Here is a 72089-nt window from a genome sequence, read left to right as displayed (position 1 = left end):
CAGAGGGGGGTTTGTTAGGCTTAGGGAACAGCAGGACACGGGATGTCTTCCACAGGTCAGGGTAAAATCCAGTGGAGAGGAGGACATTGTACAGCGTAGCAAGGACAGACAGGAAGGATGGAGGGGATTCCTTGAGGTGACGGTAGGTGACGCCATCATGACCAGGGGCGGTGTTTCGTTTGGAGCGGAGGACGAGTGTGATGTCTTGCATGGTGATGGGAGTGTTGATGTCGGAGGGGGGTAGCCGATCCAAGTACTGGAAGCTAGGGGCGAGTGGAGGGACAGAGGTGTCAGTGCGGTCAAGGACAGTGGGGAAGAGGGAGTTATCAAAATGGGGATCGTCAGGAATGGAGAAGACCTCGGACAGGTGGGAAGCAAAATGGTTAGCCTTACTGAGGTTGTCAGGAAAGGGTCGATCGTCATGGAGGATGGGGTAATGCGGGGTGGGATGGCTACCAGTAAGGCGGTGGAAGGCTGACCAGTACTTGGAGGAGTTGACAGGGAGGGTGGAGTTGAGGCGTGTGTTTGTCTGACGCCAGTCCCGGCGTTTCTTTGCTGTAAGGAGGTTCCGGATATGTCGCTGTAATTGCCGGTGGCGGGTGAGAGTATCCCGGTCACGAGTGCGGAGGAAGGAGCGGTAGAGCCTGCGGGATTCATGCAGAAGAAGGACGGCCTGTGGAGGAAGCGTAGGGCGGTGAGGGTGGAGGAGTTTGGTAAGGACATGAGCCTCCACAGCGTCAGTGATGGTCTTCTGAAGGAAGGAAGAGGCATGGGTGATGTCATCAGGGCGATGGAAAGTGAGGGGGTGGCTTTCAACCTGTAAGGCAATGGATTCCCGGTAGGCATCCCAATTGGCACGGTGGTAGTCATGGACAGATTTTGGAGGGGCAGGTGGGCAGCTGGCTGCAGTGGCAGGACGGGTAGAGGAGATGGTGAGAAGCACAGGGAGATGGTCACTACTGACGGGATCGAGGACATCAACAGCAATGCGACCAAGGAGGTTGGGGGAAGCGAGGATAACATCGGGGGTGGAGTTACTTTCAGGACGGGTGTGCTGTGGTAGAGGAACAAGGTCACCATGGAGGGTGGCAAGGAACTGATGCCACCGCCGAAGGGTGGCAGGGTCACGGCTGTGGATGTTGAGGTCAGTGGCGATCACATAGGTGGGGAAGGTACGGTCAACATGGGAAATGAAGTCAAAGGGGAGAGGAGCTGTGGGGCAAATATAGATAGTGGCACAGCTGACGGTGAGGGAGGGAAAAAAGAGGCTGAGGAGAAGGTGTTCGGTTGGGTCATTGAGGAGGGGTTGTGGCCGGACAGGGAGATGCCGGAGGTGGCCGATAGTGACCCCGCCTCGAGCTAGGGGAAGGGGATTGTCAGTGCGGTGAAGGAGATAAGGGGAGATGCGGACCACATGGTGGGGTTGGAGGAAGGTTTCATTAAGGATGAAGGAGTCAACCTGGTGCTGGGAGAGGGTATGCATGAAGAGGTATTTGTTTGCAGGGAGGGAGCGAATGTTGAGGTAGAGGAGACGATACTGTTGACGAGCCATGGGGTTGGGTGTGGGAAGGGTGTGGGAAGGGTGTGGGAAGGGGGAGAGAGGGGCTTAAACGAGGGTGTCTAGGTGGGTGAAGGTAAAGTGGGCCTGGTTGTGGGAGTACGTGGCGTAGGTGTTTAAGTGGAAAATAGAGCGGGCAGCGAGGGAAATCTGCTGGAGTGTGTGGGGGCGCTGGAAGGGTTGGATGTTCTGCAGGACGACGGTGAGGAACCGGATGATGTCTTCTGCTGTAGGGGGAGGGCGGAGGGAATTGTTAGGGTGGATAGGCGGGTCAATGGGGCGAACGGGGACAGTGAGTTCAGGGATGGTGGGAGGGGGCTTGGCTTTGCATTTGGAGGAATAGGTGGGGTGAGGTTCATTGCAGGTGTTGCAGGATGGGGGGGAGGCGAGGTTGGGACACTGTTTGAGGAAGTGGGAGGCTTTACAATGGGGGCAGGTGGGTGGGTTCTTGCAGTTTTGGGTGAGGTGGTCATTGTACAGAAGACAACGCTGGCAGCGGTAGGATTGAGGAGGGGAATGGGATGGGTCAACAGGGTGGCGGCGGTTGAAAATCAGGGCTCCCTGCGTGAGGAGGTGGTCGATGGAGGAGGCGGACTCTGTAAAGATACGCATGAGGAAAGTAGGGCCAGAGGAGTTGTAAATATGGCGGGCAGAGCGGACTTCCAGGGAGGGGTGGGCATTCAGTTCCACCAACACCTCAGCCTCCGTGACCACAGGGCTGAGTTTTGTGATGACGGCAGTGAGGGTCAGCGGATGACGAGGCGGTTGGGATTGACGAGGAGAGGAAGATGTAAGGAATGGGGTGAGGGATGCGTGGGGCCCAAAGGTGATGTGGGGAAGGCGCCGGAGGAGATCAGTATGGAAGGACGGTGAGGGAGACTTGATGAGGACAGAGTCTCTGCGAGGGATAAGTTGGGTGATGGGTGCACTGGGGAAGTACTTCCGGATTTCAAGGGTGAGGGTGCGGGCATCCAGGAATTTCGGATCAGGGTTGGCTAGGACAAAGGTATACAGGGAGGGGGCTGGAGAGGAGGGAGGTGGGGTGGTATCCATAGCGGGGTCAGTAGGAGGTGGGGCGGGCAGTGGCTTTTTGGAGGAAGGAGTAGAGGAGAGGTCGCCACTGGGCCGTTTGGAAGATTTTTTGGCGGGTGTTGCCTGGGAGGAGGGATGAGGGACTGGATGGATGGGTAGGTGGTGGGAGGCAGGGCCCTCCTGTGAGGCAGTAGCACCGGATGAGAGGGTAGGGCGCTCTGTGGCGGCGACTGTGGCGCGGCGGGCGGAGACTCTGGCAGGGGAAGCAGCGGTAGTTGCAGGGGGGAGAGGGGGAAAGTCGTCTCGGCGGGCGACGGGAGGGGGAGGGGGGTTGGGAGCAGGGACAGAGGCAGGAGCGGGAGAAGCAGCAGGGGCAGTAGCAGGGGTAGGAGCAGGAGTGACGTACAGGTGGGGATACATCGATGGAGAGGAGGTAGATGGGGAGGAGACTGTGAGTAGGGGAGGTGCATGAGACGGGTGAATCCCAGAGGAAGCACTCCATGACGTTACAGTGGGGGCAGGTGAAGGAGAGGTGTAGATGATGGTGGTAGTTGGGGCGTCCATGATCGCAGGCGGCAGCGAACACCGAGAGACGGCGGCAGCGGCGAGCACCGAGAGACGGCGGCAGAAGAAGCGGCGAGCACCAAGAGACAGCGACAGCAGCGGCGGCGGCGGCTGAAGAAGCGGCGACCAGGTGGCGGCGGCGGCGGAAGAAGCGGCGACCAGGTGGCGGCGGCGGCGGAAGAAGCGGCGAGCACCGACAGACGGCGACCAAGCGGCGGCGGCGGCGGCAAGCACCGGGCGGCGGCGAACAGACGACGACGGCGGCGGCGGCGGTGGCGGCGGCGGGCAGAAGTGACGGCGTGCAGACGGGCAACAACGCGACAAGCACGGTTGGGGCTCTTCCACGTCGAAGATACACCCTGGGAGTAGCCCAGGCAGTGCGAGTCCTCGATGAGGAAGTGAGGGAATCCAACCCTCGAATCCGTCGTGGACCGGTGAGGCTTCCGCTTTTATAAGCAGTGGACGGCTTCTCATTGACTGGATGACGTCACGGTGAAACCGATGCGTACTGAGGTGGCGGCCTCTATATCCATAGATTTTGTTTGCGCGCTTTATCCAGCGTTGCTTGCAGCGCCATCCATCGCAACAGGCGGAGAACTGCGAGGAATGTAAGAAGTCTCCCTCTGCGCTCTTTCTATATCAATTGCGCGCTTCCATGCATTGCTGAGTGCATAACCGGAATCTCTGTTGAAATTATTTTCACAGATTCTAATTTCAACTGCTTCCGTGATGACAGAAGCGTGAGCAAGTAGTCTTGTTTCATCGAATAAAATCTTATGTTTATTTAACAAACTGTGCTCAGCCACCGCTGATTTCTCTAGATACCTGTATTTCAGGTGACGCTGATGTTCCACACTGCGATCGGCGACAGTTCTTATAGATTGGCCCACATAACTTTTGCCACACTCGCAAGGAATGCTGTAAATTCCCGGTACTCTCAGGCCAAGATTATCTTTCACGGGTCGCAGCATTTCCTTAATCTTCCTGGGTGGCCGGAAGACTGGTCTGATTCCTTGCCGGCTCAGGACTCTGCCGATCTTGCTGAGACCTATTGTTAGTGCTATTGGGTCTCCTACATATCGGTTGGCAAAATACTTAACCAAATTATTAGCACCTATAGTCGGCCACTGTAGCCATCATATTACTAACTCAAAAATGTTTGTTGACATTATAAAGCAGATGAGGATAGGTCCGAATGACATCATGATCAGCCTAGATGTGGTCTCTTTATTTACAAAGGTTCCAGTGGAAGATACGTTAAAAATGTTGGCTGCTCATTTCTCTCCTGAAATACTGAAGTTATTTCGACACACTTTGACGACCACCTATTTTTTGTATGGTGGAAAATACACTCCTGGAAATTGAAATAAGAACACCGTGAATTCATTGTCCCAGGAAGGGGAAACTTTATTGACACATTCCTGGGGTCAGATACATCACATGATCACACTGACAGAACCACAGGCACATAGACACAGGCAACAGAGCATGCACAATGTCGGCACTAGTACAGTGTATATCCACCTTTCGCAGCAATGCAGGCTGCTATTCTCCCATGGAGACGATCGTAGAGATGCTGGATGTAGTCCTGTGGAACGGCTTGCCATGCCATTTCCACCTGGCGCCTCAGTTGGACCAGCGTTCGTGCTGGACGTGCAGACCGCGTGAGACGACGCTTCATCCAGTCCCAAACATGCTCAATGGGGGACAGATCCGGAGATCTTGCTGGCCAGGGTAGTTGACTTACACCTTCTAGAGCACGTTGGGTGGCACGGGATACATGCGGACGTGCATTGTCCTGTTGGAACAGCAAGTTCCCTTGCCGGTCTAGGAATGGTAGAACGATGGGTTCGATGACGGTTTGGATGTACCGTGCACTATTCAGTGTCCCCTCGACGATCACCAGTGGTGTACGGCCAGTGTAGGAGATCGCTCCCCACACCATGATGCCGGGTGTTGGCCCTGTGTGCCTCGGTCGTATGCAGTCCTGATTGTGGCGCTCACCTGCACGGCGCCAAACACGCATACGACCATCATTGGCACCAAGGCAGAAGCGACTCTCATCGCTGAAGACGACACGTCTCCATTCGTCCCTCCATTCACGCCTGTCGCGACACCACTGGAGGCGGGCTGCACGATGTTGGGGCGTGAGCGGAAGACGGCCTAACGGTGTGCGGGACCGTAGCCCAGCTTCATGGAGACGGTTGCTAATGGTCCTCGCCGATACCCCAGGAGCAACAGTGTCCCTAATTTGCTGGGAAGTGGCGGTGCGGTCCCCTACGGCACTGCGTAGGATCCTACGGTCTTGGCGTGCATCCGTGCGTCGCTGAGGTCCGGTCCCAGGTCGACGGGCACGTGCACCTTCCGCCGACCACTGACTACAACATCGATGTACTGTACCTCACGCCCCACGTGTTGAGCAATTCGGCGGAACGTCCACCCGGCCTCCCGCATGCCCACTATACGCCCTCGCTCAAAGTCCGTCAACTGCACATACGGTTCACGTCCACGCTGTCGCGGCATGCTACCAGTGTTAAAGACTGCGATGGAGCTCCGTATGCCACGGCAAACTGGCTGACACTGACGGCGGCGGTGCACAAATGCTGCGCAGCTAGCGCCATTCGACGGCCAACACCGCGGTTCCTGGTGTGTCCGCTGTGCCGTGCTTGTGATCATTACTTGTACAGCCCTCTAGCAGTGTCCGGAGCAAGAATGGTGGGTCTGACACACCGGTGTCAATGTGTTCTTTTTTCCATTTCCAGGAGTGTATTATGAAATGATTGACGGAACAGCCATGAGTTCGCCACTGTCACCAGCCATAGCTAACTTCTTCATGGAGGATTTCGAAGAACGAGCGTTGAACAGTGCTCCCTTACGTCCATCCTGCTTCTTCAGGTATGTTGACGATACATTTTTAATCTGGGCACATGGCAATGAGGCACTGCAGCAGTTTGTTGAACATTTGAATGGTATACATCAGAACATAAGATTTACAGTGGAGGTGGAGAAGGATGGAAAGTTACCCTTATTAGATGTAATGGTGGAGCGAAAATCAGATGGACGTCTCGGACATTCTGTGCACAGAAAACCGACGCATACAGATTTATATCCAAACGCGCTTAGTTTTCACCACCCAGCTCAGAAGAGAGCTATGCTGAACACCTTGGTATACAGAGCAAGGACTATTTCGGACAAGGATCATCTCGGCTCCGAGATTAACCATCTGACGACGGTATTCATAAAAAGTGGTTATTCTGATCGTGATATCAGATCTACTCTGGCGAAGAAACCAAGAAAGGATGCTGTTCGAACAGATCAAGAGGACCAACACATCGCGCGGCTACCATTCTGCGGTGCAACGACCAGCAAGATCGGCAGAGTCCTGAGCCGGCAAGGAATCAGACCAGTCTTCCGGCCACCCAGGAAGATTAAGGAAATGCTGCGACCCGTGAAAGATAATCTTGGCCTGAGAGTACCGGGAATTTACAGCATTCCTTGCGAGTGTGGCAAAAGTTATGTGGGCCAATCTATAAGAACTGTCGCCGATCGCAGTGTGGAACATCAGCGTCACCTGAAATACAGGTATCTAGAAAAATCAGCGGTGGCTGAGCACAGTTTGTTAAATAAACATAAGATTTTATTCGATGAAACAAGACTACTTGCTCACGCTTCTAACTATTGGGACTCTGTCATCACGGAAGCAGTTGAAATTAGACTCTGTGAAAATAATTTCAACAGAGATTCCGGTTATGCACTCAGCAATGCATGGAAGCGCGCAATTGATATAGAAAGAGCGCAGAGGGAGACTTCTTACATTCCTCGCAGTTCTCCGCCTGTTGCGATGGATGGCGCTGCAAGCAACGCTGGATAAAGCGCGCAAACAAAATCTATGGATATAGAGGCCGCCACCTCAGTACGCATCGGTTTCACCGTGACGTCATCCAGCCAATGAGAAGCCGTCCACTGCTTATAAAAGCGGAAGCCTCACCGGTCCGCGACAGTCAGTTTTACCCGTGACGAAGATGACGGAGGTAGTCATCGAAAGCTTGGGATTTTATGCAAATTTGACGCGGCAAGTAAACCGAGAACTTTTTATGCAACTTCATATTCAGTAGCAGCTAGGAGTAGCATGTTTAGTTGCAAACCTTAAGGCCTTACTCATCCCTAGTAACGTGTTGCCTAATATCTGCGATATCATGATGTTAATTTACAAGTGGATTGACTGCCGTAAAGAGCAATGTTCTCTAGTAGTTGTGTATCATTGAGATGTAAATGAAGTGCCTCAGCAGAAAGTAATTTCGGTCGTGCAGCACGTATTGTTTCAGAGACACTGAGTACATGTTATAAGTGCACAAAACGTGTATTATATACTAAGTATATATTATTATTTGGAGAAGCTGCCGCCAAACCTGTTTACTTTTACATTCCGCTTAGTTGTGGTTGAATACAGGTTTTCTTAAGGCTACATCTAATGCACAGCGCTTACAAGATAGTACAGTTTCCTGCGTCATGCTATTGCTAGCTGGGTGAAATATTTTGTGGCAGCTATGTTTAAAATGAATGTATTTTTGAAAGTATTGTTCGTCAAATATTTGAATAAATCGTCAACTGTTGGTTTGCCTGCACATGTTACAGCATAATAGCTGTAGCTGCGTTAGTTTGTACTACAGACTTGGGTAGGTTAGGTGTAACTTTTGATCCTTCAAGGGGTGATCGTGGCCATGCGGCCCGGGTCTGTACTAGCCGCGGCTCGCGAGCTACGGGCCAGACAGGCTGGCCGAGGCGAGACGCAAGTGAGCGAGTTGGCGGTGGCGTTGGTGGGCCAACAGCCCAGGACGAGCCAGCACGGCTGCACCGCATGCCTCTGCCTCTGCCGCTCCGTTTGACGTAAATATGTTTACCTCTTCTCCTGGAATCAGTGTAAGAGCGGCAAGAAGAAATACACGTCAGGCTGTCTGCCGTAATGGCTCACTGGGAGACGTCTATTCGAGGTAGAGTCAAAAAATGGTTCAAATGGCTCTGAGCACTATGGGACTTAACATCTGAGGTCATCAGTCCCCTAGAACTTAGAACTACTTAAACCTAACTAACATAAGGACATCACACACATCCATGCCCGAGGCAGGATTCGAACCTGCGAGCGTAGCGGTCGCGCGGTTCCAGACTGGAGCGCCTAGAACCGCTCGGCCACTCCGGCCGGCCGAGGTAGAGTCGTCGCTCTCATTGAGGAAGGAGGATGTTCCATTAGAGAAGCTGGCAGACGGTATGGCGTACCACATACCACTGCAACGAGATGGTGGAGGATCTGCCTTGAAAGAGGCACCACCAACAGTGCTCCTGGCTCAGGCGGGAAGAGAGTGATCCCACAGCAGGAAGACAGGGACCTAGTGTCTAGGAGCAGAGAAAATCCCTTTCTGAATGCGAAGCAGTTGCGACGGGAGACCAACTTCCCCGGCTCCAGTGACACGATTCGCCGAAGGCTGAGGGACGCTGGACTGCATGCACGACGATCCGCCTTGAAACAAGAACTCAGCGAAGACAACGTTTTATGCCGGCTAGCATTTGCGGAGTTCCATCTGAGGGCGTCGTGGGACAACGTCATTTTCACTGATGAGAAGGTGTTTTCCACCAATAAAGACGGTCCACGAATCGTTTACAGGCCGCAAAGGACTCACCATCGACGCGAATATGTAACCACGACGAGAAGAAGTGGCCGGCTATCTGTTACCTGCTGGGGTTGGAATTCTACGAGAGGGGTGGGAATTCTTCACAGGATAGAAGAAACTCTGGACAGCGCGCAGTATGCCCACATATTGGAAAATGTGATGCTTCCGTCAGTGCGAATGCTGTACGCAGAAAGGGACGTCACATTGGAAGAGGACCATTCTCCCATTCACAAGTCTGCATTTGGAAGGTAGGAGACGAGGTACTGGCAGAAGTAAAGCTGTGAGTACCGGGCGTGAGTCGTGCTTCGATAGCTCAGATGGTAGAGCACTTACCCGCGAAAGGCAAAGGTCCCGAGTTCGAGTCTCGGTCGGGCACACAGTTTTAATCTGCCAGGAAGTTTCAAGTCTGCATTTGTTCAGCAGCGGCTCTCCATGATTGGCGTCAACGTCATGGACTGGCCGCCACGGGCGGCTGATATGAACTCCATGGAAAACGTGTGGGCTGAGGTAGCCAGAACATTAACATAGAACTGGCCGCGAAACCAACCAACTACTGCGGACACTCTTTGGGACTGAGTCCTGGAAGCCTGGGAGGAAGTGGCTTCTTCAGGCTGTTACGTCCGACGGCTTATACATTCTATGCCAAGACGCGTGATAGAAGTACAAAATAGTGAAGGATTCTGGATAAAATATTAGAGTTCTTAAAATGTTTTGTTATGTCTTTTTTTTCGTCATTTTTCCTCATTGGGAGCTAGTGGAAGATCGCGTGGCAACAGACAAAATACAATATGGGTTAGCTTTCCTTTGAGTTGCCCTTTTAATTCAAGTGGGTTTCTTTTGAATATACAGTTTGTTAAGTATTCTATTTTGATTTCATTTATACCCTGTCTACATACTTACAAACAAATCAGCGTAGATGGACTCTGTCACAGTAGTTTTTGTTATTTCAAATACGTCTCTCTCTTCTCCTCCATCCATGAATACACCATCCGTCCTCCACACGATACGCCAACGATTTCATATTATGTTTACTCGCCGCGCGGGATTAGCCGAACGGTCCAAGGCGCTGCAGTCATGGACTGTGAGGCTGGTCCGGGCGGAGGTTCGAGACCTCCCTCGGGCATGGGTGTGTATGTTTGTCCTTAGGACAATTTAGGTCAAGTAGTGTGTAAGATTAGGGACTGTATGACCTTAGCAGTTAAGTCGCATAAGATTTCACACACATTTGAACATTTATGTTTACTCGTTGTTAATATCTCTTCTATTCTCTCTCACACTCTCTCTCTCTGACACTATCGCCGCAAGTGCCCTTCTATTAAACTCCCCCAAAACTGTAAACAAATCTAGCGGTATCCAATGACGCTACATTTTCTCTTTTAATTGCTGCTGTCTTTACTACCTGTCATTCCTCTCACCACCTATGAAACCGTATTCTTTGATCTCCCCTTCCCTATAACCCATTCTTCGATCTGAGAACAGTCCTTCCCTATCTCTCGGTCCTAAGATAAAACGAACTGTGGCACACATATAAGTAAGCAATACTTTGCAAGCATTTCACGCTTATATTTTGCACTTCTGCACTTCTATCCATTCCCAGATCCCGCCCTCCTTCCTGTTACGCGTTCCTTGACATCTGCATCTACATCTAAATGAAAACTCTGCAATTCATAATTATATGCTTGGCAGGGGGTTCTGTGGTCTGGTGGGTTAATCTTGTATTGATGTGTAAAACGTGTAGGTTCACATCTCACGTCAGGCGTAGATTTTTAACACACACAAGTAGCTTTCCTTCACCCCTAGTAACGCCAAGTGCAGAACGCCAGTAAGCTCCGTAGTTCAATATCCGCAGTAAAGATTATATCGCTTCGCTGCCGACTGGGCATTCGTTTGAGCTGTGACAGATGGAGAAACCCCGTAAGGCAGAGACTCTGTCACCGGAAAGCCCTCGTAAACTAGAAAACGTATTTCATTTAATGAGCCAATGGCCACGTAAGTTCACAAGGCTCTTACTTTATTTGAAACTGAGACGTTGAAAATTGTGGTGCTGGACTGGGATTAGAATTCGATTTCACTAAGTTCCCGAAGATTGCAAACTCTTCTAGGCGTCCTCGAAAGGCACCTATCTGGTTTCGAATCGTGATCAGCACAAAATATTCATTATTTCATTTCAAGCCATAGCATGTGCACTCCGAACTACTGGTGAAAAATAGTTGCATTTTCAACGTCTCTTCGTGCGTTGTCAGCTGTAACGTGTTCGTTTCAACCCACAGCCACATGATGAGCTTTTTATCACAACATTACAAGATCAAACGTTTCCTTACATCTTTTCAAGTTCAAACATTCCTCTCCATCCTACTGGTGAAAAAGGATTTGAGTTTGACGTTGTGTTCGTTGTGATCACCAACGACGACATGTTGTAGATTCAACTTCTAGCCAGCAGAGTATTTTCCGTCACATCATTGAAAGTACAAACATGCCATTCCTAGCTGTTGTTAGAAAAGAATTTGATAGTTAAAGTTTCTTCATGACCAAATGGGTTGGGTTTGTATTCCATTCAGCACAGAACTTTTCGTCGCCTGATGTCTAGCTAAACATTCGCCCATCTCGCTACTGGTGAACCAACAATAGCTATTTATCGTCTGTTCCTGGCTAGAAAACGACGGTGCTAGATGCTGGGTTCGAATCCCAGTCAGGCAAAAACAGTTCTATAGTCAATTAAGGTTCCAGCATTTCGCTATTGGTGAAAACATTTGATATTTAACTTCTGATTTTATGTACAGTCGTGCTCAAAAGTATCCGAACGACCTTAATTGCATTTCACCTGATTCCCATGCGACCTACGTAACGCATCTGTCTAGCAGGTCCTCTAATCGCTCCATAGTACAGTCGTTTGACTATAGAAGATGGTTCCAACAAATCACCACTAGAAAACACTGCTCTGTATCGCAATAACTCAAGATGTAAAGTAATACTACGATACTACAAATATCAGGGAACACCTTATCACAGAGAAGACTGTCCTTAAGGCTTGTAAACACGCATTTATTGCAATAACTGACATACCTGAAATATTAGCACTGTCATTATTACGTCATATAGGCAATGGACGTAGTAAGTTGGTCGTATTCATGATTTCCTCTTCAAAGTAACATATCATACATACTAGTTATTTAACACAAAATCTCATTAAAAATTTACGTTATTCACGAGCAGCTAGTTGAGAATATGTATGAACTTCAAATGACACGACGACCCGCCTCGTTCTGCATATGGATTCAAACCCAGGTCATGCAGGCTAGGCCGCGGTGGCCGTGCGGTTCTAGGCTCTTCAGTCCGGAATCGTATGACTGCTACGGTCGCAGGTTCGAATCCTGCCTCGGGCATGGATGTGTGTGATGTCCTTAGGTTAGTTAGGTTTAAGTAGTTCTAGGTTCTAGGGGACTGATAACCTCAGATGTTGAGTTCCATAGTGCTCAGAGCCATTTGAACCATTTGGACAGTATCAGTTAGCTAATATCAACTTTAAATTACATAACGTAACATTTTTAACGGACGCGAATTTCTACACAGCATCTATTGTCCCTCTTAACGAACTACGAGAGATGTTAAATATTGCTATTTCACAAGTAACTTACTTGAAATGCAGTGAGGTAAAGCTTTGTGTTGGACAGGGATTCGAACCCAGAACCTAATCGGATTGTTATAGAAGCACAATCAACTTTGACATATCGGATTTTCTCGGCAGTAGCTAGATGTATTAACAGAAATGACGAGACGAAACATTAATTTTTCCTTCCCGGGACTCCAACCCGGCACGTATCGCTGTTATATTCTAGAGAAAAGGAACGTTAAGTATGGGTTTGTTACACCAGCAGCGACATGTGAGTATGTTTGAACTAGAAATAATATGACGAAGTGTTCAGTTCTAACTAGGAATCGAACCCAACACATATCGTTGTTGACTACACACAAAGAGACGTCAGCTAACGAATTTTTCTCCACCAGCAGCTCGGAATAACATCCTTGAACTTACAGTGATCTCGCAAATAGTTCTGTGTCTCACTGGGAGTCAAAAACGTCAGATATCGTTAGTGTTGACAACGAATGAAAATGCATTAAAAATAAAAATTATTATCCACCAGCAGATAGGTGTTCTCATGCTAGAGCTTGATAATACATAGTGAAAAGTTTAGTGCTGGGCCAGAATTCGAACCCATTCATGCGCAATATGTGGAGATGTTGAGGAATCTGCAGTGTTGAACAAACAAGTTGTAGTCGAGCTGTATTGTCATGAAGGTATCAAATTCCGCGTTAAGGGCGGTCTGAGTTGCAGTCCCAGTTCAGAACCAATTTTATTAGCATACAGAAGCTCAAATAAAAGATGGAATAAGTGTCCTGCGACCATACACAGGTTTGTTTCGTCACTAGAAATAAATAACTAGTATAAGAAAGGTTACTGGTGATAGAGTTTCTACATCTCGCCCCTCCTTACTTTGTTGTGGTTCCACCTAACGTCTTCTTGGTAGAGAAGGAATATCATGTTTAATGTGATTTTCAGACCACAATGCCATTATACGTTCTTCACTTGGCGTAGCCAGAATGGAATAGAATCTGCCTCTCTCTATAAAAAAACATCGGCAGAAGTTAGAATCGAACCGAGACCAACACCATATGAAACTATTATCAGTCCAACAGACCACCAAACCCTCTTCGATACGACTCATTTCACTATAATAACACCGTTGCGGCGCACAAGATGAGAATTCTGACACACAGGCTACATGGTTTGCAGGATGTTCAGTACATTCATTTACTTGGTTGACCGAATCGCCATGACCTAGCTGCCTTGGCTACCCAGTGCATGCATTAGTTTCTATTTTGTAATCACCGAAATAAAACAACGTAACTGCTATCTACACAGAACTGCCAACAGTGTAGGATGCAGAAATTTAAATAGGAAGTGTTCCTTTCCATTTGAGCCACTGTATTGCGCTATCTGTTTGTTGAAACCATCGTGCAGTGCAAAAGAAATGCTGTAACTGCTGTCTCTCAGCAGTCTAGATCCGTCCATATGCATTATCTCACAGCACTGTGGAGTGCCGAAGTTCTGCAGGAACTGTTGTTCACTTCCAGAGGTGCTGTAGCGTAGCGTAACGGTAAGCGTCGCGCACTGTTGATAATCTGTCGCGTGTTCTATTACAATCGCTACTACATTTTTTTAAAACCCAATTCAAATGTCTGCTGAAGTTATTAATTTAATGGAACTTTGAACATAATTCTCTTCACTTCTCAACCCAAAATAGTCGCATGAGGAAAAAAGGATAACTTCTGCGTCATTTTGTTCTTTTCAGGTTTAATAGACGGCCAGGCAGCAGATGCGTCTTGAAGCTTTTGTATTATGTATGGGTAGCGTGCATCGTGCCAAAAGAGTCAGAAAAGTGTTTTCTACATTAGCTGTCGTCTGGTAGTGGCATTTTATTCTTCTTCAAACCTTGTTTGACGGCTTTAACTCAGGACAAGTTTTCTACATGCATGTAATCAATAAACAGCATGTGCGTTGTCAGACTGTTAACAACACTAAAAGAAATCTTACGAAAACTGTGCACTGTATTGTAAGAAATGAAATAAAACTACCCAAGATAACCTTACGACGAAAGTAAGTCTGTTTAAACAAAACTGAGTATCTGTACACAAACGTGCCTCAATCTGCACGAATTAGTAAAATACTACTCACTTAGATTTCAGTTGGGTCTGTGTTTAAATGGTATGCTGTGTCATACTCAACAGGTATGCAAACGTGGCATTTCATAAATGAAGTTCCGTATTCCTAGAAACCCAAAATTTGCTTGTCAGCAGCGGAAAGAGGCGTTACCTGTTGTGCAGCATTGTAAGTTTTTCACCATTGCACTTTGAGCTGAAAGTATTTTCTTGCGATTTGCTAATCAATTTATTTCCTTCATACTTATCACCCCGGCATGGGAGTCTTAAGTGAAGAACATTATTGAATTTCGTATCGTTGACGGTCGATTCGAATTTCTTCAGAGACACTTGTATTGTATAGCAGCTTGTCAGTCAGAAAGCCGAGATCTACGACCATTAACAGAACTTACTGACTCGAGCTGCCAAGAGGATTTGGTGTGTAAAGGTTTTCTTCTGATTTTGTTATAGAATTTTTTCGGGGAATTCGCAGCTCCATGAAATGATACACAAAATAAGCTCACACGCGCTGCCCCTGCCACTGTTAGAACTGACGATTTTCTTAACCGTTGGAACACCAGACACGGGCGGTACCACGGTGCTGCGGACACACTAATGCCAGCACGCCACTCTCGTCATGATATTGGTCGCTCAGCCTCATAACGCATCGTGAAAGATATTAAAAGTTGTCACTTATGTGAAGAATAGCATGTCTTTAGCCAAAAAATTGAAATTTCTGTCTCAGTGTCTAAGTTTACGTGAGGATTATATACCACGAGTCATTCAAATGGAAGGGGAATATCAAATGAATTTAGCGAGTCAGTTCAGTGCCATATGCGGAAGTGATTGCACTGTCACAGTGTTGCCAAATGTTTGTGACGATGTTGTCAATTCTTAGCTGTGCTAGGAACAGCTCTGTAGCGTTATAGGAGGAGAATCCTGTGCTCGTGTCATAGGAGGATACAGAGAGGAGGCGCGGGGTTTGGTTAATATGCAGCGTTTTCTCCTAGCAGGTGTGTCAAACATTCAGGTGTGTAATCTTCCAACACGATTACAGTTTCCCACAAAATATATACGAATAAAACACTTACCTTGTTACTTTGTTACAAAAGATTATTTCAGTACAATAAAAAGTCTTTGGAGATCAACTTTGCCAACCTGTCACGAAACGTAAGATAACAAACACTTTGCACCTCGAAATCGATTGCATCTATGTGCAGTATTGTGATCATACAAGTAGAATTTCATGAACTGCACGAGAATGTAGAAAAATGTAGGTGCGAATGGAAGCTGTAAGAAACACAGTTACCTAATTATTCTGTACCACGTAATTAATTTGATAATTCAGACGAGAAGAAACTAAAAATTATGCCCATTAAGACAGAAACTAAAGTGCAGATGCGGGCACTGTGCAGATCTGCGCTTTTTCATATTCAGATCTACACAAATAATGTATACTAACTAGCGTATTCATTGCTTTCGTAATGTTTCCCTCTTGTTTAGTCTTCTTATGATGAACTGGATCCACACCCGTGAGTCTGATTTTTTCTTTGTATCCTTCCATCTACTATCTTTGTGTGTTATTGTTCGGTGTTCAAAAAGCAAAATATTATGCCTGCTCCCACGATGTATTAAAATGAGGTCGCAAAAAGGCTAACGAATTATAATCAAAATACAGTGAGACGTCAATTTGTCTGTCGTCATGGTGTTAAGTGGACAGAAATAGTTGGTTGTTATTGTCGTCTTTTCTTATTGAGATTTTCATATTACTCTGACACAAGACGCCGAGATAAATGTGTATATTCTCCGTGACGGAACATCCCACATTCCATCCATCCTGATCCATTCGTTACGTGCATCGGCGGCAATGAGTGATAGGAAAGCTGTTGTGGGGTGACGAATAACAATAACAATGGTAGTAATTACAAATCAATAATCAAGGATGTTTACTGCATTACAGATGATTAACAAAATAACCAAGAATGGCTGAGTGTTTAATTGGCGCACTGAGTAGGTGTTCTTACCACTTTGTTACTGAATTCTGTTCTAGTTGTTTGCAGAGAGAAAACAAAGAACCCTGTAGCCATACATATCGCTAGTACAACGAGATATTACCTATCAACTATCCTTGCTTTACATCACGAGACAAACATGGCGTCACTGAGCTGTTATTTGAAATACATTTCTGTTTTCTCTCTCTGTGTGTCTCTCTCTCTCCTCTTATTTTTATTTTAATTTTTTGAGGAAAGCATCGAGAAATGCGATAATAAGCAAGTAGGCATATAACCTGTTTACAGTTATTTTCATCGGGATACATATTGCAAAAATACAACTTCTAAGTGTGTTATTGCGTAATTCCAGTTATTGACAGTCTATTCGTGAGCTTGCACGCATACAGTGGGGTGAAACCTATCACAGAAGCAAGCAAAATACAAATATTTCTTGCACCATGCGCAACATATAAACGAAATCTCGCTGCACTGACGTGTTGTCCGATATATTGCACGGAAAACATATCTGATTCACGTTGCTAAATACAGCTCTATCAGATATCAATTTGGAAGCGTACCAAGTGTATAAATGTATATCTTGATATACGCAGAAAGGCCCATAGAGGTATTTGACTGAAACATAGCCATGACCAAAATTGTAACTGGGGTCGACAGCATCGTCGTCTACCACCTTGACAACTCGAACGGTGACAGTGCGCGGCCGGTTACTTACGTTTACTGGTATCAAAGCTACAGCATGAAAACACAAAAATGTTAATAACCCGAAGATCATTAGTTTTGGAACCCATAGAAAGTAAAGCAGTCATCAGTCGCAAGAGTGGTTTGAACACCACAGTGCTTTAATAGGCACGGACTTGTTGGAGGTGGTATGCTGTTGCTTTCATCCGACCTTTGAGTTGACTTACCTAGCCAGTTAGTGGGGGAACCTACAGTTTTACGTGGCTTTCGGACCACGGTGCAACTCGGCATTTTTCACATCAACACACACTGCCCCAGGGGAAATATGTGTAAAACGGCACATACAAATCGTGGGACAGGTGAGGGATCGAAGCTGAGACCTTCGTATCCACAGTCTTGCTCTTTATCACCTTGCCACCATGCAGCCAACACTGTGGGTTCTGCTTGCCATTAAAATTAAGGATCTCTCGTTTGTGCCTGCGTTGGCACTTGCGTGTCCCTTAGGAGACCTTACCTTTGGGATTACCCTCGTATACGTGTGTGTAAACGCCTTCCAATACCCACTCAAGGAAGACAAGGATACCTAGTCTAGCTTCAATATTACAAATACGCCTCTGTTTGTGGATAAACGCAGACTTAGGTTGATAATCATTTTGAATATTTATCAGTACTGAACCCATTGGTGTGAAACTCGTTTTCTACCAATGATTCCCACAGCTACAGGAACACTACTTTAATACCTCTTACACAAAATACTTACGCAGTGCTATCAGACGAAAAGATCAACCTGACACAAACTGTGGGAAGTTTGTTTTACAACCTTCGTACCTGGATAAAGAGCTTTGCCTATTTGAGATATCTGTGAACGTTGCTGCATAAGACGATTTAAGAAGAAACTAAATTCCTTCAGCTACCCTAATGTTTAAAGAAATCGTGTTAACGGCACTAAATCGTGGTTTGTAAATCGTTTACCAGCCGTACTCTGCCGCATTTCGCTGGTTCGAAGGCAAAAAGCTTACCGACAAATTTCACAGAAGGAAAAGGGGGACGAAATGTCTCCCACTCGAAGGTCATATTGTTTTACTTAAATGATTACAAAATCGGGTAAAACGAAGAATGAGGTTGTCAGTATAAGCCCATTACTGTTGTCAATATGATGTTGCACCGCCCATGGCCTGTAATAATAAAGGGCTCATTTAGGTCAGGTATATTGTACACAGAAGTGGAAGAGAGAGCAGCACTAAATTCTACACACAGATATTACTGTTACAATGCACTTATGGAGCCCTATGAGTGAATTGCATATTTTCCGGTGAGGAGGAGCACTGGCAAACAGTCTTCGCTACATTAGGTTACTAAAACTGTCGTCACTTTGAGCTAGAATTTATGGCCAGCGACTAAGTGTAAGGACAGTGAGTCGGATGCGGGTTTTGCAACTGTGAAATACTTTCCTTACATATGGAAGCGAATATTAAATTTTAACTAATATTGCGAAAATTTTGGACTTGGATAGCTTAGAATGAAAATCTTTCTGTTTATCGCAAAGGAGAACAATTGATTTTCTAAAACATTCTGTGTCATACACAACTTGAAACAGGTCACGTCGACCAAATCATATGGAAGAACAGACAGCGACGTATATTGGAAGGCAGTAAGATCCCTTGGCTTTTGGTTTGGCAGTATTCGACAGCCATTTCTAGGCGCAAGTAAATGAAGAAAGGCAGCGCGTTTTTGTTATCAAGTAACGTCTTCATCAATTACTTTAGTTTTAATGTGATCTACGAGTAATTGCTGATGTTTGATATTAACATGAAAAGGATTCCGTAGACAGGGAAAGAACTTGTTCTTGGACAACTACTTCTATAATAACCAAAAGGACTTAATTGATCTTCAAGCACATGTGTTCCAGCAGCGCTATGAAGAAAATGATAGTAATAATGACGGTGATAATCGAATTATCCGGTAACTTCACACTTCAGTGTGGATTTTCTGGAACTAAGGAATTTCCTGAATTTGTGAAAATTTCAAAATGGCTTCAAATCGAGGCTATGACGCCTAGAAGAGTCTTTACATCCTGCTGACATGAGAATAGCATAATCTCCACGTTAGAAGCTTGCTTCTACTTAACCATTTAATAGACTCGCGTTTTTTTCCACCGTGACTAGTTTAGTAAGCTAAGCACATCATCCATTACAGCACACTCCTGGGGCTGGGAAATGTGGCCACAGTGGTCTGGTGGAACGAACTATCACCAGTGCAATGCGTAGGTTCAGGCATTTACTTTTAAGAGGCACAAACAGATTTGCTTTACCTCTGGTAACCTCAAGAGAAAGCTGTTATAATCCAGAATCCGCATTAAACATCACGTTCCTTCATTCCAAACTGGGCAGAGTCGGTTTACGTTGGAAAATGACATAGGTGGAGGTCAGGGTAAACAGAAATACTGTCACCAGTAAACTTACATTAGAAAATATTATTTTATTTGATGAACTGATAGCCGTCTAAAGGAACAGGGCTCTTATTTTACTTGTACCTGATTGAACTAGAGACGTTGAAAAATTTGGTTCTGGACTGTGATTCGAATTCGTATCTCCTCTTTCGAGGATCTGAATCTCTCGGAACATTATAGTTCAATCATTTCATTCCTTTTCCCAAGACTGCAGTCTTCTCTAGGTCTCCTCCATAGGTAAATATGTGAGTCCGAATCCTGATTCAGTACAAAAATATTCATAATTTCATTTCAAGCCCTATCACATGCACACCGGCCTGCTAGTGAAAATTAACGTGCATTTTTAATGTCTGTTCATATTGCCAACAATTTCTGGACAAACATGCACACATCTTACTGTTGGTGAGTAAGCAATTGATACTTAAGCAATATTCGTGGACAATAAAGAAGAACGATAGGAGTGCGGTTCGATTGTCGCTAAGGCACAAAAATTTGTGTCCTTATTTTAGATTAAACACCTAGCAGGTGGCAAGAAAAACCGATACGTAACATTTGATTTTACTTAGGTAACAATCTGATTACGTCTTGGGTTCGTATCTCCGTCGCAGAACTTCACATCATGCGCTTCATCTTTAAATTCATACACACTTCGTTACTTCTGAATTGAGGTATATCAGACATCTTCCATGGTTAGTTAACAGGGATGAAAGGGTCTTGATAGGAGTCCCGGTTTATTACAAAGACTGTCGTCTTTTATTTTAAAGTTTAGATTTGGTTACTGATATAGGCGAAAATTTCGGTACTTCATGACTCTTCATGGATAGTCAGCAATATGATATGATTAGATTAGATTAGATTAATACTTGTTCCATAGATCATGAATACGACATTTCATAATGATGTGGAACGAGTCATTTTAATGAAAGATTTCTTTACATACCAGTTTTCAATTTCTTTACAACAATTTTTTACCCTCTCTCTCTCCCTCTCTCTCTCTCTCTCTCTCTCCCTCTCTCTCTCTCTCTCTCTCTCTCTCTCTCTCTCTCTCTCTCTCTCTCTCTCTCTCTCACACACACACACATTCTATTTTTATTTGTTTGTTGTGCTCGACTATCGGCGAGGCACGAAAACGTCCGTGAATGAGTTTCTTAGTTTTGAGTACAGTTACGAAAGAAATATAAAAACAATTATGAGAGTTCCTGATTTATGATGCTTAGTAGCAGTCACTTCTGAATATTATCAGCAACTAAGCTCCAGTCCCTAAATCTAGTTACAGAAATGCGAATCAGACGCATTACGTATTCCAGGCCGTAGCAGCCGCGTCTTTGAGGCGCCAGCTATGGTCAATTCCCAGCCTGCTGTAGGATCACATCGGTTCGTCTTCTTCCTGCTGGTACTGTAACTGAGATTTGGCAACAAGGCAGGGTATGTTTGGCAACTCTGTGATCGACGAGTTACTTCCTGGTGTGCACGGAAGTAAGCCTCAAACATCACTTGATTTCTCGTGTCATTTCCATTCAATAACCTGAGTTGTTATCGCTTGAGGTGTAACAGAGGATTGTAAATTTACGATTTTCAGCCCAGCAAAGTCATTGAACGTGGCAATCGCAACTAATCTCGTCCTGTAAATAGCGGTTTACGAGTTCTAGCCACTATTAGCCTCGTAAGAGGAAAGCGCAAACCGTATCTATCCGCTAGCTCTGTGTTGACGTGCTGACCTGTGGAAGAGCGACTGTTACGGTTCGTGGTTCCAGCCTCGCTGAATGTAAAGTTTCTATCCCTTCTGTGTAAGAGCTGCAAGCAGTCAGATCAAACATCGATAAGCAAATCCTAAGAAAATATTTTCAGCTCATAGTGCAATAATGAAAAACTTACAATGCTGCACAACAGGTAACGCCTCTTTCCGCTGCTGACAAGCAAATTTTGGGTTTCTAGGAATATGGAACTTTATTTATGAAATGCCACGTTTGCATACCTGTTGAGTATGACACATCATACCATTTAAACACAGACCCAATCGAAATCTAAGTGAGTAGTGTTTTACTAATTCGTGCAGATAGAGGCACGTTTGTGTACAGATACTCAGTTTTGTTAAAACAGACTTACTTTCGTCGTAAGGTTATCGTGGGTAGTCTTATTTCATATCTTACAATACAGTGCACAGTTTTCGTAAGGTTTCTTTTAGTGTTGTTAAAAAAATACTAGACATGAGAGAGAAATTAATCATCAACGATATATGCGAATTCTCTGGTGTTATCTATAACAGTCTGACAATGCACATGCAGTTCATTGATTAATAAAAACAAAATGACGCAGAAGTTGTCCTTTTTTCCACATGCGACTATTTTGGGCTGAGAAGCGAAGCGAATTATGTTCAAAGTTCCATTAAATTGATAACTTCAGCAGACAGCAGAATTGCGTTTTAAAAGAAATGTAGTAGCAAATGTAATAGAACACGCGACGCTTACCGTTACGCTACTAGCTATGACATAGCTACAGCGCCTCTGGAAGTTATGATAGAGAAATGAGTTGTAGAGAAGAGGGTTTGGTGGTTTGTTGGACTGGTGATAGTTTCATATGATGTTGGTCTCGGTTCGATTCCAACTTCTGCCGATGTTTTTTGATAGAGAGAGGCAGATTCTATTCCATTCTGCCTACGCCAAGTGAAGGCTGTATAATGGCATTGTGGTCTGAAAATCACATTAAACATGATATTCATTCTCTACCAAGAAGACGTTAGGTGGAACCACAATAAAGTAAGGAGTGGCGAGATGTAGAATTTCTAGTGATGAAACGAACCTGTGTATGGTGACAGGACACTTATTCCATCGTTTATTTGAGCTTCTGTATGTCGATAAAATTGGTTCTGAACTGGGACTGCAACTCAGACCGCCCTTAACGCGGAATTTGATCCCTTCATGACAATACAGCTCGACTGCAACTTGTTTGTTCAAAACTGCAGATTCCTCAACATCTCCACATATTGCGCATGAATGGGTTCGAATTCTGGCCCAGCACTAAACTTTTCACTATGTATTATCAAGCTCTAGCGTGAGAACACCTATCTGCTGGTGGATAATAATTTTTAGTTTTAATGCATTTTCATTCGTTGTCAACACTAACGATATCTGACGTTTTTGACTCCCAGTGAGACACAGAACTATTTGCGAGATTACTGTAAGTTCAAGGATGTTATTCCGAGCTGCTGGTGGAGAAAAATTCGTTAGCTGACGTCTCTTTGTGTGTAGTCAACAACGATATGTGTTGGGTTCGATTCCTAGTTAGAACTGAACACTTCGTCATATTATTTCTAGTTCAAACATGCTCACATGTCGCTGCTGGTGTAACAAACCCATACTTAACGTTCCTTTTCTCTAGAATATAACAGCGATATGTGCCGGTTTGGAGTCCTGGGAAGGAAAAATTAATGTTTCGTCCCGTCATTTCAGTTAATACATCTAGCTACTGCCGAGAAAATCCGATATGTCAAAATTGATTGTGCTTCGATAACAATCTGATTAGTTTCTGGGTTCGAATCCCTGGCCAACACAAAGCTTTACCTCACTGCATTTCAAGTAAGTTACTTGTGAAGAAGCAGTATTTAACCTCTCTCGTAGTTCGTTAACAGGGACAATAGATGCTTGGTAGGAATTCGCGACCGTTAAAATTTTTTACGTTATGTAATTAAAGTTGATATTTGTTGACTGATACTGTCTAAAATCGAGGTATATCAATCTCTTTATGCCTAGTCAGGACTGGCTGTTAATTTCCGTCAGTCACGAAATCTTAGTATTCATGACCTGGGTTTGAATCCATATGCAGAACGAGTCGGTTCGTCGTGTCATTTGAAGTTCATACATATTCTCAACTAGCTGCTCGTGAATAACATAAATTTTTAATGACATTTTCTGTTAAATAACAAGTATGGTATGTTACTTTGAAGAGGAAATCATGAATACGACCAACTTACTACGTCCATTACCTATCTGACGTAATAATGAGAGCGCTAATATTTCAGGTATGTCAGTTATTGCAATAAATGCGTGCTTACAAGTCTTAAGGACAGTCTTATCTATGATGAGGTGTTCCCTGATATTTTTAGTATCGTGATATTACTTTACATCTTGAGTTATTGCGATACAGAGCAGTGTTTTCTAGTGGTGACTTATTGGAACCATTTTCAATAGTCAACCGACTGTGTCAAGGAGCGATTAGAGGACCTGCTAGACAGCTGCGTTATGTGGGTTGCATGGGAATCAGGCGAAATGCAATCCAGGTCGTTCGGATACTTTTGAGCATGACTGTAGTTCGTTAACAATCCGATTAGGTGCTGGGTCCGCATCCCTGTATCATTTCAATTTTAGACATGAGCATACCTTGTTCCATGTGAATGACACCATATTAAACGTCGTTGGGGGTAGTTCCCAGGACGGTAACTGTTATGGCAGGATTCCCAGTTCAGTATAAACATTTTCGTCATTTATTTTCAGGATCTGAATTGATAACTGATACTGGTCCAAACGTCTATACTTCTCGTCTCTTTATGCCTAGTGATCCGGTCTCAATAAGCCACAAACAAAGCTTAGCTTAGTTAGCAATGCCTATAGGTGCCGGGTTTGAATCCAGGTCCAGAACGACGACGTTGGTCATGTCAATTAAAGTTTAAATTTGTGTACACGTAGCTGTTGATGTGTTACGAGAACAATGATATTACTGGTGATTCGCTGTTAATGTTGCGATTTCCTTAGAGTGCTTGTTGCCGTTAATCGCATTTTTCTACTGGTTCGTCCAATATCCAGTTTCCAGAGCCACTCGCCGTTGAGCGACCTTCAGCACATGGATGGAAAACCCTTTAGAGAGCGAAAAACTTATTTCCGATTGCCATACAGCTTTGTAACTCCATATATTGTCTCAAGTATTTAATTTTGACTAAGGATTACTGCACGATAAATGTAAAATAATCCGTTTTCTCAGAACTTTTGGAATGTCACTTGTTGTAATTAAGGTTAGTTTATGAGTGTTATGGGGTGTCTCATCGCTAAGAACGTGTTTTCTAATATGTTTAATATGTTTTGTATGACGATGTTAGTTGACGCTTAGATTGACTGCCATAAAGACCTTTGGTCTCTTAGTAGTCTCTTGCGGTAGCCATTGTGTGTAGTCAAACGACTGTACCCCACGGGGTTTTGGTGTTTAGAGGACCTGCAACACAGCTACGTTATATTGGTTGTATTCGACAGTGACCCTCTGTTTTTGCTGTCAAGTGTACATTGTCGCATGGCCAGAGAGAAATACCATCTCGTGAAGACAGCCTTAGTCCACACTCCCTGCTACTGCGTCAGATGACAGCTCTGGCTTTCGTGTAGATACTGAACCACGCATCGTTTGCGTCAAACATTACGTCATAACGGCCATTCTTTCTAATTGTTAATGAGATTTCTTTTCCACAAGCGTTATTAACCACTAAACGTGGCATTCAAAATGTGTGTGAATTTCTAAGGAACCAAACTGCTGAGGTCATCGGTCCGTAGACTTACACACTACTTAAAGTAACTTATGCTAAGAACAACACACATATCCATGCCAGATGGAGGACTCGAACCTCCGGCGGGAGCGGCCACGCAATCCGTGACATGGTGCCTCAAACGGCGCAGCCACTCCACGCGGCTCGTGAAATTCATGAAATGTGCTTGTGCACGTCTGTATATGCTTTTATGATAGGTAAGGTACCAAATATTGTAGGTCTAGCAACGACGACGGAGGATTATAAGTGTAATGATTTCACTGTGATAACATTCTGATATGAGAGTGAATTTATAGATAAATAAATGTTTATTTTATCATGGTTCCTTATTCTGCCTCGCTCATGCCTCGCCACGAATGTACTACTATGATTATCGTTATTATTGTCGTTCTTTTATGAAGAAACGGTGTTTGGAGGAAGATGAAAAGAGACAGTGATGCTCGAACCCAGCACGGTTAGATACCGCCTAAGGCGGTTGTAACGACGTAGTTTCTCACCGGCTAGGGAAATCGTTTTTTAATTAATATGCTCGCAAAGCCTTGAGCCTCAATTTATCGAAACCCTTGAGAAGAGCTCCGTATAAGAGCAGCATTTGTTACTTGTAAATATGTACTACAATCGTGCAACACATAAGCATATGCGGTATGCCGTTGGGTGTATGCTTCCCTTGTCAGTTCTGACTAAATTCTTGCGCCATTTCCGTTGCTGAGTGACCAGTGTGCCTGAATGGCACTCGGAGGATATGGGTTCGACAAAAAAATGATAGTGTCAAAGAAATTAGAATGAGAGATGAAGTGGTCATAAAATGAAAAATTACTTGGCACGTTAGATAAAGGTATATAGCCTTACTAGAATTTATTGCTCATAGTTAGAAAGTACGACGAAAACTTTCTTCATTTTTAGCAATGACTTTGTTTCTCTCAGTCTCTCTCGCTTTTTTTTCCAAGTGATTCTCTCAGGACGTCGAACTGTTTTTTATGCTTGTATTATAAAAGTGGTATAGAAGATGTGCCTGGAAACGGTCGTCCTGTCATGAAGGTGAAACAAATTGTAATAAATTTACGGAAATTACTTAAGTTTTATTCTTGAACTTAAAATTATATTTATGCTCCTTTTCCTTCGGATCCATGTCACTGGCGGAGAAGAGCTGAAAGCCTGCTGAGAGCGACTTTTCTCATCCAAGTTTTCTCTCGCCTCTTTCAAAGAAGAATCGACGCCTCGTGTTTCTTGGAGCGAAGGTGATGACCCCTCCGTCTGGTTTTGTCGACCGCGAGAAGATTAACTTTTCTTATTCCTTACCTTTGACCTGATACGCTTCGTAGCGGCGTCACTACTTTCACACACTTCAGAGTCGACAGTCGCAAGTAAGAACTTCTTTTCTACTGATTTTGTAAAGCTAAATTACGCTTAACGATACGCATTGCAAGATTCTTACACGTGCAGTGCTTTAAGGGGCGACTTATAACGGTACTCAAAGTCAGAAGAAATAATTCTTCAGCGTGTAGTTGAAAGAGCTTATAAAACATTTTATGATAAAAGGGGTTTATTTTATGTCGTTTCGTTGTCTCTGTAGAGCTGTACCATGGGAAGCAAGGAGAGGATGTTTGGTGGCCGGTGCCCTCTTTCTACAGCACAAACTGCACGCATAGATTAACTGGGTTCTTTATTCATGAGAATGGAAAGTTTAAGTATCTTACAATAGTTGTTGTGGTACAAGCTCTTCTGTATAGCCCACGTTAGCCTCACTGCTGGTGAAGTACAAAGTCCGCTATGTTCGCAATTATGGTCTGTCTCTGAGTTAGCGGCGGAGCTAACTGCTACTGCGACTCCCGATGGGCTGCGACTGATAACACTGGAACTTTCTCGGTGCGACAGACTCGGACAGACTCGCCATCCTGTCCGCGGCGGCGATGTGCTGCAACAAACACTGCGTCATTGTGGTCAGGCTTTGTAGCTCACGATCCCCTCAGAGGACAGCAGCCAAGAGCTCAGACACTACCAAAATATACCCCATACCACCACACATGTCGTTGGTTTAATTACTTTTGATTTTATGGGGAGTGTAGATTCGACAGTGTTAATAAAACGGCTATTATTATTGCAACTCCAAGTCTTATTACTTGTATGATTATTATTATTGTTATTATTATCATTATTATTGTCATCAGCAGCAATAGTAGTGGCAGTAGTAGTAAAGTATCGATGAAACATTGGCTCAGCTTCTATATTCAGTATTATATGTAAACATAAACTCAAGGAGAATTGTTGATTATATGTCAGAGAAGACCTGAATGACACGCTAATTTCAAGAAAAAAATATGTTAATAAACAAAATAATTCTCCAACATTTGTCGCAAACCTAAGCAATCTTGTTCTAGTGCGTTACTGAAATACTCAGCTTTGTGAACTGTGACTTACAGTTAGGAGAGGTATACCTGTAGGACTTGAGTTTCCGAACCCTTCAATGAGGAGATGGAATAGCTGCTCACATTTTGTTGTACAGCGTTGTATCTCCTGCAGTCTAACCTGCTCACACGCTATTACATTAAGGTCTATCCGATAGTGACAAACACACACAAAAGTTGTTGACCCTGGCACTTGCTCCTAGTGACGGCTATTTTCTCCCGAATGGAGGTATTTATGATTGATCATTAACTACATTAATAATGTGCGCCTGATGTCGATTTTCTGTCTGTGATGAAATACACTGTTACGTTATAATTTTCCTATACTGTTTGGGGCACTGGTCTCGATTTATGTGGATGTGCTGAAATGCGTTCAGTGTCGTATCATGCTCATACTACGCGCGCCTGTCACTCAGACAGATGACAGTCTGACGACATCAAGGATCCGAGCCACACTACTCCACTCAGAAAAGTGACAGGAATTTTTCCATCAAACATATGGATCTGATCTATATCCAACTGAATTTCCCGTCAGTATAAATCGGTACTAGTTACGCTCTGGAGACTGCCATAGAGTTTCGATTATTTTTTTCGGCTATGCGATACAAGCAGAAAAAACGTTATCATACATTTTTGTGTATAAAGTAGTAAGCGTTAAATCAGATGAGAGTTGTTAATATTATTTTGAACGTTAAATAATAAAGCTGTTCTAGCATAAACGAAAGGCTTTATCCAGTAAACTCAGTTTACAATGTTAGTGATAATGTGGAACGCGTCGCACCATTTAAATACCTAGGGGTAGCACTATGAAAAGATGTGAAGGAAGGATGATTTGGGATTAATGTGCCGTCGATGATGAGATGATTAGAGAGGGATAAAAAGCTCGGATTAGACTAGGGTGAAAGAGAAAATTAAAAGATTCAGGGAAACTGCCAACAACCTAAGGCTGTATATTCGGAAGGGGAATTGAGCCAACATCGTCCCGAATGTGAGCTAAGAGTTTTATCCAGCGCGCCACTTCACTCAGCAAAATGATATAAAATTGAACTAATACGTTAAATCACTGTTAGGCACGGCAAATGAAAGACTTAGATTTGTTGGGACGATTCAGGAAAAGTGCAGTACATCTTTTTACGAAAACACCGTACAAAACCACTGCGACATAATCTATTCTCTAGTGTTGTGGGTCCTCATCAACACCTAAGAGAAGACATTTCAGGAATTTACAGATACACTAGTAGAACCATAGCAGATCAGTAAAGCTCCTGCGGAAGCGTAACAGAGCTGCTCGTGCAACCTAAAACTATTGAAAGAAAGATGTATCATTTTTGTGAAACCCTGTTGGTTAAATTCCTACAAAAATTAGCATATTTGGCATAGGAATCGAGAGAAACAGGTAATGGAAATTAAAACGTGTGCGGCAGCACACAGACATTCTTTGTTCTCTAGCTCCATACGTGATTTGGGCAGAGAAAGCCTTCTATTGTTACCTAGTACACCACACCATTCACTTCATTATGACTGGTGGATCGGTATTCGTCGTTAACTACGTGAGAAACATCACGTAGTTATCCTTTCGTTTCCGAATATTAACTTCAGCACCACTAAGACGACGGTTTTCCACTTTTCCACTATCTCGGAGTTGACTGTGACTGCTGATTCAGCTCTACGTTTCACATGGAAGGAGCAAGCAGACCGGTTCCATGCGATGCCCGAAGCAGAGGAACTAGGTGCAAATGTCCATAAAAAATGTTTGCGTCTCTGCTGCTCACACGAGAACAATTATCAAACGTGATGGAATACCACGTGACTGCACTTGAAAAATACCAACTGGCTACAAGTGTGCGTTAAAGAATACCGTGATTTGTCGTTAAAGAAAAAATGCTTCTAGAGCACAGAATTCTAGGTTGCCTTCAGATAATACCGACACATATGTGATGTTCTAGGGTCATTGGACGTCGGAAGAAGAAGTTGTTCACTCCACTCAACTAATTGTTAGAATCAGGCTGTATTTTTCCAATATAGGTCTGTTCATTATACATTGGTAGCTTTTTTCTAATACACCACGAATGAACCAAATGCTACGTAATTCAGTACGTTCGTCGACTTCTTTTCACTGTTCAGTGATAAAATCTCATTGACCCGCCAGGCTAACAGAGAGAGCTAATGCACTGCTTCCTGGACTCGGATAGGCGCGCTGGCCCCGGATCGAATCCGCCCAGCGATTATGGACGAGGGCTAGTGTGCTGGCCAGCCTGGATATGGTTTTTAGGCGGTTTTCCACATCCCAGTAGGTGACTACCGGGCTGGTCCCCACGTCCCGCCTCAGTTACACGACTCGCAGACATCTGAAACACGTTCGCACTATTTCATGATTTACCCTCGACTCAGACAGCTGGGATACACTGATTTCTTCCCAGGGGGTACGGGGTGGTGGCAGGGAGGGCATCCGGCCACTCCTTCAAATTAACCATGCCAAATCCGATTGTGGCCATGCCGACCCTGCATAAGCTGCGGGACAAAGGCGCAAGCGAAAGAAGAAGTGATAAAATTTCCTTATAATTTTTTCAATTACGGTTTCATGTACTTTCTAGACAAATGTATCGCCCTACAATTCCTATCTGGCAAGTCCTTACGTCTTCGAGTCTGAGTACATGGCATATCCTTTCAGCGAAGTAGATACTTATGCTATTTACTCAAGAGTGATTATACCTTTGTTTCATTCTGTAAACATATCAATTGTTATGATGACGACGAACGAATCGTCGCCAATTGGAATGACTGGTAGCCAATGCTAAATAGAAACATACAAATCTCTTTTTTGTATTTGTAGCAGGATTGTCAGTGAAGGCGATAAGGAGCTGGCTGCATGGTCTGGGTCTACAACGACTAAAATAATTAGAAGTCGTTGGTGAAAAAATATATATTGTACTTAACTGTTGGTACAGGAGTCTTCATAGTCAGAAGGAATATAATTACAAACATACGCCATACTTTAACTCAGCGCCTTGTTAGAGGTTGATTCCTATCAGCTGAAGGCTATACTACTTTTCTACTTGACGTCCCGAGCAAGAGTGGCCGAGCGCACGCTAGAGACTTGTTGCAAGCTGCGGAGCGGCGCTACCGGTGCTAGTCCGGACTCGTGGGTCCTGCGATAGTAGTACGGACCGCGGTCGATAACTGAAACCCCTGACAAGTGTGGTATCGAACGTTGATACCACATCAATGACTTTAATTAACTTATTGATTTTTAGAAAATACTTGAATGCCTTCATTATTATTGTGCTTCCCATCTGTTTCATTAAGTTGTAAGCGCACATTGCCACTAAGGCAACACTCAATGCTAACGGCGTCCTCGAGGTAAACACAGCATATTCCCTATGGCAGTTCATAATTTTTTTCCTGCATATGTTGAAAGAAAACCTAACGCTCTAGAAATATTTCGTGAGCTTTGTATATTTATTGTGGATATCCTGGAGGAAATCGATAAGCATTAGCAACACTTATGCCGAAATTAATTATCTGTCGCCTTGTACATGTGTTTTCAAAATAGACCACATATACCAGCCGTAAGACCATTTAATTTTTTTAACGTTATTAACATCCTACATCTTTATTCTTAATGTCAACGTATTTGCAGCCCTTTGCCACTAGAGGGCTCCCTAAATGTAGCGAATAACACGGCGGTGTGTAACGTAACTATGTCGCTGCATGTAAACAGCGTGCTGTAATCGAATTCACCCTCTCCTTCAGCATAACCACACACGAGGGCTGCGACATCTGCAACAGTCAGACGCCTTGGGTTTATAGTCACCGATCATCCTCCTCCATCCAGTCCCGACTTGTCCCCCGCCCCCCCCCCCCCCCTCTCCCGATTTTCGTCTGTTTCCGAAACTTAAATAATACCGTCGAGGACTTCACTTTGATAGTGATGAAACGGTGCAAGCAGAGCAACAAATTCAGACGTTCTACAATGAAGGTGTCAACAAACTAATCTCTCGTTGGAGAAATGTGTTCGTCGCCAGGGTGACTATGTTGAGAAAGAAATATGTAGACGTGAAGAATAAAGATGTAGAACATTAATAACGTTTTTTTTTATTTAAAAATCTTTAAGAGCTTTCTCACAAAAGTTCGGAGTCGTTACCTTTTAGTAGGCCCTCGTACTTTGTTCATACGTAATATTTAGCAGTAGCGGCATACCTGAGCGAACGATTTAAACGTCATTGAAGTCATTATTTTACAAATTAAACGTTTTAAAGGTTTGGCTAATGCAGTGTCTGCCTTATTGCTTTTTTCATCTGCATTTCATATCGTCCTTTGCATGAAAACGAAATGTATGAGTAAATCGTTAGTGAAATGATGCAGAATCAATTATATGATCAGACTGTTAATATTCGGATCACAAGAGATTTTTGAAATGATACAGTCGCCGTTTTTATACTAGTCTTGAAGCCGTTAATCTTGTCCTTCTCCAGACATCTGGAACACGAAAAGTGACAGGTTAATGTGGGCGCATAATGGGAAATTATTTTCTTGTGCATTCTAGACACATTTCGTGGCCTCCATGTTGTGGCTGGGCAAGATACCAAGTACGAAGATCTTTGGCCAGCACGCTTGGACAGCTGGAGTTGGCCATACAGAATAGATGCTGAGCACTGGGCGCCACACATGGGTCGTAGCGGTATTTTAACAAACAGTCAATCAGTCTATGCTTTTTTGGTGGTGTTTCTGCGGCAGATATACTAGTCCAACTAAATTGTGGCTTCTAAATCAGCAAGTCGAGGATACCACTGAACAGTAGCCTAATATACAGAGTGATTCCGTGATGATGTTACAGGAACTTTCAGGGGCGATGGAGAAACGTAACTTACTGTCACCAGAGAGAACGAAAATCTTGAAACTATGGTACACTAATTATGAATTCCATTTACCTGCAAAAGTTTCACAAGAAGCTACATTTACAACATTTATTCAAAATGGCGTCCCTCAGCATCAATGCAGACATGACATCCTCGCACAAAATTCTGTCGTTCCCATTCTAACATCCTCAGTGTGGTTTGAACAGAGTCGCAGGCAGCGAGAATTCTTGCCAGAAATCCTCTCCTATCTGGACAGACATCTCGTACACAAGACTTTCCACATGGCCACACAAGAAGAAATCAAGTGGGGTGAGATGAGTTGAACATCCCGACCACGAAACAGGACCACCTCTGCCTATCCACTTTTCAGGGAATGCCTTACTCAGTCGAACATGAGGTGGAGATCCATCATGTTAGAACCATATCCGTTGTTGAAGAACTAGTGGGATATGTACCAAGAACTAGGGTGGTATGTCTCTGTGTCTCTGATACTGTGTACACTAATGCAGTGAAGTGGGAAAGAAGAAAAAAACGGTCCTAGTAGGTAATCACTGACTATGGCTGCCCACAATTTGACTGATGATCTGTATTGATGGCTCTTCACAACAGTAGCGTGGGGATTCTCGTCGGCCCTATTCCGACTATTTAGTATTCCGTCTCTGGTGAAAAAGGCTTCATCCCTGAAAAGCACATACGCATGAAAATTATGATCGACTGTAAGGTGCTGCAAGAACCATTAGCTGAATACGACACGAGGTCCGAAGTCAGCAGTAGTAAAAAGATGCACTTTCTGTGTATTGTAGGGGTATAGTTGAATTTATTGTAATATTAGCCATTTCATGTGCAACTGACTGCAGGTGCCTCATCCACTAGAGTAAGCACTGCACCTTCTAAGTCGGGAGTCCGTGTAGTTCGTCGTCTTCCCCCTCGGGTGCTGTACTGTGGCACCAGTTGCCTGTTGCAACAGTCTTGGAAACGCGCTGTGAGCAAGATGTCTTCTACGCGAATATTTGGTCCTGTACCACCTTTCTGCTTCTATGCCTCTTTCGTTTGATACGCGAAAACCATGTCTCGCCGGCCGGAGTGACCGAGCAGTTCTAGGCGCTACAGTCTGAAACCGCGCGACTGCTAAGGTCGCTGGTTCGAATCCTGCCTCGGGCATGGATGTGTGTGATGTCTTTAGGTTAGTTAGGTTTAAGTAGTTCTGAGTTCTAGGGACTGATGACCTCAGAAGTTAAGTCCCATAGCGCTCAGAGCCATTTGAAGCATGTCTCGCTCTTCAGGACCGGCACATGTATTCCAGTATTCCACTTCTAGAGGTATCAAAACGAGTTTCGCTTAAAACTTTCGACTCGGTCGTTTCCGGACGAGGGTCTCGTACTTGAGACTGACACATTTACACTCTTCCCATAATCCCTGAAAGTTGGTGACATCATCACGAAAACACCCTGCGTTACTGGATCACTAAAGTATTCTTTACACGACAACAGTCAGTCGACACTGTCCAGTCGGCTCGCGCAGCCAAGCATTCGAAGCTACGCTGAAGCAGTAACTGTGAAGACTGGAAACTGATTTACTTCTTACCAGCAGTGGAGCATTACGCGAAATACAGTCGGTGCTGTAGTGCACTTAAATATTTGTTTGTTATGTCCTGAGTGGAGCACCAAGAACGAAGTGCTCTTATTAAAAATGGTGTAAGACAGGGATGTAGTCTTTCGCCCCTACTGTTCAATCTGTAGGTCGAAGAAGCAATGATAGAAATAAAAGAAAGGTTAAGGAGTGGGGTTAAATTTCAAGGTGAAAGCAAATCAATGAAACGATTCGCTGATGACTTTGCTATCCTGAATGAAAATGAAGAAGGATCACATGATCTGCTGAATGGAAAGAACAGCATAATGATTACAGAATGTGGACTGGGAGTAAATCGAATAAAAACGAAAGTAATGAGAAGTAGCAGAATTGAGAACAGCGACAAACGTAACTTCGGGATTGATGGTCACGAAGTAGATAGAGTTAAGGAATTCTACTACTTAGGCAGCAAGGTAACCAATAATATAGGCTTTAATTTGAGAAGAAATTTCTGAGAATGTACGTTTGGTGCACAGAATTGCATTGTAGTGAAACATGGACTGTGGAAAAACCGGAACAGAAAAGAATCTAAGCATTTGAAATGTGGTGCTACAGATGAATGTTGAAAATTAGGTGGACTGAAAAGGTAAGGAAAGGGGAGGTTCTGCACAGAATCGGAGAGGAAAGGAAATGTGTGGAAAACACTGACAAGGAGAAGGGACAGGATGATAGCTTGTCTGTTAAGACATCAGGGAATGACTTTCATGGTACCACAGGGAGCTATAGAGGGCAAAAACTGTAGAGGAAGACGGAGACTGGAATACATCCAGAGAGAGACCTGAAATTATGATGTTTATAAATCTTCTCAATCTTTCGTCTTTATAGCACATGATCTGTACGTCTTGAACATTAGTGATAATAACATTTTCAAATACAAGGTGGCCAAATTAAATGTTTCAGCGAAAATGTTTTTGAAACAACATTAGATATTGAAAAACGACTCTCACGGGTATGAATGTAAGATAGGCTCTCATGAAAGGAAATACTATAAGATATTCTAAAACGTAAATAAATATTATTTTCAACACAAACTTATATTTTTTTAATGGACCCCCAGTATTATTTCTTACGCAGTCAATGACATGAAAAATCGCAAAAGAATGGCGTTGGTTGCATGGCAATACGTCAATTACATCCCGAGAAATTACAAAGCGAAGTTGACGCTTGCAAGAAACGAAACGCGCAGCTATTGAACTTCGTGACATGCAAGCTTGTACCCCACGTTGCTGTGATCGCGATGTGACCGACGTACTACGATGCAGCAAACGCTGCACTTACTGCTAGTTACACTGTTATTAAGAAGACAGGGAACAATACAGATGTCCAGTCACACATAATGACAATTGAGAAAAGGGTTTACTTGTTCGTGCCTTACTGATCTTTACTACAGTACTAGAATGGGCATGAGGGTAACGAAGCGCCGAATATCCCTGGCCAGGGTAAGCATAATTATTAATGGCTGACCAAGGATCTAACAGAGGGGTAAGTGCTCGTTGTACGTTGTTGTAGGTACATGATGTGTAAGGGACATGTGGCTGATCATTTTTAATAACTACGTTGCAAGTGAACTTCTGCACATGTTGAAGCGATTATATAAACGTAAAATAGTACCTAGAAAATAAACACTGGTGTCCCGAGAAACACACAAAATGTACCTCGGTATGTAATCACATTTTTCACAGCAGAAACGCTCCAGCACTGATCGACTCACTGCTGTCAGTGTTTCTGGTTTCACTGCAGCATATGCCGCGGTAATACGGGCTTTGATTTCGTCACTTGTAAGAATCTGCTTATATACCACGTTTTTCACATCGTCCCAGACAAAAAAGTGCATGGCGGTGAGATCCGGTAACAGTGCTGGAAATCTCTGAACAGGACTGCCCCGTCCTGTCCATCGATTTGATTTGGGAATTGTTGGTTTAGTGCATTTCTTGCCACCGTGGAATTATGTGCAGGGCTTCCATCATGATGACAGCACATTAATTGACGCAAATTAAGGGGTAGGTCTTCCATCAGTCAAAAATTGGTTCAAATTGCTCTGAGCACTATGGGACCTAACTTCTAAGGTCATGAGTCCCCTAGAACTTAGAATACTTAAACCTAACTAACCGAAGGACATCACACACACACCCATGCCCGAGGTAGGATTCGAACCTGCGAACGTAGCGGTCGTGCGGTTCCAGACTGTAGCGTCTAGAACCGCTCGGCCACCCCGACCGGCTTTCATCAGTCCAGGTAAGGTACATGTCAAGCACAGCCCATACTGTTGCCCGCTAATAGTGCCATCAATCAATGAAATACGGGCCAATGATGTGTTGTCCTACAATAACATACTATACACCACTGACGTTCATGTTCTACCTGACGAAGCCAATGTGGGTTTTCCGGTAACCAGTAGTGTGAGTTATGTAAGTTGACGTTCCAATGGTTAGTAAACGTGGCTTCATCGGTACATAGTACCCTACACATAAAGTCATAGCCCTGCCGCAGAACCCACTGACAGTATTCCAGGTGAATTTGAAAGCCATTGCCGTGAAGCCACTGATGCAGCGACACGTGGTACAGGTGGTATTTAGGCCAGTCTCTCCATTTCACGAGAAATGAGGGTATATTGCAGCGATCACTACTCTGCTTCATGTGTTACTATTTTGCTCCGGATCCTCGTTCGTGCAGACGTGCGTCCTGTCGCGCGAATCCCTCCAACAATATTCCTGAAGGTAGGGCGGATCGGATGATGTCTATTAGGAGGACGCTGGGCATAAAACTGTGCCGCTCGTGTGCCATTTTGGTGACAGTCTCCGTAAAGTAATAACATTTCCACCGTTTCTTCATTTGTGAAAACCATGTCGAATGCTTACAACGGATGGACAGATAAATTTGTATCACCTTTACAAACTTGATTCTAATTACAGTGTCCAGTACACCAGTGCTATTTACCTGTACGTACCTCCAAACAGATCAGTCTGTTTCGTATTGAGATATCGCCTCGCAAAGCGCGCGATTGCGGTACACAACTGCAGAGGCGAGGGGCTGTTCTGGATAGTGTAACGGGTCGGTGTACACTGACTGGCACCCACACTTAGTGTCTACGTAGATAAATAAAACACGCAAGAGGGAAACCATCATCTACATATCAATGTTTCAGGCAGGATACTCTATTATTACCGCCGGCCTTCGTGATAACGGTGGAAGATTACGTACGTCAATCACATCGCGATTACGAGCAACGTGGGGTTCACGTTTGCATCTCGGCATGTGCAATAGCGGCGCGTTTCGTTTCTTTCAATCGTCAACTTCACTTTGCAGTACTGACGTATTGTGATGCAACTAACGCCATTATTTTTGTTATTTTTCATGTTACTGATTACATAAGAAATAATACGTGGTGACCATTTAAAAAAACTAATATTTGATTACCTTTTAGAATCATACGTATCATTTACTTTCATGAGCCCCTGTCTTGCATTCATACCCGTGAAAGTCGTTTTTCAATAACTATTGCTGTTTCAGAGATGTTTGCGCTGAAGCGTTTAAGTTGGCCACCCTGGTGTCGTCTATTGTTATAGCAGCTCATCAGTCCAGCGCTGCAGCCATTCTGTTGAGAAAAATAGCTCGGCCCATCCATTGAGTATTAGTTGTTACAATCCCCCACTTAACAGCAACTACACTACTGGCCATTAAAATTGCTACACCAAGAAGAAATGCAGATGATAAACAGGTATTCATTGGACAAATATATTATGCTAGAACTGACATGTGATTACATTTTCACGCAATTCGGGTGCATAGATCCTGAGAAATCAGTACCCAGAACAACCACCTCTGGCCGTAATAACGGCCTTGATACGCCTGGGCATTGAGTCAAACGGAGCTTGGGTGGCGTGTACAGGTACAGCTGGCCATGCAGCTTCAACACGATACCACAGTTCAAGAGTAGTGACTGGCGAATTGTGACGAGCCAGTTGCTCGGCCACCATTGACCAGACGTTTGTCAATTGGTGAGAGATCTGGAGAACGTGTTGGCCAGGCCAGCAGTCGAACATTTTCTGTATCCAGAAAGGCCCGTACAGGACCTGCAACATGCGGTCGTGCATTATCCTGCTGAAATGGAGGGTTTCGCAGGGATCGAATGAAGGGTAGAGCCACGGGTCGTAACACATCTGAAATGTAGCGTCCACTGTTCAAAGTCCCGTCAATGCGAACAAGAGGTGACCGAGACGTGTAACCAATGGCACCACATACCAACACGCCGGGTGATACGCCAGTATGGCGATATGGCGATGACGAATACACCCTTCCAATGTGCGTTCACCGCGTTGTCGCGAAACACGGATGCGACCATCATGATGCTGTAAACAGAACCTGGATTCATCCACAAAAATGACCTTTTGCCATTCGTGCACCCAGGTGCGTCGTTGAGTACACCATCGCACGCGCTCCTGTCTGTAATGCAGCGTCAAGGGTAACCGCAACCATGGTCTCCGAGTTGATAGTCCATGATACTGCAAACATCGTCGAACTGTTCGTGCAGATTTTTGTTGTCTTGCAAACGTCCCCATCTGTTGACTCAGGGGTCGGGACGTGGCTGCACGAACCGTTACACAGTCATGCGGATAAGATGCATGTCATCTCGTCAGCTAGTGATACGAGGCCGTTGGGATCCAGCACGGCGTTCCGTATTACCCTCCTGACTCCACCGATTCCATATTCTGCTAACAGTCATTGGATCTCGACCAACGCGAGCAGCAATGTCGCGATACGATAAGTCGCAATCGCGATAGGCTACAATCCGACCTTTATCAAAGTCGGAAACGTGATGGTACGCATTTATCCTCCTTACACGAAGCATCACAACAACGTTTCACCAGGCAACGCCGATCAACTGCTGTTTGTGTATGAGAAATCGGTTGGGAACTTTTGTCATGTCAGCACGTTGTAGGTGTCGCCACCGGCGCCAACCTTGTGTGAATGCTCTGAAAAGCTAATCATTTGCATATCACAGCATCTTCTTCCTGTCGGTTAAATTTCGCGTATGTAGCACGTCATCTTCGTGGTGTAGCAATTTTAATGGCCAGTAGTGTACTAGATAAAGGCCTCTTCTAGAGTGTTCCATGCATGAAAGCCTGCAGATATGCTTATCCATGTAGTACACGCAAGTTTTTTAATATCATATACTGTCTTTCCATTTGGTCACTGTATTGATCTTTTTCTATGTCTTGAAATCCAGCAAATAACGTCCTTTGACACACTTCCACTTGCTAACGAAGGACAGACCATGCATAATATGCTTTCAGATATGCGAGTGGCTCGAAGACTTTTTAAATAATAGAAGCCAGTACGTTTTCCTGGACAGAGACTGTTCATCAGAGGCAAAGATATCGTCACGGAAGCCTAAGCGAAGTGTGATACGACCGCACTTGTTCTCTGTATACACCAAATTTCGGACTTAAACTGCGATGGTTTGCTGATAAAGTTGTGGTGTTAGGAAAATATCGTCGTTGAATTACTGTTGGGGAATACATCACGACTTCGACAGAACTTCTTTTTCATTCCAGCCCAGTAAGAGCATTTAAATATTTTGGACGTACGATCACTGAAGACCGAGATGTCATCACGAGGTGATAACTCACGCTGATATAGCAAAGGAGGCATTCAATACAAAGAGATGTGGCAAAGTGGATAATGATCTGACGAAATGGCTTGGCAAGTGTTTTTCAGTAATGTGGCACTGTGTGGGGCAGAAACATGGACACTGAGACTAGAGGACGAAAAAATGTTAGAAGCATATGAGATGTGGAGTAGGAAGAGAATGCAGAGGATAAGTTGCATGGAAAGAGTAACGAAAATATTGTATTGGGCTGGTGAGAGGAGAAGACTGCTGCAGGTTATGAAAGGTAAAAGAACTGGATGATACATTCTTCGAGACGGGAGTGTTTGGTAACAGACACTTTGGAAGAACTAGTTTTGGAGAGGAGATTGAGAGGAAGAAGCATATATAAGACGACAGACGACATAAGGAGAAGCAGTAATTATCCAGATATGAAGAGGATGACAGAAGAGGGGACAGCATGGAGAGTTACCGCGAGGAAACCTACCTTTGGGCAAAACACTAATGATGATGATGACTACACTGTGTTTGTCGGACCAGTGGTTTGCTTATCTCTCCCAGTAATGTACAGCCTGCTCCTTGGACTTCTTGCACTGAGCGCTGTGGTGCAACTCAGTTTGCCCTTTTTTCACATTATATACTGAGAATTATGGATGAAGGACAACAGGAAGATTCCATATTTCTAGATTTCCGGAAAGCATTTGACACGGTAGCCTATTGCAGGCTGTTAACGAAGGTACGAGCATATGGAATAAATTCACAGATATGTGAGTGGATCGAAGACTTCATAAAGAATAGAAACCAGTATGTTATCCTCGACGGTGAGTGTTCATCAGAACAAGGGTATATTTACAAAAACGATTTAGCGGAAAGGGTGGGCAGCGATCTGCGGTTGTTTGCTGATGATGCCGAGGTGTAGGGTAAGGTGTCGAAGTTGAGTGACTGTAGGAAGATACAAGACGACTTAGACAAAATTTTCTGTTGGTGTGATGAATGGCAGCTATCCCTAAATGTGTAAAAATTTAAGTTAATGCGCCGGCCGCGGTGACCGTGCGGTTCTAGGCGCTGCAGTCTGGAACCGTGGGATTGCTAAGGTCGCAGGTTCGAATCCTGCCTCGGGCATGGATGTGTGTGATGTTCTTAGGTTAGTTAGGTTTAAGTGGTTCTAAGTTCTAGGGGACTGATGACCTAAGATGTTAAGTCCCATAGTGCAAAGAGGCATTTGAACCATTTTAAGTTAATGCGGATGAGTAGGAAGAGCAAACCTGTGATGTTCGGATGTAGTATTCCCGGTGTCCTGCTTGACACAGTCAAGTCGTTTAAAAGCATCGGCGTTGCTTTGCATAGCGATATGAGGTGGAACGAGCATGTGAAACCTGTAGTAGGGAAGGCAAATGGTCGACTTCTGTTTATTGGGACAATTTTAGAAAGAGCATCTCACGTGTAAAGGACGCTGGGGTGACCTATTCTCGAGTACTACTAGAGTGTTTGGGATCCGTACCAGGTCGGACTGAAGGACAAAATGGAAGCAATTCAGAGGCGGGCAGCTAGATTTGTTACCAGTAGGTTCGAACAACACGTAAGTGTTACGGAGATGCTTTGGGAACTCAAATGGGAATCCCTGGAGGGAAGGAGACGTTCTTTTCGAGAAACACTATTGAAAAGATTTACAGAACCAGCATTTGATGCTTAACGATACTACTGCCGCCAACACACATCGCGGGTAAGGACCACGAAGATAAGACGCGAGAAATTAGGGCCCATACGGAGGCGTACAGATAGTTGTTTTTCCCTCACTCTATTGGCGAATGGAACAAGAGGGGAAATGACAAGTATTAGTACAGGGTACTCTCCACCACGCACCGTGCGGTGGCTTGCGGAGTATTTATGTAGATGTACGACACTAGACTTGAGATCGAGAGGATGATTGTTCAAACCCACGTCCGACCATACGTTTTCCGTGGGTTCATTAAATCGCATAAAGCGAATGTCGAGATGGATTCTTGGAAAAGAACACGGCGATATCCTGCCTTATCCATCCACATTACTAGCTTTCGTTTCGTCTGTAATGACCTCGTTGCTGCAGGGATGTTAAACCCCAATTTAGCTTCCTTCCGTTTACTGCTCGTTTGGCAGCCCTCAGCTTTTGGATAGGTTTCCCGTTAAAAGACCATGCCTCACTAGCGTAAGTCAAAACTGGTAATTCTCAGTTATGGTAAATTTTCGTTTTCAGACATACCAGACGCTTAGTTTTGGTTGGTTGGTTTAAGGGGTGGTGTTGAAGGGGACCAAACTGCTTGGTCATAGGTCCGTTTAGGTTTGAAAACACTGTTTAGTTTACAAAAGCATTCCATGATAATTTTACTCTCCTGTTTATTTTTTCTTTCTGTCCAGCCTGTCGTTGACTTGAACTTCACTAAATACAAAAACTCGTTAATTGAAATTATTGTTTATTTGTGCAAGTCTAGTATTTCGTCTTTGCTACCGCAGTTCAGAGGTATGAAGCGCTGCTTAGGACAAGTGAAAATAGTTTTTATTATGCTGAATTTCCTCGCTTGATTCCTCTTTCAATTTTGAATTCTACAGTATGCTGAAAAAATCTAACGGATGCTGTAGCGTTGGCGTACGTATGGTGCAGTATACTACCACAGGGCGAAACAATGTCTCCTTTGTCACTGGCTGTCGGTACTGATTTTATTGAAAATGTACGAGTCCCGTATATAGGGCGTTTCACATTTCCTTCTCAGGCTTCTAGGATTTGTAGACGGGGCTTAGCAGATCAAGTTTTGATAAGGAATCCGTGTCCGGAAATGTAGCGTTTGAATATAAAATAAGTTTGAAGATCATTTTCAAATCTCCCCCATTTTCGTCCGACTACGACAGGGGCTGCGAGAAACGTGTATTTGTAGGTAGGAGGGTTGCCTTTGGAAGCACTGCAATCACGACGTTGAAGAGGATATCCTTCATCACGTTGAAGACAAACTCGAAACACTGGCCATGCAATGTGCTCCTACAGCGTGCAGGTCAGATCTCATTGTCTCCACTGTGTACGTACCGTGAAGAGGAAGACTTGAAAGTGATTCCATCTTCAAACTTATTTCGCATCCCGCCGGTACCTTTGCGGACATGAGTTCGTTATTACAACTTTATCTACTAAGTCCTCTTCACACCCTCTAGGAGCATGTACTAGAGATTGTGAAACAGTCTGTATCGCGGTAATTCGTACACGTTGCCCCGTTCTACAATTTCGTTCACAGTCCATAATGCTACATCCACTGCCAAAGCCAGCGTTTTTCTTTGGTTAAACTCTAACGGTTTTTACTTTGCAACTGGTGACAATTTCACTGTATATTTTGTATATAAATGAGAGAAGGTCGGTAGGTACAATTATGTCTTGTCTATCTTCGTTTTTGTGAAATAGAAAAATTGCATTTCGGAAATTGCTTTTGATTTCCAGATTCAACCAATCCTGTTTGAACAGCACCATTTCCAGGCATAAATCCTTTCGCCTTTTTTTCAGTTCAACATAATTTAACACGTTGCTGTTATCATTTTCTGGAAATTCTCATCCTGTCTTTAACAGATGTCTCGTACCATTTGAGATTTTTTTTTCTTTTGCTTTCTTCGATTAAGAACCTTCGTCAAATAATTGCTCATTGCGTCTATGTCCAGATAATCTTTTTCTAAGATTCTCAGCTTGCTGCTTAATTTTATCTGAATACTTTCATATTCTCAAACAATTTCTCATAATCACAATTTCTGCCTTAATGTTCGACAATTTGTTTCTTACAAGTTTTTAATCTTTAATGTGCGCTATTATAAATATGTGCCTGATGGTTTTCACGAGTTTTCGGAGCATCTCTAACAGCTTGACTAGTAAGGGGCCATAGTTCTTAAGTCTGAGAGTATATTGCTATAGCGTTTTTTATTTCCTTGCGCTGTGCATTACATTTTAGGCGGTAGAGTACCATTTTCCACTTAATTTACTGGTTCATATGATATAAATGTAATACAACAAATTCACTTTAAAAATAACTATTAAAATGGTGCGTTGTATACAGATATAAAATGCAGTAGTTATATTTTATTTGATGTCATTGGTCAAAAATTAAGGAAATGGTAACATATTATATAGTTTCTCTGAATAAAAATATTAATGACCAGTTTTAGTGAACATCGACATGTAGCCACTTGGTATTAGTGACAAAATTATCATTTTTCTGAAATTATGTATTTCATTACTTAAATGATTCAACACAGTTCGTGTCAGAGCAAAAATTTGGCACCAACGCTAAATGTCCGTCAATAACACTGTTCGTGGCGCCACATTCATCTGTGATCGGTAAGCAAAATTGTCAGTACAGTGTAAGAATTGGGTTTCGGGTACCACGATTCTACGAGGTGGTAAAACTGCTTCTTCGTCAGGATAGATGCCATTTTTGGTGAGCTGTGTCTTTCTTAGGGCGTAAACTCCACACTCGTGCGGCCCAGGAAGCTCCGAGTAACACCTTGTAGCTGTTTCCTGGAACGCGCCAGGCGCCTAGTGTCTACAGGAGACAGTGTCGAAGCCTTAAGCTCATCGGAAATGCGCGCCAGGACAGATAAAACCTGTGGCCTCACAGGCCAGCTAACAACGTCACAACGCCGTACAGCCTGTTGAGCAACTTGCGCTGCCCGATATCTCCGTCCCACATAAATTAACGCCTAGGACAGACGTCACTGGCACACGTTCTGAATACACAACAAGGAGGAGAGCCGTGGTATTCGTCTCACAATTCTACATGAAGCGACTACAGAAACATCACGATATCTCTTCTTCAGGCTTCTCCTGTTTAAAACGAACGCTTTAAACGATAAAGTTTTCTTTCGAGAATGTCACGTACATAAATGCGCAAATGAGATTATACGCTGACGGAAAAAATCGCATCACCTAAAAATAATTAATGTATAGTAAAGAAATTTCGAGAATACATTTATGTAGGCAACATATTTAACTGATTAACATTACAAGACCACAAGTTAATATGAGCGCGAGATAAGCCATTGCAAACGTGAAATGCTCGTACGTTAGTAAGAGATGTAACCGCCAAAATGTTGGCTGCAAGCATGCAGACGTCCAGGCATTGTGTTGTACAGGTGCCAGATGTCAGTTTGTGGGATGGATTTCCATGCCTGTTGCTCTTGGTCGACCAATACACGGACGGTTAATGCCGGTTGTGGATGACGCTGGAGGTGCCGTCCGATGATGTCCCATATGTGTGCGATTGGAGACAGATCTGGTGATCGAGCAAACCAAGACAACGTGTCGAGGCTCTGTAGAGCATGTTGGGTTACAACAGCGGTATGTGGGCGAGCGTTATCCTGTTGGAAAACACCCCCCACAACATGAATCACTACATTGACATACAGATTTGCAGTCAGTATGAGTGGGATAACCACGAGAGTACTCCTGCTGCGAAACGAAATTGCATCCTATGCCATAACTCCAGGTATAGGTCCAGTGTGCCTAGCACGTGGACAGGTTGTTTGCAGGCCCTCAATTGGCCTTCTTCTAATCAACACACGGCCGTCACTGGCAGCGAGGTAGAAATAACTTTCATCAGAACACACAACCGACCTCCACCCTGACCTCCAATCAGCTCTCGTTTCGCCGGCCGGAGTGGCCGAGCGGTTCTAGGCGCTACAGTCTGGGACCGCGCGACCGCTACGGTCGCAGGTTCGAATCCTGCCTCGGGCATGGATGTATGTGATGTCCTTAGGTTAGTTAGGTTTAAGTAGTTCTAAGTTCTAGGGGACTGATGACCTCAGATTTTAAGTCCCATAGTGCTCAGAGCCATTTGAACCATTTTTGAAGCTCTCGTTTCACATCACTAAAGTTGCAAATGACGGTGATTTGGTTTCAGTGGAATGTACGATACAGGACGTCTGGCTCGGAACTGTCCTTGAAATAACCGATTTGTAACAGTTCGTTGTCACTGTGATGCCAACTGCTTCTCAAATTGCTGCTGCAGATTCACTACGATGCGCCACAGCCCTAGGCCGAATACGATGGTCTTCCCTTTTGGTAGTGCCACGTGGCCCGGTCTTTTTGTACCGTACATTCTCTTGACCACTGTTGCCAGCAATGATGTACACTGGCTACTTTCCTGCCATGTTTTTCTGCAATATCGTAGAAGGAACATCCGGATTCTCGTAGGCCTATTACACTGTCTTTTTCAAGCTCAGTGAGGCGTAGACAATGGCGCCCTTGTCGCCTTAAAGGCATTCTAGACTAACATAAACTAACCGCATCCAATTTTAAACGCAAGTAACACTCACGACCGTTACAATGTGCCGCGCGGAGTGGCCGTGCGGTTTGAGGCGCCCTGACACGGATTGCACAGCCCCTCCCGCCGGAGGTTCGAGTCCTCCCTCCGGCACGGGTGTGTGTATTGTTCTTAGCGTAAGTTAGTTTAAGTTAGCTTAAATAGTGTGTAAGTCTAGGGACCGATGACCCTCGCAGTTTGGTCCCATAGGAATTCACACACATTTGAACATTCGTTACAGTGTATATTTAAAGCAAAACATGATTGCATCCTCATAGTGGCGGTACTAGCGCCACTCTTATGCTCATGGCGTGAAATATGAATAGACATCTTTCAGATGTAGAAACACTCCTACCAACTTTCGTTTATGTTTGGTATTGCGATTTTTTTCCCCGACAGTGTATGTATGACCAATGTCTGTTGCCCTTGCGAAATAGCTCCACATTGTCTCAATGTCTGTTCACATTTGCACGGTAGTACGGCACTATGGAATAAACCTAATTCTTAAAGCTAAGAAATAAATCTTAAACCACACGTCATACTGACAACTGGCTGACACTTGTTTCATATTGAATAGAGCCGCATCACAGGGCGAACAGGACCATGAAACAGTGGTAGAGACCACATTATACACTATCGTCTAGTAATGTCAGGTACAGGTCTAGATAATGCCTGGTGAACGGTCCATATCGGAGAGTGTAGTACATGCAGCGAAATTTGCAACAGCGGAAATTAAAGCGTATTTCTGTTTCTGGTAAAGGCAGTTAATATCCTTGCTGCTGCACGTGGCACTGGTATATGAGATGATTGCTATTGCGTTATGTTGTGACCTCTTACTTGCCATCGTTTGGAAACGAATAAGTTGTATGTGTCGACATGTAAGAAGAATACCCATTTTTATTACATTATTTGGCTGGAGCGTTTACGTGACATACGAGTGCTTAGGTACATAGACAAAGCAGCAAAATTTTCTGGTTTCGGGGAAAGACACGTTTGGTGTAATGAATGGCGGTTTACATTTGGTACGAATCAATAAGCATGAGTAGGAGAAAAAACTAGACAAATTTTAATTTCAGCTTTTGTGGTGCGCTGTTGGAATTCGACATACTGATTATATCTATGGATGGGAAGTACACCTAAAATGAATTGTACATAACACCACCAGGTAAAAAATTAGTCACTCGATTAAAAGAGCCCATTGGTCGCTTTGGAGCGCAGATGACGGCGTGACCGTACAGCACAGTTGTAAGTCACGGCATTGAAGTGCTGTGTAAATGCCAGTCGATTGGATGGATCCAGCGAAGTGAGCTGGGTCTACATCGAAGCGTGACAGAATGGCAGAAAAGAGCAATAGTGTTTGGACATACCCATGAGACCAAAAATGAACCTGCCTGACTTGTTGGTGTTTCTGTGTTGGCAGTCCAGTGAATGTACAGAGAATGGTGTTCCATTCGCAGCAACGTTATAAGGCGTAATTGCAATGGTAGGTATATGGTCCTGAGATGGCTGTCACGCATTGTCAATGACAGTCGGTTTGGAACCCGACTGTAATTGCTGTTGCCAGTGCAACCAAGATTTTCTCAGTTCCCGAGGGAAAATTGCGAATGGGAGGAAATGCAATGGACATTTAATGTTGAGTACGTAAAAATGGAATTTTATTACAGAAGCACACAAGGCTCCACGTCCGACGAGTCGCGATTTTGCATCGTTTAAAATGATACACTACTGGCCATTAAAATTGCTACACCACGAAGATGACGTGCTACATACGCGAAATTTAACCGACAGGAAGAAGATGCTGTGATATGCAAATGATTAGCTTTTCAGAGCATTCACACAAGGTTGGCTCCGGTGGCGACACCTACAACGTACTGACATGAGGAAAGTTTCGAACCGATTTCTCATACACAAACAGCAGTTGACCGGCGTTGCCTGGTGAAACGTTGTTGTGATGCCTCGTGTAAGGAGGAGAAATGCGTACCATCACGTTTACGACTTTGATAAAGATCGGATTGTAGCCTATCGCGATTGCGGTTTATCGTATCGCGACACTGCTGCTCGCGTTGGTCGAGATCCAATGACTATTAGCAGAATATGGAATCGGTGTAGTCAAGAGGGTAATATGGAACGCCGTGCTGGTTCCCAACGGCCTCGTATCACTAGCTGACGAGATGACAGGCATCTTATCCGCATGGCTGTGTAACGGATCGTGCAGCCACGTCTCGACCCCTGAGTCAACAGATGGGGACGTTTGCAAGACAACAACCATCTGCACGAACAGTTCGACGACGTTTGCAGTATCATGGACTATCAGGTCGGAGACCATGGTTGCGGTTACCCTTGACGCTGCAACACAGACAGGAGCGCGTGCGATGGCGTACTCAACGACGAACCTGGGTGCACGAATGGTAAAACGTCATTTTTTTGGATGAATCCAGGTTCTGTTTACAGCATCATGATGGTCGCATCCGTGTTTGGTGACATCGCGGTGAACGCACATTGGAAGCGTGTATTCATCATCGCCATACTGGCGTATCACCCGGCGTGACGGTATGTGGTGCCATTGGTTACACGTCTCGGTCACCTCTTGTTCGCATTGACGGCACTTTGAACAGTGGACGTTACATTTCAGATGTGTTACGACCCGTGGCTCTACCCTTCATTCGATCCCTGCGAAACCCTCCATTTCAGCACGATAATGCACGACCGCATATTGCAGGTCCTGTACGGGCCTTTCTGGATACAGAAAATGTTCGACTGCTGGCCTGGCCAGCACATTCTCCAGATCTCTCACCAATTGAAAACGTGTGGTCAATGGTGGCCCAGCAACTGGCTCGTCACAATACTCCAGTCACTACTCTTGAACTGTGGTATCGTGTTGAAGCTGCATGGCCAGGTGTACCTGTACACGCCATCCAAGCCCTGTTTGACTCAATGCCCAGGCGTATCAAGGCCGTTATTACGGCCAGAGATGGTTGTTCTGGATATTGATTTCTCAGGATCCATCCAACCAAATTGCGTGAAAATGTAATCACATGTCAGTTCTAGCATAATATATCTGTCCAATGAATACGCGTTTATCATCTGCATTTCTTCTTGGTGTAGCAATTTTAATGGTCAGTAGTGTATATGATGCTGAGTCCACCGTGGGCTCTCTACACTGAGGTGAGAAAAGCCATGGGACAGCGATATGCACATATTATACAGATAGTGGTAGTTTCGCATACACAAAGTATAAAAGGGCAGTGCAAGAGCGGAGCTGTCATTTGTGCTCAGGTGAGTCACGTGAGAAGGTGGCCGACGTGATTATGGCTGCACGACGGGAATTGACGGAGTTTGAACGAGGAATAGTAGCTAGAGCTGGACGCTTGGAAGATTCAGTTTCGGAAATAGTTAGGGGATTCAATATTCCGAGAACCACAGTGTCAAGATATGTGTCGACAATACCAAATTTTAGGTATTACCTTTCACCACGGGCAAAGCAGTGGCCGACGGCCTTGATTTAACGACTGAGAGCAACGGCGTTAGAGTAGATTTATCAGTGCTAACAGACAAGCAACACTACATGAAATAAACGCAGAAATCCACGTGGAACGTACGACGAAAATATCCATTAGGACAGTGCGGCGAAATTCGGAGTTAATAAGCTACGGCAGCAGACGACAGAAGCGAGTGCATTGTGAACAGTACGACATCGCCTGCAGCGATTCTCCTGGGCTCGTGACAATATCAGTTGAATCCTAGACTACTGGAGAACCGTAGCCTAGTCAGATGCGTCCCGATTTTAGTTGGTAAGAGCTGATGATACAAGGGCGATGTACTTGAGGACAATGTTATGGAAATGGAAGAGGATGTAGATGAAGATGAAATGGGAGATATGATACTGCGTGAAGAGTTTGACAGAGCACTGAAAGACCTGAGTCGAAACAAGATCAGTTTTGATTCTGCAGAAATGTTGGAACACTTGAGGCAATACTGACCCTACGACTTATCTTAGGAAATAGATTAAGGAAAGGCAAATCTACGTTTCTAGCTTTTGTAGACTTAGAGAAAGCTTTTGACAATGTTGACTGGAATACTCTCTTTCAAATTCTAAAGATGGCAGGGGTAAAATACAGGGAACGAAAGGCTATTTACAATTTGTACAGAAACCAGATGGCAGCTATAAGAGTCGAGGGGCATGAAAGGGAACCAGCAGTTGGGAAGGGAGTGAGACAGGGTTGTAGCCTGTCCCCGATGTTATTCAATCTGTATATTGAGCAAGCAGTAAAGGAAAGAAAAGAAAAATTCGGAGTAGGTATTAAAATCCATGGAGAAGAAATAAAAACGTTGAGGTTCGTCGATGACATTGTAATTCTGTCAGAAACAGCAAAGGACCTGGAAGAGCAGTTGAACGGAATGGACAGTGTCTTGAAAGGAGGATATAAGATGAACATCAACAAAAGCAAAACGAGGATAATGGAATGTAGTCGAATCAAGTCGGGTGATGCTGAGGGACTTAGATTAGGAAATGATACACTTAAAGTGGTAAAGGAGTTTTGCTATTTGGGGAGCAAAATACCTGATGATGGTCGAAGTAGAGAGGATATAAAATGTAGACTGGCAATGGCAAGGAAAGCGTTTCTGAAGAAGAGAAATTTGTTAACATCGAGTATAGATTTAAGTGTCAGGAAGTCGTTTCTGAAAGTATTTGTATGGAGTGTAGCCATGTATGGAAGTGAAACATGGACGATAAATAGTTTGGACAAGAAGAGAATAGAAGCTTTTGAAATGTGGTGCTACAGAAGAATGCTGAAGATTAGATGGGTAGATCACATAACTAATGAGGAGGTATTGAATAGATTTGGGGAGAAGAGGAGTTTATGGCACAACTTGACAAGAAGAAGGGACCGGTTGGTTGGACATGTTCTGAGGCATGAAGGGATCACAAATTTAGCATTGGAGGGCAGCGTGGAGGGTAAAAATCGTAGAGGGAGACCAAGAGATGAATACACTAAGCAGATTCAGAAGGATGTAGGTCGCAGTAAGTACTGGGAGATGAAGAAGCTTGCACAGGATAGAGTAGCATGGAGAGCTACATCAAACCAGTCTCAGGACTGAAGACAACAACAACAACAACAACAACAAGAGCTGATGGTAGGCTACGAGTGTGACACGGACTCTACGACGCTATGGAACCACGTAGTCAACAAGGCACTGGACAAGCTGGTGATGGCTTCATAATGGTGTGTGACGTGCTTTTACGGAATGGACTGAGCCCTCTCATCCAACGTAACCGATCATTCAGAGGAAATGTTTATATTCGTCTGTTTGCATACAATTTGCAGCCATTCAACGATGGAATTTTTATGGATGACAATGTGCCATGTCACCAGACCACAGCTGTTTGCGATTGGCTTGAGGAACATTGTGGATAATTCGAGCGAAACATGTGGCCACCAAGATCGCCTGATATGAATCCCATCTAATATATATGAGACTTAATCGAGTGGTCATTTTGTGCACAAAATCCTGCACAGGCAGCACTTTCGCACTTATGGTGAGTGATAGAGGCAGCATGGCTCAGTATTTGTGCAGGGTCTTCCGACGACCTGTCGAGTCTATGCCACGTCGAGACGCTGCAGTACGCCGGGCAGATGGAGGTCCGACACGATATTGGGAGGTATCCCAAGACTTTTGCCACTTCAGTGTACACTGTTGCATGGACACAGGCCTGTTGGGGCATTGTTATGATATGGGAAACATTCACCTGGACTTCCTTGGGACCTGACGTAGTAATCGAAGACACCATGACACATGTGGAGTGGCACGATATTGGGCGCAAGCTCCTGGACCACAAAATAACAGTTGTGCATTATGGAAATTGCGTGATCTGTTCGTAGACAACTCATTCCACATACGTTCCGAGACAATCCAAGGACTTGTCGAATCCAAATCACGCAGTATCGTTGCTGTACTAAGTACCAAGACGCTGTTAAGCAGCTCTGTGTGATGTTTTGGTTCAGCTGAGCTTAACCCCAGAATGTGATGCATATCACCTTGAGCAGAATTTCTTAGCTGAACTCGTATCCATGAGGGTGTCGACGTTACAGATTAGATTGAGTGACACAAAATTCATTCGTACCCATGGGTGGAACTGATGTGATGTTCCTCTTGCCCCTGTGACTTTCAGAGGCTTTGCACTTTCATACGCATAACGAAGCAAGCGCGTTGTACTCTATCCTGTCTCTGACAAACACAGGAAGCGTTTTAAAAGTAGATAACCTATTGGCTCAGCTACGTAGGCCCTACAACAAAGCGGTAACTGTCTGGATATTCCAAACTTGACCAGTTCTAGCATTTTCCCCAATGTACGACATTATTTTCACCTCTGTAAAACTTTACAAATGCACAGATTCTCTCTTGCCCCGGGAGTCGTATTACATATCAACTGTGGGTCACCCATTAAATAACAGTCGAAGACGATCATCAGCAAGATTGTAAATCACGTTTTGGAGATGTATGCGCCAAGTAAGCGAATTATATAGGGAAAAGACCCACTGTGCTTTAACAACAAAATTCGGAAATTTCTTAGTGGCCAGAGACTATTGCTCTCTCGGATCAAAAAAAGAATGCGCAAATGACGACAGGCAAAAGTTCATAGAAATTGGTGCGTCTGTAAAAACATGGATGCGTGAAGCATACAAACTATCATCGCCATACATTAGCAAACGTTCTTGGCGAGAGCCCGAGAAAATTCTAGCCCTACGTAAAATTGCTAATCGTCCACAAAGGCTTCCATTTAGTCATTCGTTGACCAGTCTGGTGTAGCAGTAGCAAACACCAAAAGAAAGGTTGAATTTTCAAATTCCGCGTTCAAGTAATCATTCACGCAACAGGATCGTACAAATATATCTGTCGTGCAGACTCCCCTATGCAAGACATAGTAATAGGCATCGCGGGTGTTGTGAAGCAGCTGAAATAGTTGAAAACAAGTAAGTCACCAGCTCCGGATGGAATATCAGTTCAGTTTTACAGAGAGTATTCTAGGGCATTGGCTCCTTACTTAACTAGAATTTATCGCGAATCTCTCGCTTACGCAAAGTCCCAAACGACTGGAGAAAGTGCAGATGACTCGTGTATATAAGAAGGGTAAAAGAACGGACCCGCAAAATTAGAGGTAAATATTCTTAACATCAGTTTTCTGCCGAATTCTTGAACATATTATTAGTTCAAGTGTAATAAATTTCCTTCAGACTGAAGAGCTGCCCCAGATCAGCACAGATTTAGGAAGTATCGCTCGTGGGAAACTCAGCTTGCCCTTTCCTCACATAATATCCTCCTAACTAAGGATCAAGAGCAACAGGCAGATTCCATTCTGCTGGGTTTCCGGAAAGCGTTTGACACTACAGACTCTTAACGAAGGTTCGATCATATAGGATCGTTTCCCATATACTCGTATGTGACTGACTGGAAGACTTTTTAAGTAATAAAACCTAGTACGTTATCCTAGATGGCGAATGTTCATCAGAGGTAAGTTAGCGCATTGAGTTCCCTTGGGAAATGTTATAGGACCGCTCTTATTCTCTTTATACGTAAACGACCAGACGGACAGGGTTAGCTGCAATCTGCGGCTGTTTGCCGATCATGCTGTGGTGCACGGGAATGTGTCGTCGTTGAGTGACTGTAGGAGGATACAAGATGACTTGAACAAAATTTCTAATTAGTGTCATGAACGGCAGCCAGCTCTTAACGTAGAAAAATGAAAATTATTGCAGATGAGTAGGAAAAACAGTTCAGTAACATGCGAATACAGGAATTTTTGTGTACGTCTTGATGCAGTCGCTTCGGTTAAATGTCTGGTCGTAATGTTACAAAGTGGTATGAAATGGAAAGAGCATGTAAGGGCAGTGGTGGGTTAGGCGTATGGTCGACTTCGGTTTCTTAGGAGAATTTTAGGATAATTTGGTTAATATGTAAAAGAGACCAGATATAGAACTCTTTTGTGACCTATTCTTCAGTACTGCTCGAGTGTTTGGGATCTCCACGAGGTTGGATTAAAGGAAGAAATTGAACCAACTCAGAAGCGGGCTGCTAGATTTGTTACCGGTAGGTTCGATCAACACACAAGTATTAAGTAGCTGCTTTGTGAACTCTGGTGGGAAATCTCCGGAGGACAGACGGCGTTCTTCTCGTGGAACACTTCTGAGAAAATTTAGTGAACCAGCATTTGAAGTTGACTGCAGAACGATTATACCACCACTAACGTACATTTCGCGTAATGTCCATGATGATAAGAGAAATTAAGAGTCTTACGGAGACATAAAGACAATCGTTTTCTCTCTCTCTATTTGCCGGTGGAACAGGAAAAGAAATGACTACAAGTGGTACAAAGCACTCTCCACCAGACATCATACGGTGGCTTCGGAGTATGTATGTAGGTGTAGAACCCACGCGCTGAAAACTATTTCACTTAGGCTCACATCCAGGTGAACACACTTTCGATTTGCATACTTGGGGAAAGGCTGGCACTGAATTGTTGGTGTGTGTTCCAACAAGTGCTTAGGGTCTTCTTTGTAGCCTTTATGGGCAGCTTGTTCTCCTTTATGACCATCACCTTTCAGCTCAAATGCATCAGGGAGCTAGCTTCTCTGTAACAATACGAGGCCCGCTGGTCTGAAATTGCGAACACCTGTAATGATGCGCTATCGTATCACCATGATAATGCAAGTTTATCTTTATATGGAAGCACACCCAGCCGAAGCCAAAGTCACTAGTACTGTCTAATGGTGGACGCGGTGGTTCGAAGTGTGACGGGGAAAGAAACAAACGCTCCACGACAATGAATCCGCAGTTCTACATGTCTTCAGCTCTAATACCTCGAATTCGGCCAACACATAGCACTTTAAAATGACCCGTTCGCGTACCCTTATTTATTAGATAGGTTCTGAGATGGTTACTATCTGGATTAAAGTAAGTGGTACTATTTAAAATACGGTCAAAATATGGTACTATCTAATAATATGTAATATCATTATTTATTCGTGGATGCTTCCATCAGTGAATTTTTGTTGGAAATATGATAATATACAGGGTGAGTCACCTAACGTTACCGCTGGATATACACTCCTGGAAATGGAAAAAAGAACACATTGACACCGGTGTGTCAGACCCACCATACTTGCTCCGGACACTGCGAGAGGGCTGTACAAGCAATGATCACACGCACGGCACAGCGGACACACCAGGAACCGCGGTGTTGGCCGTCGAATGGCGCTAGCTGCGCAGCATTTGTACACCGCCGCCGTCAGTGTCAGCCAGTTTGCCGTGGCATACGGAGCTCCATCGCAGTCTTTAACACTGGTAGCATGCCGCGACAGCGTGGACGTGAACCGTATGTGCAGCTGACGGACTTTGAGCGAGGGCGTATAGTGGGCATGCGGGAGGCCGGGTGGACGTACCGCCGAATTGCTCAACACGTGGGGCGTGAGGTCTCCACAGTACATCGATGTTGTCGCCAGTGGTCGGCGGAAGGTGCACGTGCCCGTCGACCTGGGACCGGACCGCAGCGACGCACGGATGCACGCCAAGACCGTAGGATCCTACGCAGTGCCGTAGGGGACCGCACCGCCACTTCCCAGCAAATTAGGGACACTGTTGCTCCTGGGGTATCGGCGAGGACCATTCGCAACCGTCTCCATGAAGCTGGGCTACGATGCCGCACACCGTTAGGCCGTCTTCCGCTCACGCCCCAACATCGTGCAGCCCGCCTCCAGTGATGTCGCGACAGGCGTGAATGGAGGGACGAATGGAGACGTGTCGTCTTCAGCGATGAGAGTCGCTTCTGCCTTGGTGCCAATGATGGTCGTATGCGTGTTTGGCGCCGTGCAGGTGAGCGCCACAATCAGGACTGCATACGACCGAGGCACACAGGGCCAACACCCGACATCATGGTGTGGGGAACGATCTCCTACACTGGCCGTACACCACTGGTGATCGTCGAGGGGACACTGAATAGTGCACGGTACATCCAAACCGTCATCGAACCCATCGTTCTACCATTCCTAGACCGGCAAGGGAACTTGCTGTTCCAACAGGACAATGCACGTCCGCATGTATCCCGTGCCACCCAACGTGCTCTAGAAGGTGTAAGTCAACTACCCTGGCCAGCAAGATCTCCGGATCTGTCCCCCATTGAGCATGTTTGGGACTGGATGAAGCGTCGTCTCACGCGGTCTGCACGTCCAGCACGAACGCTGGTCCAACTGAGGCGCCAGGTGGAAATGGCATGGCAAGCCGTTCCACAGGACTACATCCAGCATCTCTACGATCGTCTCCATGGGAGAATAGCAGCCTGCATTGCTGCGAAAGGTGGATATACACTGTACTAGTGCCGACATTGTGCATGCTCTGTTGCCTGTGTCTATGTGCCTGTGGTTCTGTCAGTGTGATCATGTGATGTATCTGACCCCAGGACTGTGTCAATAAAGTTTCCCCTTCCTGGGACAATGAATTCACGGTGTTCTTATTTCAATTTCCAGGAGTGTATTTCGTAAACCACATCAAATACTGACGAACAGATTCCACAGACCGAACGTGAAGAGAGGGGCTAGTGTAATTGTTTAATACAAACCATACAAAAATGCACGGAAGTATGTTTTGTAACACAAACCTAGGTTTTTTTAAAATGGATCCCCGTTAGTTTCGTTAGCACATCTGAACATATAAACAAATACGTAATCAGTGCCGTTTGTTGCATTGTAAAATGTTAATTACATCCGGAGATATTGTAACCTAAAGTTGACGCTTGAAACCTCCGACGTTCAGTTGCGTGTTGTAACAAACACGGGCCACGGTCGGCGAGCAGCATCTGCAGGGACATGTTTACGATGACGACCGTGTTTACGAGTGTGGCTGTAGTGCACTGTTGTGGTTTCGTCTAGCTGTCGCAGTGTCCGCATGTAGCGCTTGCTGCTATTGTTATTCTGCATTCGTCTCCGCACGCAGACCAACTGTAGTACACCGTGTTACCAGACGTCTGTGATAGTGTAGTGTTGAAGGAACTGTGACCATGGCGTATTCGAACTCTGAAAAGGCGGAGATGACACTCATCTATGGCGAGTGTCGACGAAATGCAGCTGAAGCCTGCAGGGTGTATACAGAACGGTACCCGGACAGAGAGCATCCAACGTGCCGCACATTGCAAAACATCTACCGCCAACTGTATGCAACAGGTATGGTCGTAGCACGCAAACGGGTCCGTAACAGGCCCGTCACAGGAGAAGCGGGTGCAGTTGGTGTGTTAGCTGCTGTTGCCATGAACCCACACATGAGTACACGGGACATTGCAAGAGCCGGTGGACTGACAAGGGGAGGCCGCCAATTGTGAAATTCAGATTCGATTCATACTGTGCACAATAAAAGCTCATGGCCAGAGGTGTAATGTGGCAAAGCACCAAGATGCACTTCTCAGCCGTTGTCGAGAAAATCGACATTTAGAAGAAATCGTTGCAGTGAAATACTCTCTACGATTAATAGTTTTCTACAGCGTCGTGGCGCAGCGGTAAGCGTTCGGGTTCGTAATCCGAAGGTTGCCGGATCGAATCTCGCGCCATGCAATTTTTTTAATTATTAGTTTTTTGTAATTCAAATATATATATATATATATATATATATATATCAACTATTAATGAATTGCTTATGCATGTTGGTGAAGGCGGATCGCTCTCCAATTGTACCGCCTCCATGTTTCCGTTTGTTTAACAGGGTGTACCAAAGCTCTCCCGTCCGCACTGATTTTCGACGATGTTATAAGTTGCGCTAGGGACCGCATCTACCTTCTTTCGAAGTTAGCAGGCAACTACGCTGTTATGCGGCGGCTCGTTTCGGCCCATTCAACGTCTGTTCTTCAAGTGTAACGAGCGAGTAACAGAGTTTATATTTCATACCTGCCACAGCAAATTTGTGTTCGTGGGGTCTCTATTCTAATTCTAACGTTTGACTTACGGTATACGTGTTCGTTTCGGAATATCGTTTCTACGTCTTCCGTTAACTATACGTGGTTAACATTATGAAGACAATTAATAACATTTGTGAAATACAACTTTGTTTGCGGAAAACATAATGATGTTCGAAGTCGCCAGTTTTTCCACGACAAACGACTTTCAAAAACTTATTATATGCATAATTGTTTCAACTGATTGCCGGGAATTATATATATATATATATATATATACATTAGAATTACAAAAAACAAATACTAAAAAAAAAAGTGCATGGCGCGAGATTCGATCCGGCAACCTTCGGATTACGAACCCGAACGCTTACCGCTGCGCCACGACGCTGCAGGAACTTATTAATCGTAGAGAGTATTTCACCGCAACGGTTTCTTTTAACTGTCGATTTCCTCGACAACGGCTGAGAAGTGCATCTTGGTGCTTTGCCACATTACACCTCTGGCCATGAGCTTTTATTATACGCAGTATGAATCGAATCTGAATTTCACAATTGGCGGCCTCCCCTTGTGAGTCAAAGTAGTGTCATGCGCATACTGCATCGTTACCGCTTTCACCCGTTTCATGTGTCGCTACATCAGCAATTACATGGTGATGACTTTAATCATCGAGTGCAATTCTGTCAATGGGCATTAACAGAGAATGCGTTGCAGTTCTACCTGTTTACCGATGAAGCGGGTTTCACAAAACACGGGGCAGTGAATCTACGGAACATGCATTACTGGTCCGTGGACAATCCTCGCTGACTCAGACAGGTAGAGCGACAGCGACCGTGGACTGTAAATGTATGGTGCGGAATCGTTGGCGACCATCTCATTGGTCCTCACTTCATTGCAGGGGCCCAAACAGCTGCAACATACATCGCGTTTCTACAGAATGATCTGCCAACGTTGCTCGAAAATGTCCCACTGGAAACGCGTCGAGGTATGTGGTATTAGCATGATGGTGCACCTGCACATTCCGCAATTAACACTAGGCTGACCCTTGACAGGATGTTCGACTGGCGTTTCATAGGACGTGGAGGACGCATAAATTGGCCAGTCCGTTCTCCTGATTTTACACCTCTGGACTCCTTTCTGTGGGGTACGTTAAAGGAGAATTTGCACCGTGATGTGCCTACAACCCCAGAGGATATGAAACAACGTATTGTGGCAGCCCGCGGCGACATTACACCAGATGTACTGCGGCGTGTACGACATTCATTACGCCAGAGATTGCAATTGTGTGCAGCAAATGATGGCCACCACATTGAACATCTATTGGCCTGACATGTCGGGACACACTCTATTCCACTCCGTAATTGAAAACGGAAACCACGTTTGTACGTGTACCTCACCCCTCATGGTAATGTACATGTGCGTCAGTGAAAAAGACCAATAAAAAGGTGTTAGCATGTGGACGTAATATCCTGTTCCAGTCTCTTCTGTACCTAAGGTCCATCACCGTTCCCTTTGGATCCCTACGTAATTCGGTGCTCTCCGATACACACGATCGAACAGCGGAGGAGTGGTGCTCAAGCGTCAACTTTAGGTTACAATATCTCCGGATGTAATTAACATTTTACAATGCAACAAACGGCACTGATTACGTATTTGTTTATATGTTCAGATGTGCTGACAAAACTAACGGGGTTCCATTTAAAAAAAACGCAGGTTTGTGTTAAAAAACATACTTCCGTGCATTTTTTTATGGTTTGTGTTAACCAGTTACACTAGCCCCTCTCCTCAGGTTCGGTCTGTGGTATCGATTTGTCAGTATTTGATGTGGTTTACGAAATATATCCAGCGGTAATGTTAGGTGACTCACCCTGTATATTTGGTGCATTCGGCCACGAACATTTACGCGTTACGTGTCCTGTGATACGTTATATACTCGCTGCGGCGTTGAGCGTTAGCTCCGTCGAGAGCTAGCAGTGTCAGCGTAAGTAACGTACAAGATAAAATAAAGCTAAACTGAACTGCAAGGGGACGTTTTAAAACCGGACTCAGATTCGAGTCACGACCCTCCGTATTTGGGTCTACTGTTGCACCATTTCGACACATCGCTCGTTGTGGCGTTAACTCGAGTGAATAGTGTATCATCAACTACGTGAAACGAATTTAATACACGTAAAAACGTTCAGAATGATTCGTGTGCGCGATCTACTTAGTGCAACCGTTAGAAAAATTGTAAAAAAAGAGCTGCGTATGAGACGGCTTAAAAGTATGCCAAAGCAGATTGATGTGCTTACGCTTTGTTTTGCTGCGCCCGTGAGGCACAATGGAGTCCTCTCTCTGTGCGTTTTGCTCTCTGTTTCTGCCGTGAGTGGGTCAGATAGAACTGCTACAGCTGTTTTACGACTCGCCGCCTCAATCCGTAAGCACCGAGCCGCTTCGCCAGCTAGAGCGCTCGGGGCCCGCTCAATAAAGTGGCCACTCGACGCCTTTTGCAAATGGCCTCTTCATCTAATTCCTCGTTACTATCTACCTCCGCATTCTTCCTGTCCGCTAGACGGAGCTCTGACGGCCTCAAACTAACAATCCGCGCAGCTCGCATCCACTCTTTTCTGTAACAGCTCTCAGAAAATATCCTGCCCCCCACCCCCTACTCCGTACCCAAAACGTTTAGCAGGCATAACAGCATTGTTCAGTTTCTTTACACAGTTGCACAGTTTGTGCATTCTGTCCAGTACCGTTATAGCTTCATTACTAACACAAAACCTCTAACTGGACTACTGCCTTTATTCTGAAAGTTCGCAGAACGACGCAAGTACCAGATCGGGTTGACGGAGGAGATAGAGAAGATCCAAAGAAGAGCGGCGCGTTTCGTCACAGGGTTATTTAGTAACCGTGATAGCGTTACGGAGATGTTTAACAAACTCAACTGGCAGACTCTACAAGAGAGGCGCTCTGCATCGCGGTGTAGCTTCCTCGCCAGGTTTCGAGAGGGTGCGTTTCTGGATGAGGTATCGAATATACTGCTTCCCCCTACTTATACCTCCCGAGGAGATCACGAATGTAAAATTAGAGAGATTCGAGCGCGCACGGAGGCTTTCAGACAGTCGTTCTTCCCGCGAACCATACGCGACTGGAACAGGAAAGGGAGGTAATGACAGTGGCACGTAAAGTGCCCTCCGCCACACACCGTTGGGTGGCTTGCGGAGAATAAATGTAGATGTAGATGTAGAAGTGTATGGGCTTTCTACTCAAAAGACAATAACTTTTTTTTCTCGGAACGTATTTTAGGTCTAAAAGAGCGTTTCCATTTTCACCCACAGGATCCGATGTATGCCACCAGTGGGAACTTCGTAAAATTATAGAGGCTGAAGTGGGAATGTTTCACAATGTCTCACAACAAATTACGCATTTTTTCAAACTAAACTGGCCGAGAAAAAATGTTATGCATTACTTATTGAATGCCACTCATACATAAGTTAGTTACAGTATTTGGCACTAGGTGGTGTTCATATATTTTGTGAGCATGGGGTTGATCTGATATTCTGTTATTCTGTGCAACGGATTAATCTGAGATTTACCCTTTACCCTGCGGCTCCTGAAAGGTGCAATTTCCACCCCCACACTACTACAGAAGTCAGACAGACGATCCTACATTCTAAAGAGAAATGCCTGAAAAACTTTCAGCAATAAATATTTTCTGGAGTCCTCCGCTGTAAGGAAATGACACAAAAATTCACAAAATTTCGTACGTGACTGGTGGGATACTTGGGTACTGGAGTAGTGCTAGTTAGTGTAAGAAAAACATGAAACTAACGAATGTTATTATTTATTTTGCAAAAATTCTGAGAAATCACAATGGCACTTTTAGTTATGAATTGAACAAGAATATATCCTGGTTCTTTTCGGAATGTGAAGTTACCTCTCAAGGATAGGATTCGCTAATGAAATTTCTATACAAAGTTTAAGATTGTTGTTGACTTGGCAGAATGGCTGAGAGGCGCACCTACTCAACTTCAATAATTATCCTTTAGAATGTTGCTAGGTACAGTCAAGGCTGTTGCGTGTGAAATGCAGTGACATGTACTGTTGTGGAGGAAATACAGGGCTCGCAATAGCTGTAGCGCACAATACCGTAAGCTGCGGTGACTGCTGTCTGCGCCGCTCGCTGCTGACAAATAAGATAACTCTCGTTCTATCTGGATTGAACTTCGCCAATCAAACTCTCCCTACGCCTTGATGAAGTCAAGGATTTCTATTCGCCCCTAGTCTAACTATTGACGTGGTACACTGGTCAGATAACCAGTCCATCGCGATGCACTCAAAAATTCGCTCACAGGCGTTTAACTATAACTCTGTCCGTTCACACACAATAAGTGTGTCGGCCAACACAGTGAACAACGCTTAATCGAAAGGACTCAATACAGAGAGTCGCACTTCGATTCGCTCTCGACAGAGGTGCTCTCCAAGTGAAGTACTGAGGAGAGACTTGTTCCTCGTTCCAAGGGCGACAACAGAACGGCGTCTCTCCATGCCAGACGTGAAGGGGTATATCTTTCGGTCTCTTCCATTACTCCTTCAGCTCAAGGCGTCAGAAATATTGTATGCCAATCAGCATTGCTCTTCTAAAACGGGAGAATGACGTTTCGTTTAAGGTGACCAATCCGGAAATCTGTAGTATCGGCGTTTGGCGTTTGCTGTTTCCCTGTGAAAATCTCTGAAACTGTATGCTATGTGTAAAGAATATGTAGGCTGGCCGCTTCCACACAATGTAGTGGAATTTGCTATTAAGCTGAACATGGGGTCGTTCCTCCTTTCCCTCAGGGGAATGCTGTCTGCTCCACGGGCATCCACCGGTCGACATAGATGGGTTGGGACTGGCCTCCTGGCGTGTGGTTGCCTCTCTCGAACTAAAAGCTCCTGTGAACGTCGTGTCTGGAATGTATGTGTGTACGCCAGCCTCGAGCATTTCAACCACGGTGTGCACTTGCGATTTATTAATTATTTGCATATCGTTTTCATGAATTCATACAACACTGACTTTATCTTATCGAGTTTAGGTTGGAATGAAGCGTCTTGATGTGCGGAATATGATTCTGAGGGCGGAATATGTAAGCAATGAAGGTCAGGAGACCACGACGTCTTACAATTTGTAAGTTTCATTACTCTCAACCAGATGTCTAGCTCGCCTTCCCTCCACTTGAGTGTCAGTTGTTGGTTGCTACATAGAATTATGTATATTTTATGAATAATTGTGTGAAGAAATAATTCAGTAAGTATCCAGACAGGTATATTATTTATCTGTTGTGATATAATAACATAAATAACAGTAACTTAGCCTTTCTATAATTAATTACAAAAGTATTTCGTTTAATATTCTATGGGAAAGAGAGAAAGCATTTCTGCAATGAAGCAATGGATGATTTTGCAACTCAAAGCTGAAGGACTCTCCAATATGGAAGTTGCTGAGAAATTATAAGTTGACTACAAAACTGTGGGAAATGTATTGAAGAAACAAGCTGAAACTGAATAACCTAGTTCGAGTTACAAATATGGTGGCAAGAAAACCTATATTCCAAGATTGTGCAGGACAATGAAAATGATAGCAAAAGAAGACAGAAAACTGAGTTCTAGGCAGACTGCTTAAATATTAAGCAGAAGTTTGGGATCTCAACTTCCCATCAAAGAGCGTTAGGACACTTTTCTGACCTCACCATTACAAAGAAAAATCCTGTAAACAAGGCACACGTAACAAAAAATCATGCTGAAAACAGAGAAAGATTTCTCGATTTGTATCAGCACTTGATATCCGAGGACTGCAAGAGCGTAATTGTTTTGGATGAGAACAAATTTAATGTGTATGGCAATGGCAATAATTTGAAACTTTGTATGGAGCCAGGAGAGGAACTGAAAAAGTTTGTGTTTTGGAAACGAAGAAGTTCAGTGAAAGTGTAATGCTGTGGGGAACAATGTATTCTAAAGGAGTGGGAAGAATTAAGTTTTGTGTATCTTCAAATACAGACATAAAATACGGTGATATCTTTAAAAATGATGTATTAAACACTGTAAGACATAATTTCAATGGGAAAAAAAACCTTGGGCCATTCATTTTCCAAGATGACAGTGCTAGTGGTCAAGTGCCAGGGTTGTCCACGAGTGGTGTGCAGATCTGGGTATTGAGCAGTTGTGATGGCCCCATCTGTATTATTGAGAATTTGTGTGCAGTTATGTCTAAAAACTAAGAAAATATTATTATATCAGTAGAATAGATAGAATAGAGGTAACTGAGGAAACTCTTCAGATCTAATACAATGAAACTGAATCTGTACATGCGAAAAACTTGTAGAGTCAATGACAGATATAGTTCAAGCCTTTAAAATGGTGAGAGGTGGACATACAACAAATTAGTTTACAACTTAATTCCACTTTAAAAAAGTCAGTAGACGGATGAAATATAGCGTCTTTGTCAATGTTTTGATATACATTATGTAAAATTTGTATGTGGGGATATTATTTTGGACCACAGTGTACATGCTAATTTTAGTGGCGTTTCTTCGAGAACGACATACAATCCATGCTAACTTTTGATACGTATGTGCGTAGGTTTGAAGTTTAAAGTTTTTTTCTTTAGTAATTTTGTTTGTCATTAATGTCGTACAGTCTTTGGTTGAATAATGAGACGTTTTAATTCAGTGCAACAAATGTTGTCTTGCTCAACTGATATTAAATGGTTTAGTTGATTAGACGATGAGAAAAACGTGCGTAGCCCAGGCAGTTTAGGTTTGACTTATTTTATGTTTTTCGACAGAAGACAGGAGAAAAGGAATTACTGCTACAATATAAATCGATAATGGCACCGTAAATCTCTCTACTACTTCTACCGATAGTTAATACGACCAACTTTAAAACAAGTAATGACAGCTAAATCTCACAGAATCAACATAAAATTGTTTTTAAACGTCACACTCTCGTCTGATAATTCTGTTAACACTGTGCGGTATAGAACACAATATGTAAAAAAGCTAAATTGATAATGTAGTGTAGGAATGTCCAGTTACAACAGAGAGTACATAATTTTGTTGAATACCAATGATCTTTGGATGCATGTGTGTACGAATATATGGAATGTTCCTTTATTTCTGGGTTTTTTGTTCAAAAACTAAGACAGGTAGAGGTCGATATCATTTGCTATACCAAAGGTACAACAATTTCAAGCATTGTGTTGACAATACTCAGAGCCAGCTAGTGCTCGTAACAGGTTAATAACTGTATGTTTTTAGTCTTATTTACGATAATGATCGATGAACGCAGAGAATCATCTGCCGAATGGAGGTATATTTTTCTTTGTCTTTATTATTGTTGTCCTTGTAGTCTGCAGTCCAAAGGCTGGTGTGTGCAGCTTTCCATACAAGTCCGTCCTGTACAAATTTCTTTATCTCGGTCTAACTACTGTTACCCTCATCTCTTTGAACCTGCTTACTGCATTCGTGACTTGGTCTCCCTCTACAATTTGTACGCTTCTCTCCATTATTAAAGTGAGTTCTTGTTGATGCACGAGAATGCCTCCTGTCATCCCTTTATTTCCTTTATTCAACTCACAGAACTCTTTTCTTTCTAATTCAGTTCAATTCCTCTTCATTAGTTATTCCATTTACCCATATATCGGTATATGATACGCACAGGTTCCGCTGAAGTTTTTGTATTTAGAGTGACAACGTGGATTACAAAGCATAATGTTCATCTACATGAGTGTGGGACACTGAATGCATCCGACTATTGCTGTGTCTACTGTCTTATGCATCACATACAGTGGTGTCACCGCCAGACACCACACTTGCTAGGTGGTAGCCTTTAAATCGGCTGCGGACCGTTAGTATACGTCGGACCCCCGTGTCGCCACTATCAGTGATTGCAGACCGAGTGCCGCCACATGGCAGGTCTAGAGAGACTTCCTAGCACTCGCCCCAGTTGTACAACCGACTTTGCTAGCGATGGTTCACTGACAAAATACGCTCTCATTTGCCAAGACGATAGTTATCATAGCCTTCAGCTACGTCATTTGCTACGACCTAGCAAGGCGCCATTACCAGTTACTATTGATACTGAGTCATGTACCGTCAAGAGCGACATTCACCATTAATAGATTAAAGTTAAGTATTCCACCAGCTACGTCCGTTTTTTCTAAATTCTAATTTCCTTGTCCTGTTCCAGACCTCACGCCAGCCTGCGTGAGCTAAAACGCGTGCCTTTCGTCTTCCTCTAGTAACACGGTGTTGGCTCTCCTGCCAACCACAACATTGGCGACGAGGCAATACCGCGTTCTTAACTATACTGCCCTGATTTACTTGTGTAATGGCTTTACCACCATCTCCAGATGTACGTCCGAATTTTATCGCTTACAGAATCAGCAGACGCAGGCATTACTGGATGCCCTTGGACAGCTCGTCCAGGGACAACGTGCAATGCATGAAATTATTCACAGATCGAGAAAGAAGCATTGGCTCTCGTATTTGGTGTTACAAAGTTTCATGATTTCTTGTATGGTCGTCACTTTACCATCCTCACAGACCACAAAACTTTGACATCGCTTTTTCATCCGACCAAGCCTGTACCTCCACGTACAGCACAGAAATTCATTTGCTGATGTATTTTCCTCTCGCAGTACCGCTACGATATCTTGTATCGGTCCACTGCTAAGCACGGAAACGCCAATGCGTTGTCCCGTTTGCCTGTTGCTGAGGATAGAGCATTCGATTCCTCCGAACTTGCTTGCATGTTCATTGATTCGGAAACCGATGACGTGGTCGAATCGTTTCCGATTGATTTTCATCGTGTAGCTACAGGCACAGCTGCCGACCCTGTCCTTGCTACCGTTCTGCGTTTTGTTGGTACGCAATGGCCCTTGTCAAAGTCACGAATCGGGGATCCGTTGGTTCGCCGATTTTTTGCTCACCAGGAGAGATATTTTGTACGACGTGGTGTTTTGTTGTTGCGTTCTGATAATGATCAGTCCAGGGTCGTGGTCCCACGCTCGTTACAGTCCTCTGTCTTACAGCTTCTCCACCAAGGACATTGGGGTATAGTGAGAACGAAACAACTTACTCGTCAGCAGTGTACTTGGTTCGGAATCGATGCCGCGATTACGAATATGTGTTCTTCTTGCATGGTGTGTGCCGAAGAACAATCAGCACCACCGTGGAAATTCTTTGCATGGCCAAAAGCCACTTCCCCTTGGCAATGCTTACACATCGATTATGCTGGTCCATTCTGGAATGCTCGATGGTTGATTGTAGTAGATTCATTCAGTAATTTTCCTTTTGTTGTCCAGATGTCTTCCACTATGTCATCTGCTACCATCCAAGCGTTATCTGCTATCTTTCGCATTGAAGGTCTTCCATAGACTATTGTTTCCGACAATGGCCCACTATTCATGTCCGCAGAATTTCAGTCATTCTGCAAGGCCAGTGGTATTCAACATTTGACGTCCGCGCCGTTTTCACCACAGTCAAACGGTGCCGCTGAACGATTGGTCCGGAATTTCATGTCACAGATGTTGAAGTTGAAAGAGTCGCATTCTCGGGAGGACGCGTTATTGCTCTTTTTGTCCTCATATCGCTCTCAGCCCCGAGATGGTCGCTCGCTGGCTGCGTTGCTCCACAGTCGCCCTCATCGAACCTTGATGTCTTTGCTACACCTGCTTTTGCCCCAGGCGATGTTGTCTACTACCGCCACTACCGAGGTTCACGGCGTTGGCTCGAAGAGCGCATTCTTCGCTGCCTCGGCCGCGCTATGTATCTGGTTTTGGGGGCCTCTGGTGAGGTGCGTCGGCATCTCAATCAGCTGCGCCTCTGTCGTAGCACGGGATCTGCCGCTCCCCGTCTGCTTTCAGCGACGGTGCCGTCCCGTCAGTGCCCTGGGGACCCATCTACTGGCTCGCTTCGGCCGCAGGTGTTACGGACGCTGCATTGCATTTTGCCCCATGGCGACGCGCCACCGCCGCCGCCGCCGCGTCCGCCGCCGCCGCCTGTTCTCCCGCCGGCGACGCCCGCAGTGGACGCGTCGCTGCAACCGCCGGGCGCCTCCCTGGGTCACGCGCCGCCGATCGCTTCCCGTGACCAGTTGTGCACCCTGGAGCAGGTTTTCAGGCGTTTCCTAGCTCCCCGCGGTCCGAATGGCAGGGTGCGGGTGGCAAAGCCTCGCCTGTTGTTAGGCTCCCCACCTCTTCGCATACGTCAACATGGGGTCCTCCCCACGGCGGGCGGAAGCCTTATGCCACAACCGTACGCCGATTTGCGGGGGAGGAATGTGGTGTCACCGCCAGACACCACACTTGCTAGGTGGTAGCCTTTAAATCGGCCGCGGTCCGTTAGTATACGTCGGACCCGCGTGTCGCCACTATCAGTGATTGCAGACCGAGCGCCGCCACATGGCAGGTCTAGAGAGACTTCCTAGCACTCGCCCCAGTTGTACAACTGACGTTGCTAGCGATGGTTCACTGACAAAATACGCTCTCATTTGCCGAGACGATAGTTAGCATAGCCTTCAGCTACGTCATTTGCTACGACTTAGCAAGGCGCCATTACCAGTTACTATTGATACTGCGTGAGGTAAAACGCGTGCCTTTCAGCTTCCTCTAGTAACACGGTGTTGGCTCTCCTGCCAACCACGACACATACCACCCACCTCCCGTGGCTAGCGCAGTAAACCATCTGACCATAGTGATGCTACGACGCAGGGGCAAAACGTGTCGATTCTGAAACAGGATAGCTCTATTGTCGCGGCACGCAGCCGGCATATTAACGCTGCAATGAGGCCCACTTAACAACCACCACTACCAGAGAACCTCCGCATCTTAAATGGTTTCATGGGAACTGGGCTTTTCAGAAGCTCAACTTTCTGATTCACTAAGCAGCTTCCACGTAAAGATACTTGTTTGCGAAAATTGCTACGCACAGAAAGAACGCTATATCTGTAATAAGTAATTGAGACCACAGGGAGATGCAGTTCCAGCAATACCCTCAGTTGTGTGACCAAATAGTTCTATTAGCAAGCCAAACATGTAAAGAATCGTCGGACCATGTATAAAGGTGGAGGCATGTGCCAGTACATGAATTAAGAAAAGCAACACTATCAGCCGCATTCAGGCTTTGACATTAATCCAATGTCGACAGCTGAAAATTTGTGCCTCACCGGACTCGAACCCGGATTTCCCACTTAACGTGAGCGTTCGCCTCGACCGCCTCAGCTATCCTGTCACGCATTCCATCCGGCCCAAATACCAATTCTGTCGTAGCAAGCAGCGTCCCTGACCATTCTCCTCCCGCTGGCAGCTTACCCTGATTCCCACAGGAGTTTAGACGTAACAGTAGTATCGTGTACACTAGTTATAAAAGGACAGTGCATTGGTGGAACTGTTATTTATACGCAGGTGCTTCTAGTGAAAAGGTTTCTGACGTGATTTTTGCCACACGACTGGAATTAACAGACTTCGCATGGGGAATGATAGTTGGAGCCGTAATAATGGGATAGTTCCATTTCGGAAATCGGTAGGGAATTAAACATTCCAAGATCTACAATGTCAAGACTGTGCCGAGAATACCAATTTTCAGGCTTTACCTTTCATCATGGACAGTGCAGTGGCCGACAGCTTTCACTTAACGACCGAGAGCAGGCGCGTCTGTGTAGAGTTATCAGTGCTAACAGACAAGCAACACTGCGTGATTTCTGCAAATCAATGTGGGACGTACGACGAACGTATTCCTCAGGACAGTGCGGCAAAATTCAGCGTTTATGGGCTATGGCAGCAGACAACAGACACGAATGCAGTTGCTAACAGTACGAGATGACCTACAGCGCCTTTCCTGGTCTCGTGACTATATCGGTTGGACCCAAGTTGACTGGAAAATCTTGGCTTCGTCGGATGAGTCCCCATTTCAGTTGGTAAGAGCTGATCGTATGGTTCAAGTGTAGTGTAGATCCCACAGACAAGTTGTCGACAAGTCACTGTGCAAGTTGGCGGTGGCTCCATAATGGTGGGGACTGTGTTTACATGGAATAGACTGGGTCCTCTGGTCCAACTGAACCAATCATTAACTCGAAATGGTTACTTGCACCATTCACGTACGTCCCAAACAGAGATGGAATACAAATACACTTCCTGGATTTGCCGCCGGATCGTATTATGTAAATCCCACAATATTTCATCGATGCAAGTGCTCGACATCTTCAGATGTTGGTAGTTGCTGCTATCACTGCTGCAAGACGCGACTGATGATAATCTTGCGGCGGCATCGAAATTTATCAGACCAGGATCAGGCAATACGCGTGCGATGGAATCCTCAAAAGGCACGACATCAAGTGTGTTTTTCGGCCACCAGCAAAACTGAGGAATTTATTGTGCTCGGATAAAGATGACCTTGGCCTTAGGAAATGTGGCGTGTATAAGATCCCAAGCTGATGTGGAGAATCTTATACTGAGCAGACGTGCTGAACCGTGGAAGAACGTTGCGTCGAACACCATTGCCGTACACGTCTGGGGCGACCCGAAAAATCAGCGGTGGTGGAGCACTGCCCAGACGCGGGACATGTTTTACGAAAAGATGGAAATCTTATCCCCAGCTTCATCTTTCTGGGACAGTGTTATACAGCGAACAATCTTGTCAACAGGGATGCAGGTTTTCAGTTAAGCGCCGCCTGGAATCCAGCACTGGCTGCCACTAAATCAAAACGGGGAAAAAAAGAACTTTCGATTCGTGATTCGACGCAACGAACTGCTGACATTTAATAAAGCTTTCAACTACTGGAGCGCCCGGCATCACAGTCATTGCCCATAGCGCACGCGCGGAAGACATTTCTGAAATATTGTGGGATTTATACTACACGATCCGATGGCAAAACTGAGAAGTGTATTTGCAACAGAACCGCCGGGAAAGCCTGAAAAGTTACAACGATGGAATATTTATGGATGACAATGCGCCATACCACTGGGCCACAGTAGTTAGTAATTGGTTTAAAGGACGTTCTGGACATTTCGAGCCAAGGAGTTGGCCATCCAGATCGCCCGTCATGAATCCCATCAAACTTCTATGGGGCATAATCGAGAGTTGGTGCACAAACTCCTGCACTGGCAACACTTTCGCAACTATGGACGGCTATAGAGGCAGCATGGCTCAGTATTTCTATAGGGGACTTTCAATAACTTGTTAAATACATCTCATGTCGAGTTGCTGCACTAGGTAGAGCAAAAGGCGGTCCGACACCCTATACATATGCTTGGTGTGTGTTATGTCTAATCTGAACTCTGTATCTTTCTGTACTACTGTCATTCTGTCCTCAAATACACATTGAATTGTTGAGTAGGATGATGCTGGTGTGTAAATAACCTGGTGTCCAGCTACATTATCAGGACAGGACAGAAAACTGCTGCTAGCTCTAGAGAATGACCATAACTAGCGAGAGTGGGGGCTGATGGCTGGAGCGATTGTGGTGGTTCACGGCGGGATGAATGTGATCTTGGGCTGGGCTGAGGCGATTCTGGAGTCACTCGAAGATCACATCCAGATGGCTCAAACGTTACTGCGGAGGTAATAAGGAAATATATATTGTATATGAGTGTTGTAAATTTGTAAATTTGTGGTAAGTTCCTATGGGACCAAACTGCTGAGGTCATCGGTCCCTAGACTTACACACTACTTAATGTAACTTAAGGACAACACACACACTCATGCCCAAGGGAGGACTCGAACATCCGACGGGGTGAGCCACGCGAACCGCGACAAGGCGGCTTTGACAGCCTGGCTATAAGTATTGTGTGCGTATGTTTTTTCTTTTTTTGTCTACATCAGTACTGCTCCACATGTATTTCGTCACGAAGTGGTAGAAATTTTAGTACTTCATCAAACGTCCGCTTCAGCTCAACATCCACATCCATCTCAATGCTATATTCAAAGCTACCTATTTTTAAAAAAATGCTGAGTTACTTGATTCAACTCATACATATTCGTTTGTTAATAACAGGAGTTATTCCTCATAAACTTTGGGTGGAGAATGGCGTTATGTTATGTGCTGAAAAATCCATATCAGCATTCATCTCATGATGATCCCGAATAGTCCTCGATATATATATATATATATATATATATATATATATATATATATATATATATATATATATATAT

Source organism: Schistocerca serialis, chromosome 3 (genome assembly GCF_023864345.2).
Source record: "Schistocerca serialis cubense isolate TAMUIC-IGC-003099 chromosome 3, iqSchSeri2.2, whole genome shotgun sequence".
Lineage (NCBI taxonomy): Eukaryota > Metazoa > Arthropoda > Insecta > Orthoptera > Acrididae > Schistocerca > Schistocerca serialis.
Note: the sequence above shows the minus strand (reverse complement) of the source record.